Source organism: Nicotiana tabacum, chromosome 4 (assembly GCF_000715075.1).
Source record: "Nicotiana tabacum cultivar K326 chromosome 4, ASM71507v2, whole genome shotgun sequence".
Lineage (NCBI taxonomy): Eukaryota > Viridiplantae > Streptophyta > Magnoliopsida > Solanales > Solanaceae > Nicotiana > Nicotiana tabacum.
Genome location: NC_134083.1, coordinates 27,970,235 through 28,042,323, shown reverse-complemented (window position 1 = coordinate 28,042,323; position 72,089 = coordinate 27,970,235). Strand labels below are relative to the sequence as shown.

The 72,089-nt window shown below is 36.0% G+C and overlaps 3 protein-coding genes and 1 pseudogene across 3 annotated transcripts; all 4 read right to left on the bottom strand.

Moving 5' to 3' along the window:
• Nucleotides 1–14,680: 14,680 nt before the first annotated feature.
• On the bottom strand, nucleotides 14,681–16,373 carry LOC107827809 (flavonol 3-sulfotransferase-like; annotated as a pseudogene).
• A 662-nt stretch (nucleotides 16,374–17,035) lies between these two features.
• LOC107827810 (hexosyltransferase GAUT11-like) lies at nucleotides 17,036–21,507 on the bottom strand. The gene is made up of 2 exons (XM_016655009.2): nucleotides 20,744–21,507; nucleotides 17,036–18,765 (listed from the first exon to the last, which is right to left on the bottom strand). Exons 1-2 carry the CDS (start codon nucleotides 20,888–20,890, stop codon nucleotides 17,311–17,313), a joined length of 1,602 nt encoding a protein of 533 aa, XP_016510495.1. The 5' UTR covers nucleotides 20,891–21,507; the 3' UTR covers nucleotides 17,036–17,310.
• Nucleotides 21,508–23,042: 1,535 nt separating this feature from the next.
• Nucleotides 23,043–24,699, bottom strand: LOC107827811 (uncharacterized). Its single transcript, XM_016655011.2, has 3 exons — nucleotides 24,216–24,699; nucleotides 24,047–24,120; nucleotides 23,043–23,425 (listed from the first exon to the last, which is right to left on the bottom strand). Exons 1-3 carry the CDS (start codon nucleotides 24,544–24,546, stop codon nucleotides 23,141–23,143), a joined length of 690 nt encoding a protein of 229 aa, XP_016510497.1. The 5' UTR covers nucleotides 24,547–24,699; the 3' UTR covers nucleotides 23,043–23,140.
• Nucleotides 24,700–52,985: 28,286 nt separating this feature from the next.
• Nucleotides 52,986–63,370, bottom strand: FUL2 (agamous-like MADS-box protein AGL8 homolog). The gene is given in 8 exon segments (NM_001325205.1): nucleotides 52,986–53,282; nucleotides 53,447–53,562; nucleotides 53,645–53,686; nucleotides 54,007–54,048; nucleotides 54,128–54,227; nucleotides 59,321–59,385; nucleotides 59,471–59,549; nucleotides 63,138–63,370. Coding segments are annotated over 8 exon segments (738 nt in total). The 5' UTR covers nucleotides 63,323–63,370; the 3' UTR covers nucleotides 52,986–53,173.
• Between the last annotated feature and the right edge of the window lie 8,719 nt (nucleotides 63,371–72,089).

Below are 72,089 nucleotides of genomic sequence, written 5' to 3'. Positions count from 1 at the left end.
GAAGATCAAAGAAGAAATCACAAAGCAACTTGACGCAAAGGTCATTCGGGTCACTCGATATCCCACTTGGTTAGCTAATGTCGTGCCAGTAACAAAGAAGGATGGTAAGACCAGGGTCTGTGTTGATTATCGTGATCTCAATAAGGCAAGTCCAAAAGATAACTTTCCATTGCCGAACATCCATATTCTGATCGACAATTATGCCAAGCATGAGATTGGGTCTTTTGTGGATTGCTACGCGGGATATCACCAGATCCTGATGGATGAGGAAGATGCAGAAAAGACAGCATTCATCACACCATGGGGGACATACTGCTATAGGGTAATGCCATTTGGTTTCAAGAATGTTGGGGCAACTTACATGAGGGCAATGACTACTATATTTCATGACATGATACACAAGAAAATTGAGGTTTATGTAGATGATGTGATCATAAAGTCAAAGAAGCAGTCCGACCATGTTGGAGACTTGAGAAAGTTTTTCCAAAGGCCAAGCTCAATCCGGCAAAATGTGCATTTGGTGTCCCGTCCGGGAAACTGTTGGGATTCGTAGTCAGTCGATGCGGTATTGAGTTGGACCCATCAAAGATCAAAGCCTTCCAAGAATTACCACCGCCAAAGAACAAAACCGAGGTGATGAGCCTTCTCGGAAGGTTAAACTACATCAGCAGGTTTATTGCTCAACTCACGACAACTTGTGAGCCCATCTTTAAGTTGCTGAAGAAGAATGTTGCAGTTAAGTGGACTAATGAATGTCAGGAAGCATTTGATAAGATCAAGAGTTACCTGTCAAACCCACCTGTGCTGGTCCCGCCAGAACCTGGGAGACCTTTAATTATCTATTTGACAGTATTGGATAATTCTTTCGGTTGTGTGTTGGGTCAACACGACATCACGGGCAAGAAAGAGCAAGCCATTTATTACCTCAGCAAGAAGTTCACTCCTTATGAGGTTAAGTATACTCTTCTAGAAAGGACATGTTGCGCCCTGACTTGGGTGGCACAAAAGTTGAAGCATTATCTGTCATCCTACACTACTTACCTCATTTCTCGCATGGATCCTCTAAAGTATATATTTCAGAAGCCTATGCCCACAGGAAGATTGGCAAAGTGGCAGATTTTACTCACAGAGTTTGACATCATCTATGTGACTCGGACCGCGATGAAAGCCCAAGCCCAGGCCGATCACTTGGCCGAGAATCCGGTAGATGAAGAATATGAGCTACTGAAGACTTATTTTCCTGATGAAGAAGTGATGTATGTTGACGAGGCTGATCATGATGAAAAGCCAGGTTGGAAACTCTTCTTTGATGGAGCTGCTAACATGAAAGGTGTCGGAATAAGGGTTGTACTCATTTCTGAAACAAGGCATCAGTACCCCGTAACACCTCAGCTTTGATTTTATTGCACTAACAACATGGCTGAATACGAGGCATGCATTCTGGGTTTGAGGCTAGCTATAGACATGGGAGTTCAAGAAATATTGGTTTTGGGAGATTCAGATTTGTTGGTTCACCAGATTCAGGGAGAATGGGAGACTCGATATTTGAAGCTCATACCGTATCGACAGTGTCTGCATGATCTTTGTCAACGATTCAGGTCGGTAAAATTTAGGCATATTCCCAGGATTCATAATGAGATTGCCGACGCCTTGGCTACTCTAGCGTCAATGTTACACCATCCAGATAAGACTTATGTCGACCCTATGCATATCCAAGTCCATGATCAACATGCTTATTGTAATGTGGTTGAAGAGGAAATTGATGGTGAACCTTGGTTCCATGATGTCAAAGAATACATCGAGTCGGGAATATATCCGGTACATGCCACAGGTGATCAAAAGAGAACCATTCGACGACTGGCTAGTGTATTTTTCTTAAGCAGAGGAATCTTGTACAAGAGGACTCCAGATCTAGGACTACTAAGGTGCATAGATGCTAAACAAGCTTCGACTATCATGGCCGAAGTGCATGCCAGAGTTTGCGGGCCACATATGAGTGGTTATGTCTTGGCAAAGAAGATTCTTCGAGCAAGTTATCATTGGCTCACCATGGAACGTGATTGCATCAGCTTTGTTCGTAAGTGTCATCAGTGCCAGGTGCACGGTGATTTGATTCATTCCCCGACATCTGAGTTACACACGATGTCTGCACCTTGGCCCTTTGTTGCTTGGGGCATGGATGTCATTGGACCAATTGAGCCTGCAGCATCGAACAGGCATAGGTTTATTCTGGTGGCCATTGATTACTTTACCAAGTGGGTTGAAGCTGTAACTTTCAAGTCCGTGACCAAAAAGGCAGTGGTAGATTTTGTTCATTCAAATATCATTTGCCGATTTGGAATTCCCAAGGTAATCATCACAGACAATGCGGTTAACCTCAACAGTCATTTGATGAAAGAGGTATGCCAACAGTTCAAGATTATGCATCGAATCTCCACTCCATATCGTCTTAAGGCAAACGGAGCTGTTGAGGCTGCTAACAAGAACATAAAGAAGATACTTCGCAAGATGGTGCAAGGTTCTAGGCAATGGCATGAAAAGTTGCCTTTTGCTTTACTGGGTTATCGCACTATTGTTCGCACTTCAGTAGGTGCAACTCCTTATTTGCTAGTGTATGGAACTGAGGCAGTCATACCTGCGGAAGTTGAGATTCCATCCCTTCGGATCGTTGCAGAAGTTGAAATTGATGATGATGAGTGGGTCAAAACCCGGCTAGAGCAGTTGAGTTTGATTGATGAAAAATGATTGGCAGCAGTATGTCATGGTCAATTGTATCAAAAAAGAATGGCAAGAGCATACAACAAGAAGGTGCGTCCCCAAAAATTTTAAGTGGGCCAGCTGGTATTGAAACGCATCTTTCCCCATCAGGCTGAAGCTAAAGGCAAGTTTTCCCCAAACTGGCAGGGGTCGTTCATTGTGACAAAGGTGTTGCCCAATGGTGCCTTGTATTTAACAGACATAGTAGGCAAATGTGTAGATATGGCTATCAATTATGATGCAGTCAAGAGGTACTATGTATGATTTCTTTGCTTACCTTCAATCACATTTTGTACTTGGCGTGTTCAAAGTTGGAATGACGAAGGCATTTTATTCATCTACCCAAGCACTTTTATCCTTTGTTACCCCTTTTGAGCCTTATTTGTTTTCTTTCATACCCCTCTTTTGGAATCAGAAGTAGAGTTAAGAAATAGAAAAGAAAAGAAAAAAAAGAAGAAAAAGGAAAGAAAAGAAAAAAAAACTTTTAGTTTGAACTACGTTCGACCTGATTCCTTTTAAGGATACGTAGGCAGCCTTACACGGTTCGGTCCCATCAAAATAAAAATTCAAAATTCCCCAGATTCGAAGAAACTATGGCAGAAGTTTTAGTTTTGTAAAAAGATCTGATTCCAAAAGTTGTAATTTTGAACCCCTTCATCTTAAATTATTTTGAGCCTGCATGCCACCCTTTCTTTCTAACACTGTCCAAAACCTACACTACAATCCAAAAAAAAGACTTTCTGATCAACTTTGAGGATGCCAAGTCAAGTGAGATGGAGGTATGATTTACATCATGGGTAGCACCTTTGTTCATGGGCACAAGGAAAAGTGAATAAATGAGAGAGTCTTATTGGTGAAAACCCTCACGAGCACCATAGGGCGATGGTGAGTCGAGAGAAAATTCAAATGAGAGAGTCTTATTGGTGAAAACCCTTACGGGCACTGTAAGGCGACAATGAGTTGAGAGAGGAGCAAATGAGAGAGGCTTGCTGGTGAAAACCCCTCGGGGCATTACAAGACGAATGAGGTTCATGACTTTATAGAGAAATTAAATTATGGAAACCCCGGTTTTGAAGTATGAAGACATGGCATGAACTGAAATGTGATTAGTTAGATGGATTAGGCTAATTAATCTGAAATGCATGTCATGATCATTGGAGCCAGTTGCTTCATTCAGATAAGTCTCTTTTCTATTTTTCTTCAAATAGTCATCTCTGTTTTTTTTCCTTTTTTTCCTAATTCTCGAAGTCACTTCGCTTCATTTCTTTTGGGTCTATTTTTCTAAGTCTCTGTCAAATTAGTCTTTGTTAAGCAAGCAAGAAAGGACTTCAAAGCTCATTACCAGCTTTTTATTTTCACCAAGCAAAATTCGCCCATGCACATCACAAATGACATGATTTAGAATGAGCAATGCGGTGGTAACTGAAGTTCAGGTGGTCAAGGAATTCGAGAATTTGTAGGAAATACAAAGGTTCAACAGTTGTCAGGATGAAAGTGCCATACGACGAGTTGAGTGTAAGGGATTCAAGTCATTCAGAGGTTTTGTGGTCGAGATCCGATCAAAAGGTCAAACAATTCTTTGTAGCCCGAAGCAGCTAATCAAAATGAAGCGGGATAGTGGCAGAAGCAGACACTTTCAGCAAGGATGCCACAAACTAATCGCCACATTTTCAAACTGATAAAATTTTCTTTGTTTTAAGCAGGGGCAAGAAATCTTGTTTGCTTTGCCAGGAATCCCCCATGAGGAAAGCATGTTCTAGATAAGTTCAGTTTTAAGTTTTCAGGACCCTCCTGGATAATGGGAGTTAATTTCAACTGTTCAGGACCTTCCTGGATAATGGGATTTAATTTCAGGTTTGCAGGACCCTCCTGGATAATGGGATCTAGTTTAAAATTTTCAGGACCCTCCTGGATAATGGGATTCAACTAACACTCAAGAATGTTCCTGGCATAAACTGGGGCAGAACATTTTCTTTGTTTTGTCTGTGTTGTCATGATTGCAGGCGCCCACCTAGAGAACGAGGGAATTCATTTCAATTTTAAGTCATCAGGTACCCACCTGGAGAATGAGGGAATTTATTTCAAGTTTTAAGTCATCAGGCGCCCACCTGGAGAACGAGAGAATTCATTTCAAGTTAAAGTCAGTCATCAGGCGCCCGCCTGGAGAACAAGGGAATTCATTTCAAGTTAAAGTCAGTCATCAGGCACCCACCTGGAGAATGAGGGATTTCATTTCAAGTTTTAAGTCATCAGGCGCCCACCTGAAGAATGAGGAAATTTATTTCAAGTTTTAAGTCATCAGGCGCCCACTTGGAGAATGAGGGGATTCATTTCAAGTTAAAGTCAGTCATCAGGCGCCCATTTGGAGAATGAGGAAATTTATTTCAAGTTCAAGTCATTAGAAGGCGCCCACTTGGAGAACGAGAGAATTTATTTCAAATTCAAGTCATTGACAGGTGCCCACCTGGAGAATGAGGGAATTTATTTCAAATTCAAGTCATTGGCAGGCGCCCACCTGGAGAATGAGGGAATTTATTTTAAGTATTAAGTCATTGGCAGGCGCCCACCTGAAGAATGAGGGAATTCATTTCAAGTTAAAGTCATTAACAGGCGCCCACCTGGAGAATGGGGAAATTTATTTCAAGTTCAAGTCATTAGCAGGCGCCCACCTGGAGAACGAGGGAAGTCATTTCAGAATTCACTTGAGGTTTCAAGTGAGTAGCAGGAGCCCGCCTGAAGAATATGGTCAATTAAAGTTAAGAAGTAGCAGAAGCTCGCCTCAAGAATGCGAGTCAACATTTCAAGATGCACAACAGGACTGTAGAAGATTCAAGATCAAGCTTTAGAAAACTTATAGATAGGAATCTTGTAACTTATAGCTAATAGGCTTGTTTAGTTTCTTTTCATTTTGATTTTGGTGTAATAAGGAGCTCAACAAGCAGTAACAACAGTAACAACAGCGAAATCACAGCTATTCGGTAGTCCTAGCTACCAAAATTCTTAGAACTATACTGACCTGATTCCTTTATAGCCATGGATATGTAGGCAACCTTCGAACCAAGGTTCGGTCAAACTTTTTCAAAACGCTTCCCATGGAGTATCCAAACGGGCAAAAATTACTCGTATTTGCTCACTTTATCTTTGCCCGAAAACTCTTCGTGTTTCTGAGCAAAGAGGGGCGGCTGTGAGCACGTGATTTTTACCCGACGGAAAATACTCCTACAAATTCAATATAGGTTTTTCTAATTATTTTAATTTTTATAGAAGTTTTAGGAATTTCTTGTTAATTGTTGCTTGCATTTAGTTGCATATTTAACATTTTAAAATCATAAGAAAAATACCAAAAAATATCTAAAATATTTCATGCATAGCATTTTAGGTCTTAATTGCATTTATGATTTAATTACATAAGTTAATTGCTTTATTAAACAAAAAAAGAAATTGGACATTTTTACATTTTTAGCTTTCAGTTGTAAATTAGTAATTTTCTTTCATTAGTCTTAAGTTAATTAATTATTTTTATGTTAGAAGTAGATAATTAATTTAATTCTACAAATTAGATTGTTTTAAAACTTAACTTTTTTATTAGGATTAATCAATTTTATTAGGGTTAAAAAATTCAAAAAAAAATGATGAATGAAAGAAAGGCTTTGTTTGGTTCCGGTTTGGGCCAAAGCCATTTTTCAGTGGCCCAATGCATCTCAAAACCCAACTCTCCCCAAGCCCAGTCCGTTCCAGCCCTCACTTAACCAAAACAACGTCGTTTTAGTAACGGCGATCTTAGCCTTTGATTTTCTTTGATCGAACGGCTGAGAACTCCACACCCGAAACCCTTATAACTGTCTTAAGACCCTCCCCCCAAACCCTAGACACCCCGCTCAGACCTCTCTCATCTACCTCTCTCACCCTCAGCCACTCACCACTGCCCGCCGCCCGCCGAAAATCATTTACTGCGGCGGCGCAATCCCAAATTCTCCCAAAATAATACCCTATACTCCTCTCCTCATCCTCAACCCAATCCTACCCCTAGTTTCCACAAAATCCCCACTAAATGTCCTCAATTTCGGATCTAAAAAAATAAAAAGAAAACCCCTGGTTTCTTTTTTTCTTTTGATTTTTCGTCGAATTTCAAGGCTCGATTCGAGCCGAAATTTATGCTAATCGATTGTTCTCAGTAAGAACAATCGATTAGTGTCATTGTCGGCTCATTTCGAAGTTGCTGGAGGTCGGTCGATTCGCCATTTCTTGGCCAGTGTTCGTCATCACTGAATGGTTTGGTGTCTTCTTGGTCTTGCTAAATCGTCACATCCACTCATATTTCCTATTTATTGTGTGATTGATTAATCAAGTTTTAATTTTTGTCTGCATGCTCAATTAGATTAGTTAATAGGTCGATTTTGTTTAGTTTAGAGTTAGTATTTGGTGAAGTCCTTGATTAGATTTAGGGCCCAAAATATGGTTTTGTTATTTCTGATTTTCTATTTTGGGATTCTTCTATGAATTCAGATTTGCACTTGTCTTGGGACAATTGTCCATGGAACTTGGCCCAGACCTAAGCAGATAGTCTGTTTCTAGAAATAACAGCTGGCAATTTCGGTTAAAAAATATTCTTTTCTTTCTGACTTTTTCTATTTTTTACGCTGACAGGATTCCCTCTCCTCCTTCTCTAATAACGACAGCCCTTACATTCTATATAAGAGACTTGATATTCACACACAAAAGGGGAGGGAGAGGTCACACAAAAAAGGGCCTCTGAAATTCAGACTATCCTTTTCATTTTTTAAAAGACTGATTTTGAGACTCCAAATTTCTGAAAAGTTGAGAAATCCCTTCTCATTTAGCAAGAAGTTGGTTTTACAGTGTCATTTGGTCTTGGGTTTAACTGCTGGATTTTTGGTCTGAAGGTTGGAGTTATTGTGTTTGTTCTTGCTGTTGATTGATGTTTGTTGTTGAAGCTGAGTTCTTTTCCCTGGTTTTCTAGACCTTTATTTGGTTCTTTTCATTTGTTCGCCTACTGTTAGGTATGTAACACTCCAATCTGAAACCTCTTTTAAATATGGAACTGAAGTTGTAATTGTTCAAGTTTTGCCTATGTTTAACATTTTGTGCATCAAAGATGTGCGGTTATCTTGTTTATTATCAAATCCATCCACTTTTTGCTTTTTGCCATGGTAAATAAAGTATATTTCAGTTGTGATTACTGTGATTGTGCTGCTGAAAATTTCATTAGGATAGAGCTATTTGGTTTTAAGGTGAAATGATTTAGCATAAGTTTAGTCCATGAATGGAACAAACTTATTTGATACTTTAGCGTCTACAGTTTTCTTTTAAAAGTCGAGTGTGAGTTATTTGCTTTCAGGGATCTAATTGAGTATGAATGTCATTGTGAAGTCTGTAGTAGTTTAAGTAGTAATATGAGCATGATTTAAGTTAATGACATGAACTTATGAGCAATAGTATGACTAACTTTTGGGGTTTTGAATTGTTGTGGTTCCTATTTGTTTGTTATTGGTCTTGTGGAATTGTTTGAGCCGAGCTTTATTCTTATACCTCCGAATCTACATTTATCCACTATTTACTGTTTTTCATACTCTTAGGTATGTAAACGCTCAACATAAATTTGTGATGTTTGGGGATTCAAATTCTCTTGCAACCTCCAGTTCTTTAAAATAACATATTGAAAGAAGTTGTTGGCATGATTTTTCTCTGATTATCCCTTTGTGTGTTGAAATCATGAAAAGTTATAATCTTTTGAATTTTAAACTGTTGTTTCGTTTGTTTCAATTGTGGTAAGTTGGATGCAGATTTGCAAGATTAGCTCTGTAGCTATCCTTGTAAATGAAACACTATTTTTTGAGAATTGCAAAGTGTCACATGGGTCGGAATTGAGTGTCTTAGCAGAAGATAATGAGATGGGAAGCCAGGAGTTTATTTTATATGAAGTCACAACTGATAATTAGCTAAATGCAAGGATCGCTAAGCTAAGTTTATTTTGTTTATGACGAGAGCTACGTAAATGCATTATCCATTTTGTATAATTTCGATTGATAGCTAGTTCTACGTTTTTTTTCAAAGAGTTTATATGGATGTTTCTGTCTTATCTTTGAGGCCTGGGGCGTTAAACATGCCTTATACATGCTTCACATGAAAATAGATGTTTGAAAAGGAACTATTTTGCTAATGCTATTTCTATTCTTATCTGTTGTGGCTTCCTTGTTTATCCCAGATATTCTAATGCTGGAGTAGCTAGCGTATTTGGCAGAAGTTTTGCTTCTCTTTGCTTTTTACCTCCGTCCATATTCACCTTTCCAGTTATTTTAATTAGCTCAAATGATTTTGATATGGGATTTCACTAACTAATTTTGAAACAAGCCTTTGAGATTTAAACATACGCATGCTCTAAGTCAGAAGCTAAATTGATACTCTTTCCCAACAAAATGCACTCCATAAATCTAGACTTTGCACGCGAATCCCAAATTTTAGGATAATAGAATCATAAATAACCGTAGCCATGCTTTAGGCACGCGTGTAATCGACTTTCGTAATTGTGTACACGTTCGCGTGACATGATTATGATTTCCCAAAATAAATCAAAGTATGTGTTCGCGCGACTTTGGCCAACAATATTAATATTAATAAAGCGGGACTAATTGTGTACACGTACGTGTGACATGATTATAGCGCACGGAATGAAACGGATTCACACACATGTGATCCGTTTCAAAGATAAACCCATAAGTGCCATATCTAAAAGTGGTAAAAGGTAAAATGCACATAGGTTCTAAAATATATAATTAAATAATTTAATTAAGCCATATATGATTAAAGCGACCGTGCTAATACTACAAAATTCGGGAGTGCCTAACACCTTCTCCCAGGTTAACAGAATTCCTTACCCGGTCTTCCGGTTTCGTAGACTTTGAACAGAGTCAAAGTTCCTCAATTTGGGATTTAAAATAAACCGGTGACTTGGGATACCATAAATTATCCCAAGTGGCGACTCTGAATAAATAAATAATCTCATTTCGATTAATGTCACTTAAATTAGAAAAACTCCCTTATCCCCTATCCCCGCAGAAAAAAAGAGGTGTGACAAACATTACACAGTGACTATGAATAACTAGTGGCCGATACGTCTGACCTTAATGAGTGAAATTATATATTGGCTATTACATAAACGATCAATATAACTATGAACCGCAACGATGTAATTTATATTAGCGTAGTATATGACTACAACCTTAGTCAATGGACTTATATTATTGCTATGAATAACTAATGGCCGATACGTATGACCTTAATGAATAAAATTATATATTGGCTAATACATAAACGATCAATATAATTATGAATCGCAACGATATAATTAACATAGGTTATATGACTACAACCTTAGTCAATGGATTTATATGATTACTATTAATATCTACTTATTATTATGGTTTGAATTAAATAATTTAACAATTGAGGTCAAAATAAACATTACACAGGGACACTTAATTCATTAATATTTTATAATTAAATTGCTAATAAGGTCCCAAATCTAACAACTGATGTCAAAATTAACATTACAATGGGACTAAATATGCAAAATACACATTTTAATTAGGTTCCAAATCTGCATTTTACTAAACGTTATGGTCAAATATGCCTTTTTGAACGGTTGACCATGTATATATACACATTCACCCACACAACCCTAAAGACATAAACACACACTCTTACACAAACCCTAGAAAATCAACTATGGACTCCTCTCCCAGTTCTGCCAAACAATCCCTATCTTACTCCTATTCTGATGATAACGAGGAAGAGCATAATCCAATATTTGAAGTGCTTATGAGTTTGGGCTAAATGAGTTTCTTACTATTATTTTTGATGCCTTAACACTAGATAAATATATGCATCGGTATATTTTTGATGCCTCCGGCAGTGTGGCTTTGTGTTTTATTGTTTAGGGTTAAAAGTTATTACTAATATTTTTTCTTCTGTTTATAGCATATTCCAAAATGAATCTACGAGCATCTTCCTGAAACAAATAACACCGCGCTTCTTCAATATGGTGGCAAAGAGTGATTTGTAGGATTGAACATTGGTGAACGAAGAAGGTTGGAAAAATTTTGTGGTGGAGAATGATATCAAGCGAGGTTGGGTCGTTAAATTTGAGTTGGTTGAAATTGCACCATTGTTTGTTGTCTTCAATGTGCAAGTGAAAGGACAAGGAACTTCTGAAGATCCGGTTGAAATTAATTAGTTTTTAGGTTATGTTTGTGTTGCTTTTTTCTTTTTTTTTAGCTTTTATTTTTAAGTTCATTCAGTTATGGTATGTGTACTTTTATTTTCTATTGAACTATGAATGATATCAAGTTTCTATCTTCATCCAGCTCTCGTGTGTTTTTTGTTATAACTGTATCTTTCTTTTTTTCTTATTTTTTATATCATTTCAAAAGATCAAACAATCTTGAATTCAAAAGAGTTAGGAAGAGTAAATAAGAGGTGTAAATGCTTCATTGAGAAGTTAAATGGTTGGCATGTGAATAATTTTGTAAGTAAACAAGATTCAATATCTACATGGGAATTCAAAATTGTAGTTATCAATACAATTTTGGTAACCGAAATAGTTAATACAATTCAACTAACACCATTAGTTTAGACAACAACTCTATTCAAACCCAAACCAGATAGTCGTACCAGTAATAGGTTGTTCGTTCACTGACAAGATTCTTTAGGCTAACTAAAATGGAGGATTCTTTAGGCTAACTAGAATGTAAGTAATTTCAGTGGTTAAATTATTAGGCTAATTAAGAATCTTTTTTTTTCCAAATACTGGAAGAACATATATTTTTTACAAAAAAATATGACATCGATCCTACTTGTGTGAGTTCACGCACTTAGCCACTTTGTGATCATAATGACAATGTCATATATACCATATGGAAATATACAAACTCAAATACGTCAAAAGACTCATATTATGATTTTTTCAGATTTGCTCCACTAATTAGAAAACTAATACAATAATATCTTTATCGAAATATTTTCTCCGGTTCTAAATAAGTACCCGTATAAATGAATATCTTGTGTCCGGTCAAACACGAAATGATACACACAAGGATAGATGTAGTATTCTAATGACAGGTTCAGTTGAATCTATAACTTTGAGTCAGACTATAAATTTATATATAAAAATTAGTGTGGTAGAAATACCTATTCACTCACACTTAGAAGAACATAGGTGAGTAAAAGATAAAAAAACAATCAAGTATTAGGTTTGTTTAAGTATTAGGGCTTTGAAGAGGGATGAAATATACCTTAGGGTTTTGTTTTCGGCCATGTAGGGTTGTTTAAATATTAGGACTTTGAACACCTTATTATACAAAAGATAAACGAAATACACAATCAAGTATATGTATATTGACGAATAAATTGAAATGTATACGCGTATACTACAAAAAAAGATGAAAAAATATGTTTATGGGAAATAGGGTTTGCATGCTTGATATTTTAAATGTATTGGGAAGACAAGCATTCAATGGATGAGAGAGATTCAAGGAGAGGAATTCAAAACCTAACGGGAAGGACATTTTTGGTATAAAATTAGCGCAAAAACCCTATATTTGAGTGTGATTTTACATTAATACCTCCATTTGGGCCATTGTGGCCGAAAAGAGTGCGGCAGAAAGGAATTTTCCTATAAAAATTTGACGTAGTACACATAGCTTACTTTTGTGTTTCAAGACATTGCAAAATAAATGAGAGCTTTGCAATCATAAAATAGATTTGTTTAGCCTTTGAAAATCAAGCTCAGCTTATCTTTTAAGAGCATTATTTTACTTTTTGGGAAAGTTACCAGGGCAAGGAACATGATACAAAGTCTGTTTGAACTTTTGGATCAAATCAATTTTAAAAGCAATTATGAACAATAACTAAAATGTGGGTATCCCTGTTAACAAGATAGAACAGACCTTTATTTTGCCACTCTCATAAATGCACAGTGGAGAGCTCATCATAATGTGAGAAAGCTGTGCCCCTGCTCTTGGTTCTATCTCGTTGTCTTTTTCTCCTGTGCAATTTTGTTGGTTCTGCGCTTTTGGAAAAGATTAACGTGATAGAAAATGTTAGAAATTAACGTGATATTCGTTGTGACATAAAATGTTTTTTCAATTTTTTAAAGTGTTTGGTTTAGCTACAATCCAAAATATTCACGAGACACAAGGAGCAATCATTCAGAGACCGCTATTATCGTCGGCAGTGCAAATTCATTTCGCCTGTCAACAATAAGAAAGTGAAATTATTTTTGCAAAGTAAAGGAATGAAACCGTTTTAAAATAGGCAAAATACATAGACGTATTAAATTTGTCCAGAATCCCCCTACACACATTTCTAAGTGAATTATTTTCTCTCCCGAAACACTTATATCACTCTCACAACATGAGATGCTTTACACGTGTGCCACGTCATCACCCTGTCAGTAACATGCCAACGCCACATCAGAAAAAGCAGGATTTATATGCACTAATAGCCTGTTTGGCCAAGCTTCTCAAGAGGCTAAAAATATATATATATTTTAAAATACTTTTTTTTCCTAATTTGAGATGTTTGGCCAAGCTTGTTTTGGGAAAAAAAATATTTTTGGGAAGAAGCAGAAGCAGTTTCTGAGAAGCAGAAAAAAGTAACTTCTTCCCAAAAATAGAAGCAGAAGCAGTTTTGACTTTTTTTCTTACCAAAAATACTATATACAAAATATAGTAGTATATACCAAAATAACTGTTAAACCTAATACTTTGGATATTAATGTATAAATATTTCTTCTTATTTTTAGGATAGTTTTCTAATATATAGTGACTTTAGGGGTGAATGCTTTTATATTTGTTAAATGATTTTTAATATATTTAACTTATATTAAAAGAATTAAGTACTTTTAAATTTTATTTTCATATTTTACTTAAATAAAATAAAAAGATTTAATTATTGCATGTAATAACAAATTTTTAAGATTATTTATTTACTTATAATATTAATTATTAAGCAAATCTATTCATGTCCTTATTCGTAATTTGATATTTAAAAGCACCTTCTGAAAAACTTGACCAAATATAAATTATTGCTCAAAAGTGCTTTTAAGAGTGATTAGACAAACACAAATTGCTATCTCCAAAAGTACTTTTTTTAAAATCAATTTTAAAAAAATAAAATTTTAAAATAAGCTTATTTCTCCAAGACCAAACAGCCTATAAGTCATTTTTCTCGTGCAAGGCTTCACGATTGTGTTTCAAAATTAAAAAGCATGAAATGCAGAACTCCTTTCTTCTTTCCCTCTTAATCTTCAATCTTTGTGATGTTTAAAGCATACTCTTTCTTCTCTTTTACGTTATTTTCTGTCACTTTAAAAGCCATGAAGAACCGAGAACTTAAAATCGGAAAATCAAATTTGTTGGGTTTATTGTTGGTTCGAATCCAGTATGCTTGAGCAATAGCTACTAAAATTCATTTGTTAATATTGGTTAAAGGTTGAAAACGTGATTACACACTCATGGTGGTGAAGAATCCAGCAAACACCATTATCGATAAATGGCGCTACTATTTCGAGTGGGTGTTGCTGAATTTTGTTGGGTCCAATTTATGGAGTCTATATCTAAAACTTGGGGCTATTTGGTGAAGGATTTTGGTGGTTCCATAGTGAGGAAGGATAAGGGGTGAGGAAGAAGGAGAAAGAGGAAAGATTAAAAATTTCAGAACTTTAATTTTTTTAAATTCGTATCTAATTAAACTATGTAGCACTTACAAGTGAAATTGAAGGGGTATTAAATTTTGAGCAAATAAACAGCCCCTTTTTCACATTCGAGAACCTCAATCTTTTCCTTAGACCAAAATGATTCACCAGGAAGGAGATAAAGGATTGCCACCTATCACAATTCACAACTTGAGAATAAGCCACATTTATTGGATTCAAGAACGAACTACAAGCTACCCTAGTGAGGGGATAAACAAAAAGGTAAAGAGGAGTAAAAGGAAATTCAATTTATTGGAAATTTTGCTAATGAAAAAAATACGTGCTAGTCGCAATGATTCTTGTCCGACTCAATCCCTTTACCATTTTGTTGGGGAGAAAAAGATGTGTTCATCAAATCAAAAACCAACTTTTGTTTTGTGATTTCATCCATAACCTTAATCATCTCCTCTGAAAGATGGTTCTTGGAATCACCCACTTTGCCTTGTCTGAAAAATATGTTGTTTGCAATAGTAGGGATAAAAAATCCAGTGTGTGTACCATCTTTATTCACCTCCAAACTACTTAGCTTCTCAAAGCTGCAAAGTTCTGTTATTTTCTCTACAATGCCTTCACTTTCTTCCTCCAAAGAAAAAGGCTGTCCCAACAACTCTGCTAATTTCTTTGCATGAAAGATTGGATCTTTTTTCAAGTCCTCGTACCTCAAGAAAAACACCTTCTTTGGAAATTCTAAACTGGCTTTATAATATCCCATTACATGATCCCAAAATGGACCAAAGGGGGAACACCCTTTAGTAAATTGATCAAAAGCTTCTTGCAGAGAAATGGGAGGCACATCTTTGGGTCTTAATTTCTGCACAAAATGCCAGCAAGAAGCTAACACATCTTTTGGGTCACGAAACACGTATACTATTTTGCACTTGGAGTTGGAGTCTTCACCACCTACTATAGACTCTGGTAAAGAATTGAAAGCAAGATGAGAATGCATAAGAGAAGTGTTTGGTGTTGGATTTGTTGGGTGCTTAAATGCATAGGCCTCTAACTGGGGTACTAACTCATGTGGATTTGAAGAGAGCAAAGGGTGTGTTTTATAATCATATTTTGTTCGGTTTGTAATGGCAAAAAGAAGGGCCTTGAGCCATGTTGTGCCAGATTTTGGTAACTGGCTAATAAGACATCATTTGGCTTTGGCTTAAAGTGTTGCTGAAGAGCTATAAGACCGTGGAGTATTCCTGTGGGATACCAAAATTCTTTGTATTGGTGAACATGCCCACTCAACCAACCTCTTTCTTTTGGAAGCTCAGAGAGAATTATATCAGGAAAATCTTGGTGATTTTTGTGGCTTGTTTCATTGGTGTCACCATTTGTGAGTAAAGGAGAGCTTTGGGTAGAGAGTAAGCTTGCCATTGAGTTAATGGAGTAAAAGGGTGTAGAAACTCTTGCTACATTTATAGGACAAGCTTTGGAGAGCGGGTCAATCAAGACCGGCGACTCCCACATCGAAATAGGATTCATCTTTTACTTTTTAGGTTGACAGCATATTATGCAGGGAATCTCACGTCGAAATGAGATAGGAAAGCGAAAAATTTTATAAGGCATGACACAAACTCATATGATATGCGCGCTTACATGCGCTTTCGGGACTGTAACCTGAAAAATAAATTCGTGCTGAACTAGGCCCAAAGCGGACAATACGTGTCAATGAGCTGCACTAAGGTTTCTTTACCTCTGGTTAATGGTTATAAACCATGGTAACATATTCGGGAAACACGAGGGACTTTGACGAAGATATTTGGAGTAAGATGGTGCATTTTTTTTATTTATTATTTTGGCGCAGGAAGTGTTTCTTTCCTCTTCTTTGTCCGTTCTCTATCACAGTTGAAATGTGACGTACTAGTCTATATATTGTAGCAATTATTTTCATAATTTGATTCTGGTCATCTGATTGATTGCCTATTTTTAATAATTATCAATGAATATCATATTCTGATTTCAATGAATATCAATTAATCATTTGATTTCGTATTCAGCACACACACGAGTAATTTGTTTTAGAGTGCATTGCAACATTATTGAAATGTGACATGATCAGACCTGGTACGATCTTCAATTTCCAGTTTCCTTAACAAGTGAACCCAATAAGAGTAGAATCAGCTTTCTTCTCTTTCAAAGGTGGGATATCTGAGAATTTCCTACTAGAAGTGCAAGGCTTCTATTTCATTTTTAGAGTTCCGGGTCTGCAAAACCAAGAATTCTAATATATTGCTCAAATACCTAATCCTGAAACATATGGATTGCAGGACCATCAATTGAATTTCCTGCAAAGTTTTGTCAGTCAGTGGTTTGGCCTCTATTCTAAAATCGAAGTAATGAACTAATGAAGTAAAGAAATTTGTTGAGACTGGTTACCAATGGAGAAACAATGAACGTCAAGAAAAACATAGTAGTCGCGCTGATGCATAATATCATAAATATTCAAAATAAAGCACTTACATATGTTGCAGAACTTATATGTTACAGCAACTAAAATAATTGGATTCGCGTATAGATCAACAAAAGAACGAAGATAAATATTTACCTAGATGTGATCAAAGGAACAAGATTATTACAAAATTGTTTGAAAAATATTTTCTACCATTTGTAGAGACAGAGAATTGCTCTAGTATATAATATCATATTCCTTTTTCACTCTACTTAACTGAAAGAAGACTAGGTAAGAATCTCTACTAGGGCAAAATTGTCTATTTCTAACTCTACAATGATGTAAAATACAATCCTAGAACTTTAAGAATGGGGACTCAGTACTCGAAAAGTATAACATTTCAATGTGTAGCGCAATCCTGAAGGTATGGGTGCGTCTGGTTTACATACCGTTCCCACAAAGGCCTATACCTGCTAATGCCCAACTTAAGCCATGGTTTCATGTTTCCATTGAAGTGAATCACCGCTGCACTCTCTATCAGGCGATTGTCAACATTCGCGTCATAGCCTAATCCCAACACGTGCCACCTCCGATCAAGTGGCTCCGTCATACCATAAAAAGCTAATAGCCCAGGTGGAAGGGTTCCCAGCTTCCAAATCGTCCTATCATCATTTTGTTCTATCCAGTAATGATATCGAGCAGTAACATTTGCTTTCCTCCACGCAATCAGATCAAAAACATTCATACCAAATGCCCATCCACAGGCCTGGGGATCGAACTTAGAGCTTATGAGTGGATTTGAGAAATTGAGATACTTGTAATAACGATGAAAAGCTTCAAGACAAGTTTCCACTGCTCCATTCACATTTCCATGCAAATCCAGTGAAAAGAGAGGTGTCAGATCTTTCTGAACTACAACGTCGTCATCAAGAAAGACAATCTTCTCCAACTGGGGGTACATCTCTGGAATGTAAAACCGAAGGTGATTCAACAAATATATATACTTCGGATTCCGGAACTTTGGCTCGATACTTGTATCCATAGATCCGTCAAAATAATACTTTCTGGAGTCTGCCGCCAATAGCTGTTTTACAGCAGGAGAATAAGACGAATTCAACCAAGCGAAGTTGTCAATATTCTGTACTTCTACTGTAGAACCTTTGAAGTCATTGTTCAGAAACCAAGCCTGCATCAGTCCGTAGTGTATTGAATCTGTTACAATATGGAAAATAAGCTGCTTAGGGTGATCAGCATTGGCCACGGTTGAGTTGATAACTACTGAAACAGCCACCAGATTATCTGAAAATATGCAGAAGTGATACAAGTTATTGTCCACTAAACGGGGTGAGTTTCTCCTCTCATCTGCAAAATCCTGCAGCGACTTTCTTGTAAGCCAGTCAGCTATGAGCTTGATTTCTAGGCAGTGCAGGTTTTTGGGCAGGGACTCAGCTGTTAACTGTCCAAACATCATACTCTGAACAGATGCTGCATTAGCACGCTCTTCAAGAGCTTGAATATGTGATTTCATTGTCATCATAGTTGTAGCAATATCATAATGGGCATCCTGCGCCTTAAGGATGAGGGAAGATAGACTTCGTATGATCGGCTCAGCTTCATCTAGAGAAATGGGTTCTTCTTTCATTGCCGCCTTTGATAGTAAAAATTGACAACTTCTTATCTTTGAACTTAGCTCCCACGCAAGATGAAGGTTATTGTGCTCTTTTGCTATAATGATGTAAGCTTTGGCTAGTGTCATTTGCTCTGCTAATTGTCTGGCGTATGAATTAACACTTGACATTTCTTGTGTGAGATTCAGACGCTCATGCACAACCTGTTCATTCCTGGACTCACTTTCCTGGAACAACAGAAAAATTTAAGCCACTTGATTATCTAAGTATTTTAGAGGTAAAATAAAATAAGATAGAAATCAGCAATTTATCCGCTGAAAGACAACTATATCTGTGAAATCCAATACTTTGGCAAATAAGACCTACCAAAAAAGTATAGGGAAATGGGATCACAATTCTCATTTCTCACTAAGACAGATCACAAAAAATAGAACTGCTAATCAACAATAACACTTTGTACCTACTAATCCATAATTTCAATCCTTCTTTGTTTACAGTGTGCACTTCAAAAGGACCTTAAAATAGTTTGAGTTACTTTTACATATTGTTAAGTCCTTGCTCTAAACCAGTAATGAATCAGATGGGCAATCACTTTCAAAAAATCTAATTAAAAGAACTTAGACAAACCTGTTAAATCAAATTGATGTGCCAACTACAAGAAACACAATAGCACATTCTATGCTTGTGCATACTTTTATTTAAATAAAAGATTTAATTGTTTCTGCTAAAAGAAACTCTGACAAGTAAATGATCAAATTTTGTATTAACTGGCTATGTTGGGAGCAGGAATTAGTAGCTGGCGATGGACAAATAAGAAATTGGTGGTAGGTTGCTGTCAGTCTATACTTGTATTCTCTTATTCCTAGTTCTTTATTACTTGTTGTGTCATTCGCTTCCATTACCCTATTACATTGATGCTGCTATTGCTTGTTGCTTTATTTTTATTGTTCCTTGAGCCGAGGGTCTATCGGAATTAGCCTCTCTACCTTTATAGGGTAGGGGTAAGCAGAATCAAGAAGATCAAAAGTCACCATTGACACAAGCACATCTCCAGTAAAAAAGATCAGAGCAGACAAAAAAAAGTAAATTATTTATCAACAAGATCTAGAAAACCAGGCTTCCAGTCCCCCATAGGCACTTCTAATAACAATTATATAGAGATCAAGTGACACAGTTCTGAGTGCTTAAAGAAGATTTTCAGTCTGGTTTTAATTGTCGTGCTTCAGCAGCAGATTCTGAAGTCCAAGAACCTTTATCTCTCTGAGATAACAAGTAAAATCCTTCTCCCGAGGTTCGTGACCACAGCATATTGGCATGTGTTGGAAAATCACCTTATATGTATTCTCTCCTTGTCTCACGCTACTGTACATAACTTCTATTCACCTTTTTCATTTGTTAACTACTATACAAATTGAGAAAGACAAAGGTAAAAAGAAGCCACAACAAGCCACTAGCATTTGCTTGAATCTCATCGTCATATATATTACGCTCCCCCTCCTCCCCAAGACAACCATATAAAGAAGTGGGCGTGGCTACATAAATTGAGTACATATGTGTACAACTACGCGTTAACCCCAAGCAAGTAGGGATCGGCCATATAAATCCTCACTGGCCATATCGCTCCGTTTAAGCATATCTTATACAGATGTGTATAATAGATATTTTTACCCCTGTCAGTGCAAACCAATTGAAAAACTTTCAAAGGGCAGAGAAGAACTAAGATCTAGTTGAGTAGTTCTCAATAAAATATCGTCACTTGCTGTTGAAAGTAAAGGCTTGAGCTACCCTGAAGTCACTTGCTTATGAAACAACTTTCGCAAAGGAATGCAAAAATCGCAGTCATCCAAATGTTCCAGATTCTGGCTTAGGGCACATAAGATAGAGAACCAATGCGGAATGGCCCCACAAAGTTCATAAATAGATTAGAATTGAAGTTATATAAACTAAGAGAACAAGTCATCACACATGTTAATGCATTGAAAATGAAGTGCAGATTTACCATCCTAGAAAGCTACCAGAAAACAAACATGTCTAGCATAAAAGAGAGCACATTCTCAGATCATAAAACTCCCTAGAAAAAAGAAGGAACATTTCTACTATATCAAAAAGCAAGCTCATTGAGCTTGAACTATTATATATGATTGCCAAAGCAAGAAAAATTACGAGAACCAATAATGATCTGGGTCTAGAATGTTCCAGGCTTACCAAAATAGGTTGTTCGACGTGATCCTGGTGATGATGAACTACAAACAAAACGAAACCTGCAATTGTGAATATTCCAAGAAGCGACCAGATCCAACAAGATAGCCTCCTTCGAACCGGGCGCCGATAATCGGCCGCCCGCCGCCGCATCTTTTACCCTTCTCTTCCACAGGAAATGAAATCAACCTATCCCCTGAGATTGAATCCACAAGTGGGAACAGATAAAAAGCCCAAATCTTTTGACACCCAAATCAAGAATTTAATTAAACCCGTCCCTATATTCAATCAAGAGTATTGCAGCAAACTCATTGGTCAGATTCGATCAATAAAGGCAACGGAATAAAGAATGAGCTTAAGCAACGTGGGATGCCAAAATGGTCTTGGCCAAAGGCATAAAAAAAAAAAGACCCTTTTATCAAGCCTTAATGAGATTTTAAAAGCGAGTTCTGATACAAAAAATGGGTATAGGAGAAAAGCTAAGTGAAGGCGAGTTGAAGAGTAACAGAAGATTGGGTTGAATGTGAAGAGGACAACTTTTTAAGGGGGAAAGAAGGGTCTATTTTTGGTTCACGTAGCAAAGGAGGCAATTGAACAAATCTAATAAAGGAGGGGCACTGAGCAGGACCAGCACATGAATTATGAAACAACAGCATGTGCCACTGTGTTTACAAGCAAAGCCCCTGTGCTGTGTAGTGGAAACCTTTACAATGTCTCGCCGGTCATCCTTGTGCTGAGAGTTGAAACTCAACTGATGGAAGAATATATTTTACGAAACGGTAGTGTGTACGCAGACCTTATCAGAGGTTGTTTTCGATGGACTCTCGGCTCCCTCCCTCCAAGACCTCCCCACCTTACTCTTGGGCTCACTCGAACTCACAAAGATAAAATGAATTATCACATCAAAGTTAAAATGAGATAGATTAATGAATTAAAATTCTAAAATAAATTGAAAATAGTAGTATAAAAATTAAATGATGTCAAATATTTTGAAACCTCCCAACTTTCAAATGAAAATAATGTTTAAATCAATTGAAAGGAAATTTGTGATGCCCGTGACAGAGGGCAGGCCTATGGGGGCGGGTTAAGCAGGACCGATAAGGGTAGGCTTCTAGGCTGACAAGCTTCTGAATAAGGGGTGCACATATCACCTTAAGCGAATCTCACATCGGAACAGGAGAGGAAAATGAAGAACTTTATAAGTCATAATACAAATTCACATGGTACGCGCGCTTTTGGGCTCGATGTGGTGTAGCCCAGAAAGACAAATTCGTGTGTGCCTAGACCCAAAGCGTATAATACATTCCATGGGTTTGGACCGTGACAAATATGGTATCAGAGCTGAATCTCCCTCGTTTACGACGGTAGGACAAACCTTAGTGGTCTACTAAGCTTAACTTGTATTTGCTAGGTTAGTGAAAAACCGAAGTCTTGTAGCCATCCCACAATGATCTTGTAGCACAATCTACAATATGGCTGCTAGCACAGGTTTCATAGTAGCTCTACCTTTATTATTAGCGCCTCGGCGATTCCACATAATAATGTGCATGATTCCATTGTGAATTATGGATCTCTCTACTCTCTAGATTGTTGTCTTTCAGTGTTAGCTCCATCACTGCTACAAAGTTGAACTAGCTTGGACTTGTTAATTTTCTAGTAGTGAGCGAGCCTTTCAAAAGACATGTGACTAAGACAAACATTTTTTCTATTGTTTTGTTTGAACAACACTGGAAGGATCTGTGACATATTTTTGGGTATGTAATTGTCTCCTCTTGTTGTTTAAATATGAAATGTCATCTTCTCTGGAGCTCAAATTAAAGCATTTTAGATTCTTGATAATATTATATGTCATATCATCATTGTTTTCCTGTACAAATAATCAGACATACAAATGTCTTTCTAACATGTTCGCACAACATACATTTTAGAAAAGTTACATACAGAAAGGACAACTAGGTGTACGAAGCATCCCGCGTTCACGCAGGATCCGGGAAAGAGCCGCACTTCAATGAGTATGAAAAAGTTACAGATAGTATGTAGAAAATTTACGAAACCAAAATTAGCTTAAGTTTATGAAGGATTTAATTAGATCTGCAAGAACGAACCATCAAAAATGGAAATTTTTTATGCTTTCATCGTAAGGCAAATAAGCAGGCAATTGACTTTTCCTATATGCTATTTCTTGATCAGAAGAATAGAGAACATCTATGTTCAACTAAAATTAGTTCCTCTCATATTTTGTTTTGTACAATTCATTTATCTGATGTAGAAAGCAGCTGCTTGCTTCGTGCCCAGCACAACAGAATGAAAACTGAAAAGATTCACTCAGTCCCACGTACAGAGATTTTGTTTAGTACTACCATAAATCCAAACATTGAATCAAATTACAGTAAAACAATTGGATTAAGCTAAGAGCCAAAAATCCTTGTGACGCTTAGTAGTAATAAGATATCCTCCATACTTCCTGCTCTTCCTTCTCACAGCAATTGTCATGCACTTTGCATTCTGAATACAGTGTTGTACTACTTTGCCTCTTGACTTTTTCCCTGACCAAATCTTGCGCAGGCGCCACATTATCGATCTTTTTCTTTGTCCCAACACGAGTAATGAGACTTTTCTTTGCTTGGCTGCTTCAACAATTACATGACCTTTTTCCTTCCCTTCTTGCACTGCTATCTCCACTTGGACCTGTTAACATACAAATCATCGCAATTAAAAGACGAAGCAGATTTAGGGTTGGTTTTGTGTGTTCAATTGAACCCATCGCCTTTGAACCAGGTATACATATGCGAAAAATAAAATGTAAAATTATAGTAAGACAAAATTTATTCTAAGCTAATTGACTTTAAATTCTGAATTTGCATCTAAGTAACATGAAGATTGAAATCAAATGAATTTTGTCCATGGCATTTCTCTCTCTCTCTCACACACACCGCTGATTGAATGACTGAATAATGAGACAATTTTTTTAGCAGCAAGTAAACACATGCTAGCATGAATCCAAAAAAAGTTGGAGTTTACTTGTCATGTTGAAGTATTGCCTAGAGAAAAAGATTGTTTTTCCTAATAAGATTTGGCCAGTTGGCTTAGGCCAACTAGAAATACTTGACAGCACTAATTAGTTAGGTTTGTTAGTAACTTTCCATGTGATTTGGTACGGACATATTTGGACTGACTCTGCCCTCTGCATCTAATTAACACCACTTGCACATTTTCTACAGCTTTCTTAGGTGAAAACAATAGTTTTATGGCTTCCGTGTCCAATCAATCAAAAACTCAGATGCAAAGCAATTTCAGAACTCAACTCACCCCTGGTCTCTTTGTTTGGCACATACTTTTCAGGGAGTTAACAAGTTCATAGGCCCTCTGATTAGTGTTTTCATCTACACAAATAATAAGAAAAAGGATATTAGTATAACGAAAGAAATGTGGTGTTTTTGGGTTAAAAAAAGAAAGAGTAAACTAAATATTTACATACCTTGTTGAGAGGGCTTGGTTACATAAAGAAGAATAATAGTATCCTGGGTTTGAACAGTATGAGTAAGTGCCCATTGAAGAGCACCTTTGGCTTCAATACTCTGATCAACCACAACCATGACTCTATTACTAGTGTCGGAATCCGGCCTAGACTCATCGCTGTTGTAGTTCATCTCAATGCTATTTTTGCTGGAAAATTCAGACTTGTTATCATCGGATTTGACCAAACTAAGCGTCTTCTTGTATGGTTGACAAAGAGAACCGCGGGGTCGAACATGGACTACAGTTCTATTCATGCAAAATCCTGGTAATTTTACACGTACACGCATCATCTTTGATGGTTACTTTGTTCCAAAAATGGCTTTGGGGAGGGGAAAGAAACAGGGGAAATTTCTAATGTTTGTGGGAAGTTTAGTGCTAAGTTCTGTATGTGATTTGGGATATGTTATTTATATATGTTGTGACTTGTGAGTCTTGTGACCAAAGTTAATGGCTTAAAGGTCATGCCAATCATTTTAATTGAATCTGTTTTTATCTTGGATTTTCCAAAGGGTGAGGTGGGCTTCTTGGTCCCTTGACGTGCTTAGCATGAAGTTGGAGTAGACCCGTACTTGTTGAATTAAATGTTGTCACATTTAGTCAAATCTTAGGGAGGAAATATGCATTTCAATTTCACCCAGCATTACTCCTTCCGTCCCAAATTTAGTTGTTGGGACTCGGGGCAAACGTTTTATAAAAACAAGAATCATTTATTACTCCACTTCTTTCCCAAACTTATCCTTACTATTTTAATTAGTGGAATATTATATAAGTGTGATGTTTCAAAGAGGGATAAGTGATAATTTAAACAAATAGTCTTATGATTAAGATTATTATATGTCTTTTTAAGAGGTACCCAAGAAAATTAAAATAACAAATACTATCTATCTATAATTAAAAGTAGAAGAAAAAGCATCTCATTAAGCTTAAGTGGCATAACTACATATAGCCAAGTGGTATTGTTAAGACAAAATAAACTACCTTTCTAATTAAAAAATATTTTAAATTTTAAATATTGAATCAATTGGTTACTCTATTTGAATTAATAAATATAAATATCTTATAATTATCTATAATAAGAAAACAAAAAAATATATAAAAAAATTACCTATTCAAATTATGGAGTACTTTCAAATTGAAGTTTTAAGCTTATTTTAAAATAAAAAAATAAAAAAAAGAAAAAATAAAAAACTAAAAATTCAAATGGAATGGATAGTAGTTTCTTTCTAATATCTATCTATAATTAAAAGTAGAAGAAAAAGTAATCCCATTAAGTCAAGTGGCATAACTACAAAAAGCTAAGTGACATTATTAAGACAAAATAAATTAGCTTTCTAACTAAAAAATATTTTGAATTTTAAATTAGTTACTCTATTCGAATTAATAAATATAAATATCTTATAATTATCTATAATAAAAAAAAATATAAAAAAAACTACCCATTCAAATTATGGAGCATTTTCAAGTTGAAGTTTTAAAATTATTTTAAAATAAAATAAAAAACTAAAAATTCAAATTGAATGGATAGTAGTTTCTTCTCTCTCTATATATATATAGTAAAATAATTATATACGGTTAAGAAAGAAGAGGAAATTAAAGGTTCAAACAATCGGTACATTGAAGTAGCAAAGAAATGTTTAGAAAATCAGAGGATATTGTTATGTGAATAGGATAGAAAAAAGTTAGAGCTTGATAGAAAATTGAAGGAGCAGCTGAATTAAGTATTAGTCCTTAAAATTTAGAATAAAATATATCACTCTTTGAGTTATAGTAAAATACGATCTAAAAAAAGCAAACTACAATAACATAAAATGCACAATAATATATAAAGAGAGGAAACTTTAGATAGTGTGAGGCTAATTATACTATAAATTAACTTAAGAAATAGAATAAACTATCAAAATAATACTCAAAAATATTATTAATAATTTCAATTAATAAAATAATTCTGATCAATAGAATAAAAGACTAAGATTTATGACATATATTAAAAAAACTTCTTTGTTTAACCTTTGAACTAATTCAACACCATCAATTTAAAAAAAGAATACAATTAATATTCGTATTATAGATAAACATAGCGAAAAAATTAAAATATTGTAGAACAAAAATTTATGTATAAAGAGGATAATATATATAATGTGATTCTATCCTCACATTAAATTTATTTGATAAAATTAAGTAAATAAATAATACTCAAAAATATTATTGATAAATTTAAATATCGAAATAACTATAAAAACGTCATATAGGATAAAGTCAAGTTCAATTTCAAGAGTAATACAAAATTATACTCATTGTATTATATTAAACTAGTAATTTATTAATAATGCATATGACAATTTAAAAATATTAAGTAATTGATAATGCAATTAGATAAGCAAAGAACAAAAAAAGAAATAAAATATAAATTTATGGGAAAATATAAAAATATAACACTTATAATTAGAATTATGATGAGATAAGTTGTACATATACACATGACTAAAATCATAATAAACAAATAGTTATAAAAGAAGAATACTAAAAAAATCAAGCGATAGCGTAAAATGTATATACTAATTAAAATTTTTATTTAGTAAGTTTAGTTAATAAATAAAACTTATAATTTCATAATGAAAAATATAAAGATACTATTCTGATATTATATATAAGATAAGCATATTTTATATATATATATATATATATATATATATATATATATATATATATATATATATATATATATATATATATATATAAAAAACAAATTAAAACTTATTAAAATATTGGTAGGTTTTTTTTATATATAAAAGTAATAAAATGCTTATCTCTTTATAGTTTTGATGAATTCAAAATTATAATTTAGTAAAAAAATAATACATTAATTAAATTTTCAGTAAACTACAAAATGAAAAAACTAATCAAATATTACAGTACAAAAGAATGTATGAAGGGGGGGGGGGATAAAGATAATTATATTTTTTTATGATATTTATATTTTGAATTGATTTAAAAATAAAAGATAAATAAATAACACTCAAAACAATTATCAATAAATTTAGATAATTGAAGAATTTTGTATAGTATAACATAAGTTTAAAAAAATAATTTTATTTTAAGAGTAGGAAAATGTATATCTATGTTATATTAAAAGAGAAGTAGTATCAATATATTAAACCAATTAAAAAGTTAATAAGAAGTCACATTAGTAAATGTATAGTATTAACTACTTGCTATTTTGACAATAAGAATAAATAAGGAACAAATAATTTATTTGTTACTATATGATGTGTATCCTTTGAGTTTGTATAGATTTTGTTATATTTCTGCACACTGTATTAAATAATAAAATATAACTAATATTTATTAAAATAATATGATATATTAGATCATAATTTTATAAGATTAATATTCTGTCAAAAATATCTGCCCATCGCACGGGTTCTAACACTAGTATGGATTAAAGATAGTAATGGGTTCCTTCATAGGCTGGACTCATTGTCATTTTGTTTGACATCTTCAATTGCTTTTTTCTTTTGATGAAAAAAAGAGAGGGTTGTTAAGACATAGATTAATTATTAGTAAATTGGTGAGTTAGTTTGTTAGTTAGTTGCCAGATGTATAGGTTGTGAGTGGCAGTTACCTGCCAGCTATATTATTTTCCTTGACTTGTATATACGTTACTATCTGAAGCACTAATACATTTTGAGATTCATTTTTCCATTTCTCTCTTCTTTTTCTTCGTACAAATTGCTCCATCCAGAAACTTCCACTAAATTTCCATTGGAGCTCAGCTCGATCTCACTTCCAGTTAGCTCTCTAAGTTTGATATGGTATCAGAGCCGAACGGCTTTATTTTCGATAATTATTGTTTGCCTTTGATCGACCAATTCTCTGATTCTACCCAGTACATGCAAACCTAAATCCGAGTCAATTTGGTACTCGTCTACTGCAATTCACAATCTTCAGTTGTAAATTACTGTTTTTGTTCTTTGATACTTCAACTTAATCGATTTAGTCATGTCAATTTTGGTTGATAATGAACAATCTAGTAGTCTGGAATCTATCAATTTGCACGCCAGCTGATGGTGGACAGTCCGATGTGGATTTGAGTAGTCCTTTCTACATGCATCCTTCGGACAATCCAGGTGTTATGTTAGTATCAGTTCCCTTTAGTGGCGTTGGTTACAGATCGTAGAGGAGAAGTGTGTTGCGTGCCCTTTCTGTGAAGAACAAAGTAGGTTTCATTAATGGGGAATGTAAGAGGCCAGATCCAAATCACAGAAATTTCGACTATGGGAGAAATGTGATGACATGGTAACCTCATGGATTTTGAACTCATTATATAAGGAAATTGCAGATAGCGTCGAGTATGTAAATGATGCAGCAGAATTGTGGAAGGAATTAGAAGATCGATATGACAGAACTAATGGTGCAAAGCTATATCGGATTCAGAAGGAAATCAATGACCTTTCCCAAGAATCCCTTGTCACGACCCAAAATCCCACCACAGGCGTCGTGATGGCACCTAGTCTCGAAGATTAGGTAAGCCGATTTTTATTATATTTCGAAGCTATTTTTTTAAAACTATCAATTAAATAGGTAATCAAAACCAATAGCGGGATACATATAAATATAACAAACTCCCAAGACTGGTAGTACTGAGTCACGAACTCTAACTGAAAACATGAAATGATCTCAAGGATCGAATACCCAATACTGTTTGAATAATAAATAACAGTACAATAAGATGGAAAGACTCGAAGGAACTGCGACGACCAAGCAACTATACCTTGAATCCTTACGATCCCGCTTTAACTCTGCTCAAGTCCGATATCTCCAATACCTAGCTCTGCACAAAAATATGCAGAAGTATAGTATGAGTATACCATGGTCGGTACCCAGTAAGTATCAAGACTAACCTCAGTGGAGTAGAGACGAGGTACAGTCAAGACACTCACTAGTCTATTAACCTGTGCACTATAATATACAAAATAATAGGAAACAAATCCCAATAAGCGCAACATAGAACAACCGGTGATGTGCACAGCAAAACAACAAGAACACCATTAATATCACTCAATGAATAATAAATACAAGTATACCCAATTAAATCAAGTTCTTCAAATAAATGTCTTTCAAATGTAAGTACTTCAAGTATAAATCTTTCAAATATAAGTTTTTCAATAAAAATCCTTAGAATATAACCTTTTCAAATAAATATATGTTTCGAATATACTCCCTTCAAATAAAAGTCACCTTGTGACACTTCATTTCATAATCATAAAAATACGGGTCTCAACTCACTTCCATATTTTCACGGTACCTCGTGCCCATATTTCTATCACAACTACACGGACAACTCATGTGCCAATAATATTAATGTATATAAGATCCACATGATCAATTTATTCCACTAAAGTGAGTTTACAATTTTTAAATCAAGTAAGAAATCTACAAAGAAATAAATTTATTTTAGAAATCATTTGGGTGAAGAAAATAACATTGCACTTAAATTAAAGTATCAGTTAAACTACTGATTTGGATGTAAAACTATTTAATTTAAAATATAATAATAATTTCTTTTATTTAAATCAACGCAATCATCGAAAATCAGTAAAAACACCCAGAAATATACTTCTTCAGAGTCTCGTACTAAAAAGCCAAAGCCAAAGCCAACACGATACAACTAGGAACACAAGACACATAATAATAAAGTCAACTAATACATCACGGAAGAAGACAAGAATTTACATATTAAATGGAACAAAATCACCCCAGACAAGAACATAAAATAAAGATATATCAACAGAGCACTCCCGAGGTACCGCCTCGTAGTTCCAAATCATAAATAAATTCACAATATCTCATTTACTTATATTACCGCGGGAGCCTTCACATTTAAATTTTTTGTAAAGAAATTATTTTTTCCGAAATAGCATCCCGCGTTTTAGCCACCCTTATCACACCGCATGACTTCTAGTAGTTCCCCTACTGGCCACGTGTTTCAAGTCACCCTTATCTCACCGCATGAATTTCAACACCCTGTCCTTATATCACAGCATAACTTCTAGTAGTTCCCCTACTAGCCACGCGTTTCAAGCCACCCTTATCTCACCGCATGCGTATCAATATCATAATATATCACAAATCGTACCTCAAGTGCCCAAATATCACTGCATAATATAACTTGCACCTCAAGTGTCCCAATATTACAACATATCACAAATTGCACATCAAGCGCTCAAATATTACAACATATCACAAATTGCACATCAAATGCTCCAACATTTCAACATATCACAAATTGCACATCAAGTGCTCAAATATTTCAACATATCACAAATTGCACATCAAGTGCTCCAACATTACAACATATCACAAATTGCACATCAAGTGCTCAAATATTATAACTTTTCACATAAATCAACAATACCTTATTTTTTTCACCAAAAGGAGCCCACGACTCGATCATAATGTGTACAACATCTTAACAAAATGTTCGGGAGTGAACAACTCAACCGAATAATATTTCACAATTTGGCACTTTGCCTCAACATGATTCACGACCTTTATAATTAAATACTAAATTTTCAACAACATGAATTGCGAAGCAATTCATCAAGGATCAAGACCTCCTTTAAATCACAACTTTAAGAAATAAATAGATTTATTCATCTTATTAACTAAATTTTTCATTTAAATTATCTGTAGGAAAAATCAATAATGAAAGTGTTTTCCATAAAAATGGCAACTCAAACAAACACAGAGTTCACATAAAAGTCAAGTGAAAATCACACCAAATTATCATATAAAAATAACCTCGGCAAACAAGGAATGAGGCATGACAAATAAGGGATTTAATAAGTTACAATAATTTTCCAATTTAATACTTAAGGGTGTCTACGAATTTCAATCGATATAATATGCACATATAAACCAAGTACGTACTCGTCACCTCGCGTACATGGTTTTCAATTACACAATTTTTCACATAAGACTCAATGCCTAAGGGGCAATTCCCCCACTCAAGGTTAGGCAAGATACTTACCTTTTTGAAGTTAGGTCGATATTCCAAAATAGCTTTCTCACGTGAATTGACCTCCGGACGACTCCAATCTTTCTTGAGCCTTCCTTACATTACTACGAGATTCCGGAAATCCTAGCAACTTCAATCTATTTAAAAACATAACAAAAGTGAACCATAATTAAGAAGATTTTCGTGGTTTCAGCTCATTTGAGCATTTTATTAATCACTGAGTGTGCAAATTCGGCTACAAGGTTCTTCTACAAGATTTCCTTCACTCCACAATCCAATCTTTAGTTATTTTAGCTCAACAATCTTTCCACAAATCTTATTGGTACATACATGTATAAATAATACTCTTATACCCAAGAATCATACTCTTAATCAACCATCCTCTTCCCAAATTCGAAATTGAAACTAAGGTATGGAACCTTACCTCTTAGATGAAGAACTTGTGAGATTTCCTTGTTGGATTTCAAAGTTTGGACAAGATCTTGATGAACAAAACACTTCATCTACTTCGTCTCTCTAGAACACTCTCACTTTTCTCTAAAAACCTCAGATAATTTCTCCAAAATAAACCCCAAAGCCTATTTATCAAAATGGGGGTCGGGTTATGAAAATAGAAAAATTAACCCTCCGAACTCAGTTATGCGGTTGCACAATGGACCGCACAATTGGTGTGTGGGTGGAACAATGATCGCACAAATCGGTGCCCAGAACTGGGCTGTTATGGACCATTTTGCGACCAGTTTGTGGTCGCATAACCATTTTGCGATCGCATAATGGTCGCATAATTGGTCGCATAATCGCATTCTGACAACCTTTGGTAATTTGGTCATAACATCTTGTAGGAATGTCCAAATGACGAACGGTTTGAAGCGTTGGAAACTAGACACATAGACATTTCTTTTGATAGGTAATACATCATATAACTATTCATATAAAGAGAGGTATGCTCGTTTGAAATTAGGTCTTGTGCGAACTCACTTGAAACCTTAGTCTATTATGAAATTTCCAACTTCTACATTCGATGTCGAAACCTATCGAATCAAGTCCACTTAACCTCAAATTTTGTACACAAGTCATAAATGACATAATGGACCTATTCCAATTTCCAGAATCGGATTCCGAACTCGTTATAAAAAATTCAACCTTCGATCGAACTTTCCAAAAATCGTTTATTTTCCAACTTTTGCCAAAATGCGTCTAATTGTCCTACGGCCTAAGTCCGAAATCACCATACGAAACTATTGACATTATCAAAATTCTATTCCGAGATTGTTTGCTCAAAAGTCAACTCTCTGGTCAACTCTTTCTATTTAAGCTTCAAAAATGAGAATTTCTCTTTCAATTAAATTCTAAATCTTCCGAAAAATCAAACTCGACCACACCCGCGGGTCATAATACATATTATGAAGTTGCTCGGGACCTTAAGTCGTTGAACAAGGAGTTAATTCTTAAAATGAGAAGTCAGGTCGTTATATTCTCCACCTCTTAAACATATGTTTGTCCTCGAACGTGCCAAGAATCTTTCTGAGGACTTTAAATTACTGAGTGTATTCTTACACACATACTTGTGGGTGATTCCACGTTCCCGCAATTTAACACGGGTCCGACAACACCGTCTCAATTGAGATTATTTCTTTTCTCCATTCTTATAAGCTTTAAAGCAAAATTCCCTAACTCTCCAATCATTTTCAAAAGGCCTGATTTTTACTTCGACACACGGTATTAGTCTCAACTGGCTATAGCAACTCGTGCCTACGCATACATCAACTTTTTTGATAGTGTTGAAGTACTTCAAAAAAATTTCGGGGTGTTATATTCTCCCCCGCTTAAGATCATTCGCCCTAGAATGAGAAGTAGAGTCCGCCCTCAAACACATAACATAACTTTTCTCTTCTTTCGCACATATCAATTTCCCAAATTTTCTATCTCTCAAAATTTTCAGAAATTTCGGCAGAGTCTCCCTTGTAAATGGGCCTATCCACCTGCCAGAGTAACACCAAAACAACTCCTAACAACACATCCACAACCCAACAAAATACCACAAGGTATATATCGATAACACTAATCTCAGCATTACAAGCATTGCATTATCATAATGATATCATGACATGAAGCACATTATATGTATGATCATCACCACATCTCTGGTCTTAAAAGCTGTTCATAATTAATTCCAGCATCATCAATTAATCTCATATTAACCACCACCTCGTTTCGAATTTTCACAACACTGACAACAAAATGTGAGGCATGAAAACCTCATGATTACTTACTCGGATTAATGAGTCACATTTAACGCCACCTGGATGCTCACCTTATAGGCTAAAACTCAATGTTTACAACACAAAAATGGCTGAATATGCACAGAAAATATACAAAAATTATCAAATAAGCCTAACAGGCATGACTCCCTATTACTATTGTACAAATGAAATTTCACAAAGGGAGAATTTTAAACTCATAAATATTTCACCACAAGAACCTCGTCCTTATATAACTTTCACCGTGGCTTGCATCCCGGTTTAAATATTTCACATCATATAAAAATGTGAGGACCTCATCCTCTATTCCGAATCACAAGTATTTTACACATTGTGCCAACTGAAATTTCAATTTCCTTTCTTTCTTCTTTTCAATAAATTTCGCAAATATTTTTCATAACACATAATGAACCCTCATACCGATAGGGCATATAATTCATAAAATTGGAATCAATTATTCTGAAACACATCAAACCCACTATAATGAATAATAAAAAGAAAATTACCTTTGGACTTATAGCCCTCAATGGTGCCCAAAATAAAAATGACAGACACGGGCTCACATCTTCAAATCTCCCAACAAGGATAAACATATAAGTGGGCCACAAAATTACGAAGCTCACCCATAAGCAGAGCATAATAGGAGGACTCACCTCAATATTCAGATCTGAATCAAACTAACAATAATGCTCCTTTTTTTTATAAATTAAATCATGTATGTACGACACTATCTGGTGTATTGGCCTCAACCAAGTCATAGCGATTATATCAACGGGTCGGGCCTCCACCTCTTAGGTGCCCTCTACCCGCCTGTCCTCCACCTCTAACTGACTGTGCACGTAGAGTATTAACTGGAATAAAGCTTATAGCCCGAGTGTTCCGATGAAATCTACTCCCCCTAAGTCTGGGACAATTCGTCTTGATGTGACTAGTATCACCACTCTCATAACAACCCTCCTGCGGGCGTGGCTGGTCATACTGAATTTCTGCCGGATAACTGGAATAACCAATGTAAGAACCACGTGCTGGTGGTGCATTAAAAGAACTTACTGTAGCACCCCGAATATTCTGAAATTATTTTTGTGACCCCGCTGGTACTAAAATGTAGAATTATTAAGGATGCGGGAATACCGTAAGCCCCAACATCATCCCATACAAATCTCACCTCTTAATCGTATACAAGTTTCGGAGAATCTTTCAACACCACATAAATACATCTCAGGTCCAAACTGATATAGCACATGACCCCGCAATTTGATCGTTGATAGTGGACTCCCCTCACTTGGCGCGAAGCCATATGACACATTCCGATGATCCATAATTCTAACATTCATCGCTCATAGGACACCAGGCATAAGACACCTCAAGCCATTCATTTGGCGCATGTCATCCTCGTGACAGTTAAACTCGTTTCCTCCAGTGCCTTGGCTGCGTATGTACTCTTCGCTAAATAGACATCCCATACAAACTACATAGTCTCTAATACCACAAACTATTTCAGATCTACATCCACCGTGTGAACCTACCACGATTGTGACGATTAGGAAATTAATTAAACCTTCCCAAGATCATACTTATCAACCAGATGTCAGAACCTGTTGCACCCCATGTGCATAATTGAATGATCTCTCAATACTTCCGCATCCTTGATCTGGACGCCACGTTATAACAATGGTTGAGCAACCCTGGCTCCGTTATAACCCCTATGTAGTATCACGAACCGTTGGCGCATAGTTAATACCGAGTGCACAATTTCATACACGAGTGGATGCAAAAGAACATAAGATATATTGCTTCAAGCTGAATAAATGTCGCACGATAAGGAATGAAAGAAGTGAAATTTTTTCCTACTAGCTCTGTAGCCTCTCGAAGATAAGTACAGACGTCTCCGTACCGATCCGCACGACTCTACTAAACTCGTTCGTGACTCATAGAACCTATGAACCTAGGGCTTTGATACCAACTTGTCACGACCCAAAATCCCACCACAGGCGTCGTGATAGTACCTAGTCTCTAAGACTAGGTAAGTTGATTTCTATTATATTTCGAAGCTATTTTTTTTTAAACTATCAATTAAATAGGTAATCAAAACCAACAACGGAACACATATAAATATAGCAACCTCCTAAGACTGGTAGCACTGAGTCACGAACTCTAACTGAAAACATGAAATGATCTCAAGGATCGAATACCCAATACTGTTTGAATAATAAATAACAGTACAATAAGATGGAAAGACTCCAAGGAATTGCGACGACCAAGCAGCTCTACCTTGAATCCTTGCGATCCCACTCTAACTCTGTCCGAGTCTGATATCTCCAATACCTGGCTCTGCACAAAAATATACAGAAGTGTAGTATGAGTACACCACGGTCGGTACCCAGTAAGTATCAAGACTAACCTCGATGGAGTAGAGACGAGGTACAGTCAAGACACTCACTAGTCTATTAACCTGTGCACTATAATATACAAAATAATAGGAAACAAATCACAATAAGCGCAACATAGAATAACCGGTGATGTGCACAACAAAACAACAAGAACACCATTAATATCACTCAACGAATAATAAATACAAGTATACCCAATTAAATCAAGTTCTTCAAATAAATATCTTTCAAATGTAAGTACTTCAAGTATAAATATTTCAAATATAAGTTTTTCAATAAAAATCCTTAGAATATAACCTTTTCAAATAAATATATGTTTCGAATATACTCCCTTCAAATAAAAGTCACCTTGTGACACTTCATTTCATAATCATAAAAATACGGGTCTCAACCCACTTCCATATTTTCACGGCACCTCGTGCCCATATTTCTATCACAACTGCACGGACAACTCACGTGCCAATAATATTATTGTATATAAGATCCACATGATCAATTTATTCCACTAAAGTGAGTTTCTAATTTTTAAATCAAGTAAGAAATCAACAAAGAAATGAATTTATTTTAGAAATCATTTGGGTGAAGAAAATAATATTGCACTTAAATTAAAGTATCAGTTAAACTACTGATTTGGATGTGAAACTATTTAATTTAAAATATAATAATAATTTCTTCTATTTAAATCAACTCAATCATCGAAAATCAGTAAAAAAAAAACCCAGAAATATACTTCTTCAGAGTCTCGTACTAAAGAGCCAAAGCCAAAGCCAACACGATACAACTAGGAGCACAAGACACATAATAATAAAGTCAACTAATACATCACGGAAGAAGACAAGAATTTACATATTAAATGGAACAAAATCACCCCAGACAAGAACATAAATAAAGATATATCAACAGAGCACTCCCGAGGTACCGCCTCGTAGTTCCAAATCATAAATAAATTCACAATATCTCATTTACTTATATTACCGCGGGAGCCTTCACATTTATTTTATTTTTTTAAAGAAATCGTTTTTTCCGAAATAACATCGTGCGTTTTAGCCACCCTTATCACACCGCATGACTTCTAGTAGTTCCCCTACTGGCCACGTGTTTCAAGTCACCCTTATCTCACCACATGCATTTCAACACCCTGCCCTTATATCACCGCATGACTTCTAGTAGTTTCCTTACTAGCCACGCATTTCAAGCTACCCTTATCTCACCGCATGCGTATCAATATCATAATATATCACAAATCGTACCTCAAGTGCCCAAATATCACCGCATAATACAACTTGCACCTCAAGTGTCCTAATATTACATCATATCACAAATTGTACATCAAGTGCTAAAATATTACAACATATCACAAATTGCACATCAAGTGCTACAATATTTCAACATATCAAAAATTGCACATCAAGTGCTCAAATATTTCAACATATCATAAATTGCACATGAAGTGCTCCAACATTACAACATATCACAAATTGCACATCAAGTGCTCAAATATTATAACTTTTCAGATAAATCAACAATACCTTATTGTTTCACCATAAGGAGCCCACGACTCGATCATAATGTGTACAACATCTTAACAAAATGTTCGGGAATGAACAACTCAACCGAATAATATTTCACAATTTAGCACTTTGCCTTAACATGATTCACGACCTTTATAATTCAATACTAAATTTTCAACAACGTGAACTGAGAAGTAATTCATCAAGGAACAACACCTCGTTTAAATCACAACTTCAAGAAATAAATAGATTTATTCATCTTATTAACTAAATTTTCCATTTAAATTATCTGTAGGAAAAATCGATAATGAAAGTGTTTTCCATAAAAATGGGAACTCAAACAAACACAGAGTTCACATAAAAGTCAAGTGGAAATCACACCAAATTATCATATAAAAATAACCTCGTCAAACAAGGAATGAGGCATGACAAATAAGGAATTTAATAAGTTACAACAATTTTCCAATTTAATATTTAAGGGCGTCTACAAATTTCAATCGATATAATATGCACATATAAACCAAGTACGTACTCGTCACCTCGCGTAGATGGTTTTCAATAACATAATTTTTTTCCACATAAGACTCAATGCCTAAGGGGTAATTCCCCCACTCAAGGTTAGGCAAGATACTTACTTTTTTGAAGTTAGGCCGATATTCCAAAATAGCTTTCTCACGTGAATAGACCTTCGGACGACTCCAATCTTTCTTGAGCCTTCCTTACATTACTACGAGATTCCGAAAATCCTAGCAACTTCAATCTATTTAGAAACATAACAAAAGTGAATCATAATTAGGAAGATTTCATGGTTTCAGCTCATTTGAGCATTTTATCAATCACTAGGTGTGCAAATTCGACTACAAGATTCTTCTACAAGGTTTCCTTCACTCCTCAACCCAATCTTTACTTATTTTAGCTCAACAATCTTTCCACAAATCTTATTGGTACATGCATGTATAAATAATACTCTCATACCCAAGAATCATACTCCTAATCAACCATCTTCTACCCAAATTTGAAATTGAAAACTAGGGTATGGAACCTTACCTCTTAGATGAAGAACTTGTGAGATTTCCTTGTTGGATTTCAAAGTTTGGACAAATTTTTGATGAAAAAAATACTTCATCTACTTTCTCTCTCTAGAACACTCTCACTTCTCTCTAAAAAATCTCAGATAATTGCTCCAAAATAAACCCCAAAGCCTATTTATCAAAATAGGGTCGGGTTATGAAAATAGAAAAATTAACCCTCCGAACTCAGTTTTGCGGTCGCACAATGGACCGCAAAATTGATGTGCGGGTCGCACAATGATCGCATAAATCAGTTCCCAGATCTGGGCTGTTCTGGACCATTTTGCGACCAGCTCGCGGTCGCATAACCATTTTGCTATCGCATAGTGGTCACATAATTGTCGTAGAATCGCATTCTGACAGCCTTTGGTAATTTAGTCATAACTTCGTGTAGGAATGTCCAAATGACAAACGGTTTGAAGTGTTGGAAACTAGACACATAGACCTTTCTTTTGATATATAATACACCATATAAATCTTCATATCAATAGAGGTGTGCTCGTTTGAAGTTAAGTCTTGTGCGAACTCACTTGAAACTTTAGTCTATTATGAAATTTCCAACTTATATATTTGATGCCGAAACCTATCGAATCAAGTCTGATTGACCTCAAATTTTGTACGAAAGTCATAAATAATATAACAGACCTATTCCAATTTCCAAAATCAGATTCCGACCTCGTTATAAAAAATTCAACGTTCGATCGTACTTTCCGAAAATCGTCTATTTTCCAACTTTCGCCAAAATGCGTCGAATTGTCCTACGGACCTCCAAATCCAAATCCCAACACGCGCCTAAGTCTGAAATCACCATACGAAGCTATTGACATCATCAAAATTCTATTCTGAGGCCGTTTGTTCAAAAGTCAACTCTCTGGTCAACTTTTTCCATTTAAGCTTCAAAAATGAGAATTTCTCTTTCAATTAAATTCTAAATCTTCCGAAAAATCAAACTCGACCACACTCGCAGGTCATAATACATATTATGAAGTTGTCCGGGACCTTAAGTCGTTGAACGGGGTGTTAATTCTTAAAATGACAAGTCGGGTCGTTACATCCGCACTCTTATGGATATTACACTAAGATGAAAAAGCTGTGGGAAGAACTAAGCAACCTAAGTGCTAAAAATCAATGTACTTGTCATTGAACCTGTGGAGCCAAAGAGAGTATACACAAGGCAAAACAAGATAGGAGACTAATATAATTCCTTCATTGGCCTTAATAAGGTCTATACTGTAGTGCGAGGCAACATTTTGATGATAAATCCACTACCTTCAATGGTACAAGCTTTCTCTCTGTTAGTCCAAGAAGAAAAACAGAGGGAAATTAGACCTAGTAATCAGCTCGCTTTGGAATTAACCTCCCTAAATGTAAACACCTCAAGGCAGAATAGTTACACGACCAATTACTCCCCTAGCCTCAACTATAATGGTGCAAATAGGTCAAGGCCAGTGTGTGAGCATTGTAAGAAATCAGGGCACACCAAAGAAAGGTGTTACAAGCTACATGAATATCCTCAGGATTCAAATCAAAACTTCAAGGGGAATAATAATTTTGGCCATCACAATGCAAATAAGAATTTCAAGCCCAATAGTGGCTTTAGCAGAGTGAGCAAGACAATTGCAAATATACATGACCCTCAAGTGGATATTCCACCACATGATGAAACTGGTACACAAAAGCATAACCAAGGTGTTAATTTGACTCAGGAGCAGTATGGGCAGATCAAGAACCTGCTGCAGCACTTTCAAATGGGAAATGGAGGAGAGAGCACAAGCAATGTGAATCTAGCCAGTGTAACTGTCAACTTTGCAGGTATTGTTGCATGCACATCTTCTATTGACTTTGGTAAACTGTCATGTAATTGTTTCAAAAATAGAGCCGACTCTTGGATATTGGATTTTGGGGGCTTCAAATCACATGACCTTCAACAAATCCTTACTGACCAAAATTATAACTTTACCATATCCACTCCTTGTTATTCTCCCAAAAGAAAATATAAAGTAAGGGTAACACAGATTGGCAGTATGGCACTTGTACCTAAAATCATCTTGAAAAAAGTGTTGTTTATACCCTATTTCAAATTTCAAATACAATTTGATTTCTGTTCACTCTCTAACTAAACCTGAACGTTTGGTTGTTTTTTCTAAAAATTCATGTCTGTTGCAGGCCCCTTCAATGAAGAGGCCTCTGGTGATTGGTAAAGCCATGTATGGCTTGTACTTCATATGCCAAAAATGCTTGCAAACCAAACAATTCGGTCTTACAATCAGTGTTCTTCCTTTGTCTTGTTGTTGTGCTTGCAACACACACTGTCATCTTCATAGCACTGTAAATAACTCATTACTCATGAATAAGTGTGTTCATTTTTCAATTGTAAATAGTTCATCTGCAAGCAATAAAGAACAACCTTTTACTCTGAATTCTCACATACCTGTTGGAAATGATGTGAATGTCCTGTGGCACAAAAGACTTGGCCATGTGCCTTTTGTCAAGATGAAGAGTATTACCTCAATACCTGCTAGTTTTTCATCCAAACAACCTTTCCTTTTCTCCATTTACCCTATGGCCAGGCAAGAAAGACTTCCCTTTCCCCAGAAGACCAACATCACTATCAAAATATTTGAATTACTGCATGTTGATATGTGGGGACCTTACTATGTAACAACACATGATAACCACATGTACTTTATCACCATGGTAGATGACTATAGTAGATTCACCTGCACTCATCTTCTATCATGTAAAAGTAATGCCCTTCAAGTTATTAAAGCCTTTGTAGCCTTGATAGAAAACCAATTCAATACCAGAATCAAAATCATTAAATCAGACAATGGCCTGGAGTTCACCAATACACAAGCCAGTCTCCTCTTTCAATCCAAAGGTATAATACACCAAAGAGTGTCCCTACACACCACAACAAAATGGCATAGTGGAGAGAAAACATAAATATTTAGTAGAGACTGCTAGAGCCCTTCTTTTCCAATCAAAACTACCGACTAGGTACTGGGGTGAGTGTATTCTTTGTGCAACCTATATCATAAACAGACTCCATTCTAGTATCTTGAATAACAAATGTCCATATGAACTCCTATACAAAAGGAAACCTAAGTACTCACAGATGAGAAGTTTTGGGTGCTTGTGCTACCCTACAGTCCCTAAACCTCATAAAGACAAGTTTGAACCAAGAACTACCCCTCATGTTTTTGTTGGTTATCCCTTTGAGACAAAAGGATACAAGGTCTTAAATCTGGCCACCAGAAAAATACACATTTCTAGAGATGTGACCTTCAATGAGTCTGTTTTTCCCTTTTCTATGCATAATAACACTAGCTCTTTTCCATCAATCCTCAATTCCATTCCTTTTATTGATTGTTTGGATGCTGAGCCAGAACAACACACTAGTCAGCACATGTAAAGTGTCACACAACCTGCAATGCCCTTCAATCACTTATCTCCTCACCTAGTCTCACATGATCAATCTCCTGCATCTGGCAGTTCCACATCAATGGATCACCACTTCCCTATAGAAGGTGATTTTATGTCCCACAGCCCTACACCATCTACACCACATATTGGACTTAGAAGATCCCTCAGAGAACATAAAACACTTGCATACTTAAAAGACTATATCCATTCCATTCCAAACCTAAAACCAAAGAATGTTGCCCCATGTATGTCCTGATAACTCCTTTTCACTTAATACATTATTCTCTAGCCATAACTCTATATCTGCTGAAGCACTAAGCCATGATAGTCAGGCTCTTGTGAGAAATATTTGTCATGACATGGAGCCAATTTCATATGAGGAAGCTGCTGTCAATCCTACTTGGAAGGAAGCAATGACTCAGGAATTTGATGTCGAATACAGCAATCCCACATGTGACTTAGTATCTTTTCCCCCTGTTAAGAAAGTCATAGGATACAAATGGGTATACAAAATAAAGCATATGGCAGATGGGAGTGTTGAGAGGTTCAAGGCAAGATTAGTTGTGAAGGGATACACACAACAAGATGGAATTGACTACACATAAACGTTCTCTCCTGTGGTAAAAATGACCACGGTCAGAGATTTGATTGCAACTGCAGTTAAGAAAGGCTAGTTCATGTCCCAACTTGATGTCAATAATACATCCCTTCATGATGATCTCCATGAAGAGGTGTAGATGGAGGTTCAACCAGGTTTGGAGGTCACTATTCCAGGACTAGTTTACAAGTTAAACAAGTCTTCATATGGTCTAAAATATGCAAGCAGGCAGTGGTATGCTAAGTTGAGTGAGACACTATGTTCCAGAGGTTATACCCATTCCATGCTTGATTACTCACTATTATATTAAAAAAAAAAGCACTAATGCAATTTATGTGGCAGTCTATGTAGATGACATAGTTGTCACATGCACTGATACAGTGGAATTGAATCAACTGAAGGCTTTTCTTCATACCAACTTGAAAATTAAGGATCTTGGTAAGCTGCACTACTTCCTAGGAATGGAAGTGATATACAAAGGAGATGGTGTGGTGATATCACAAAGAAAATTTGCATTAGACCTATTGAAAGAATATGATTGTTTATCCGAAAATGGTTTTTCTTCTCCATTTGATCCTACTGTCAAGTTAAAAGCAAATGAGGGTGCCACATTACAAGATCCCACTTATTACAGAAAGTTGATTGGCAAACTCAATTTCTTAATCAACACCAGACTAGACATTGCCTATGGGGTCCAACACTTAAGTCAATTCATGCAGGACCCTAGAGAGCCTCACCTTAAGGCAGCCTTTCACCTGCTCAGATATCTGAGAAATGATCCAACTTTGGGGATATTCTTTTCCAAAGATGAGGATTACACTATGTGAGCCTACTGTGATGTTGATTGGGCAGCATGTTCAGATTCTAGAAAGTCTGTCAGTGGCTACATTATCTTACTAGGTCACAGTCCCGTCAGCTGAAAGTCCAAGAAGCAAGAGACTATTTCATTATCTTCTGTAGATGCAGAGTACATGTCACTTAGAAAGGTTGTAGAAGAATTGGTATGGTTGAGCAGACTATTTGGAGAGTTGAATGTCCCTTTTCCTTAACCAATTAATGTCTATTGTGACAGCCAATCTGCACTGCATATATAGCCAGGAATCCTATTTTTCATGAACGAGCCAAGCATATCGAGGTCGATTGCCACTTTATGCATAATAAACTTCAAGAAGGACTCATCTCCTTGCACCACATCACTACCAGTGCTCAATTGGCAGACATCCTAATTAAGGCCTTGACAGGCATCAAACATTCTGTCATATTAACCAAGTTGGTTGTGCTTCCCTCACTTCCAACTTGAGAGAAGGCGGTGTTAAGACATAGATTAATTATTAGTTAATTGGCGAGTTAGTTTGTTAGTTAGTTGCTTATTAGTTTCCAATTGTATAGGTTACCTGCCAACTGTATTATTTTCCTTGACTTGTATATATGTTACTATATGAGGCATTAATACATTTTGAGATTCATTTTCCCATTTCTCTCTTCTTCTTCGTACAAATTGCTCCATCCAGAAACTTCCACTGAATCTCCATTGGAGCTCAGCTCGAGTTCACTTCCAGTTAGCTCTCTAAGTTTGATACGGGTTATAGTGATATGACATCTTATGTTCAGAGGAAATGAAAACAAGAACAACTGGAGGGGGGAGGGGGGTGTTAAGACATAGCTTAATTATTAGTTAATTGGTGAGTTAGTTTGTTAGTTAGTTGCCAGATGTATACGTTGTGAGTGGCAGTTACCTGCCAGCTGTATTATTTTCCTTGACTTGTATATTTGTTACTATCTGAGGCATTAATACATTTTGAGATTCATTTTCCCATTTCTCTCTTCTTCTTCGTACAAATTGCTCTATCCAGAAACTTCCACTGAATCTCCATTGGAGCTCAGCTCGAGCTCACTTCCAGTTAGCTCTCTAAGTTTGATAAGGGTTATAGTGATATGACATCTTATGTTCAGAGGAAATGAAAACAAGAAAAATTTCACGACTTAAAAGGCAAAATATTGGAATATTGAGATTTTAAACAGTTGTAATATTCTTGTGACACTGTTAATAACAATTCATATTTAATAAAATTTAAAACATGTTCGCTTGTCACATTATTAATCTAATGGTTTTCGAATTTTTGACGAATCTTTTGTAACGTTAGGTGCTGGAAGGAATAAGCTTATCTTGCTTTTTGATTATCTGGCAAGGGCGTGAGAAGCTGTTTAGCCTTAAGAGCCAAACGTGGGCGAGATTTAGTGGTCGGAATCACAAGATTACAATTCGTAGTCTTTTTCTATTTTATATTGGTACAAATCCATGAATGCTGATTTAGGAATATATAACATAAATAAAGGTGTGGATGGAATAGTTTTACGACAATTCTGTTCAATTGCCCTTCCTCCGTAATTATACCAAATTTTAAGCTCAAATGTAATGCCACATACTCCTACTTTTTGGGTAGAGTCCCACATACGTAGGATACCGAGTCAATCTGTTGAATTTATCACCCCAAAAAAACTAAGAGGAAAGCAAGCAAAAGTCAACTTTATTTGCAAGCTGTAGTTTTATTAAATAGTGTTCATTATCTTTTTCCAAGAAGTTGCAGTGTAGTTCCAAGAATGTCAAGCTTTAACAGCATCAGTGTCTGCCCGACCACATAAAGCCTAAAATTGTTTATGTTCTTTTGTTTGGATTAGGAAATTTAGAGCTAGCAGTTCGGCGAAATTCCATATTCCACTGTTTCAATCATGACTTGCATGCATTTCTCATTGTCTTCTTTGTGTCCAATACCTAAATGCCCCAACCCCCACCCACCCGGAGAATGTCCAAGTGGAGATGTCTAGGGCACATAAGTTTCAGTTTCATGGGTAAACTCCTCTCCACTGCCGGAGTCAATTTTTCACATGGGTAACACTGGGAAAATTCAAGTCTAAGTAACATGGATTTTGGACAAAGAGACGTGAAAACAGCCTCTTACAGAAATACAGAGTAAGACTGCGTACGATAGACCCAAGTAGAGATGTCTATAGGTCACATAAGTTTCAGTTTCATGGGTAAACTCCTCTCCACTGGTGGAGTCAATTTTTCACATGGGGTAACAATGGGGAAATTCAAGTCTAAGTAACATGGATTTTGGACTAAGAGACGTGAAAACAGCATCTTGCAGAAATACAGGGTAAGGCTGCATACGATAGACCCAAGTGGAGATGTCTATAGGTCACATAAGTTTCAGTTTCATGGGTAAACTCCTCTCTACTACCGGAGTCAATTTTTCACATGGGTAACAATGGGGAAATTCAAGTCTAAGTAACATGGATTTTGGACTAAGAGACGTGGAAACAACCTCTTGCAGAAATACAGGGTAAGGCTGCATACGATAGACCCAAGTGGAGATGTCTATAGGTCACATAAGTTTCAGTTTCATGGGTAAACTCCTCTCCACTGCTGGAGTTAATTTTTCACATGGGTAACACTGGGGAAATTCAAGTCTAAGTAACATGGATTTTGGACTAAGAGACGTGAAAACAGCCTCTTGCAGAAATACAAAGTAAGACTGCGTACGATAGACCTAAGTGGAGATGTCTATAGGTCACATAAGTTTCAGTTTCATGGGTAAACTCATCTCCACTGCTGGAGTCAATTTTTCACATGGGTAACAATGGGGAAATTCAAGTCTAAGTAACATGGATTTTGGACTAAGAGATGTGGAAACAACCTCTTGCAGAAATACAGGGTAAGGCTGCATATGATAGACCCAAGTGGAGATGTCTATAGGTCACATAAGTTTCAGTTTCATGGGTAAACTCCTCTCCACTGCTGGAGTCAATTTTTCAAATGGGTAACACTGGGGAAATTCAAGTCTAAGTAACATGGATTTTTGACTAAGAGACGTGAAAACAGCCTCTTGCAGAAATACAAAGTAAGACTGCGTACGATAGACCCAAGTGGAGATGTCTATAGCTATCTCCACAACTCGCTCATAAGAAGTACCCATCTCAACCTTTCGAGCCATAGTGGCCTGATGGGTAACAATGGGGAAATTCAAGTCTAAGTAACATGGATTTTGGACTAAGAGACGTGGAAACAACCTCTTGCAGAAATACAGGGTAAGGCTGCATACGATAGACCCAAGTGGAGATGTCTATAGGTCACATAAGTTTCAGTTTCATGGGTAAACTCCTCTCCACTGCTGGAGTCAATTTTTCACATGGGTAACAATGGGGAAATTCAAGTCTAAGTAACATGGATTTTGGACTAAGAGACGTGGAAACAACCTCTTGCAGAAATACAGGGTAAGGCTGCATACGATAGACCCAAGTGGAGATGTCTATAGGTCACATAAGTTTCAGTTTCATGGGTAAACTCCTCTCCACTGCTGGAGTCAATTTTTCACATGGGTAACACTGGGAAAATTCAAGTCTAAGTAACATGGATTTTGGACTAAGAGACGTGAAAACAGCCTCTTACAGAAATACAGAGTAAGACTGCGTACGATAGACCCAAGTGGAGATGTCTATAGGTCACATAAGTTTCAGTTTCATGGGTAAACTCCTCTCCACTGGTGGAGTCAATTTTTCACATTGGGTAACAATGGGGAAATTCAAGTCTAAGTAACATGGATTTTGGACTAAGAGACGTGAAAACAGCATCTTGCAGAAATACAGGGTAAGGCTGCATACGATAGACCCAAGTGGAGATGTCTATAGGTCACATAAGTTTCAGTTTCATGGGTAAACTCCTCTCTACTGCTGGAGTCAATTTTTCACATGGGTAGCAATGGGGAAATTCAAGTCTAAGTAACATAGATTTTGGACTAAGAGACGTGGAAACAACCTCTTGCAGAAATACAGGGTAAGGCTGCATACGATAGACCCAAGTGGAGATGTCTATAGGTCACATAAGTTTCAGTTTCATGGGTAAACTCTTCTCCACTGCTGGAGTCAATTTTTCACATGGGTAACAATGGGGAAATTCAAGTCTAAGTAACATGGATTTTGGACTAAGAGACGTGAAAACAGCATCTTGCAGAAATACAGGGTAAGGCTGCATATGATAGACCCAAGTGGAGATGTCTATAGGTCACATAAGTTTCAGTTTCATGGGTAAACTCCTCTCTACTGCTGGAGTCAATTTTTCACATGGGTAGCAATGGGGAAATTCAAGTCTAAGTAACATAGATTTTGGACTAAGAGACGTGGAAACAACCTCTTGCAGAAATACAGGGTAAGGCTGCATACGATAGACCCAAGTGGAGATGTCTATAGGTCACATAAGTTTCAGTTTCATGGGTAAACTTCTCTCCACTGCTGGAGTCAATTTTTCAAATGGGTAACACTGGGGAAATTCAAGTCTAAGTAACATTGATTTTGGACTGAGAGATGTCTATATGTCACATAAGTTTCAGTTTCATGGGTAAACTCTTCTCCACTGCTGGAGTCAATTTTTCACATGGGTAACACTGGGGAAATTCAAGTCTAAGTAACATAGATTTTGGACTAAGAGACGTGAAAACAGCCTCTTGTAGAAATACAAAGTAAGACTGCGTATGATAGACCTAAGTGGAGATATCTATAGGTCACATAAGTTTCAGTTTCATGGGTAAACTCCTCTCCACTACCGGAGTCAATTTTTCACATGGGTAACAATGGGGAAATTCAAGTCTAAGTAACATGGATTTTGGACTAAGAGACGTGGAAACAACCTCTTGCAGAAATACAGGGTAAGGCTGCATACGATAGACCCAAGTGGAGATGTCTATAGGTCACATAAGTTTCAGTTTCATGGGTAAACTCTTCTCCACTGCTGGAGTCAATTTTTCACATGGGTAACAATGGGGAAATTCAAGTCTAAGTAACATGGATTTTGGACTAAGAGACGTGAAAACAGCATCTTGCAGAAATACAGGGTAAGGCTGCATATGATAGACCCAAGTGGAGATGTCTATAGGTCACATAAGTTTCAGTTTCATGGGTAAACTCCTCTCTACTGCTGGAGTCAATTTTTCACATGGGTAGCAATGGGGAAATTCAAGTCTAAGTAACATAGATTTTGGACTAAGAGACGTGGAAACAACCTCTTGCAGAAATACAGGGTAAGGCTGCATACGATAGACCCAAGTGGAGATGTCTATAGGTCACATAAGTTTCAGTTTCATGGGTAAACTTCTCTCCACTGCTGGAGTCAATTTTTCAAATGGGTAACACTGGGGAAATTCAAGTCTAAGTAACATTGATTTTGGACTGAGAGATGTCTATATGTCACATAAGTTTCAGTTTCATGGGTAAACTCTTCTCCACTGCTGGAGTCAATTTTTCACATGGGTAACACTGGGGAAATTCAAGTCTAAGTAACATAGATTTTGGACTAAGAGACGTGAAAACAGCCTCTTGTAGAAATACAAAGTAAGACTGCGTATGATAGACCTAAGTGGAGATATCTATAGGTCACATAAGTTTCAGTTTCATGGGTAAACTCCTCTCCACTACCGGAGTCAATTTTTCACATGGGTAACAATGGGGAAATTCAAGTCTAAGTAACATGGATTTTGGACTAAGAGACGTGGAAACAACCTCTTGCAGAAATACAGGGTAAGGCTGCATACGATAGACCCAAGTGGAGATGTCTATAGGTCACATAAGTTTCAGTTTCATGGGTAAACTCCTCTCCACTGCTGGAGTCAATTTTTCACATGGGTAACACTGGGAAATTCAAGTCTAAGTAACATGGATTTTGGACTAAGAGATGTGGAAACAACCTCTTGCAGAAATACAGAGTAAGCCTCCGTACGATTGACCCAAGTGGAGATGTCTATAGGTCACATAAGTTTCAGTTTCATAGGTAAACTCCTCTCCACTGCTGGAGTCAATTTTTCACATGGGTAACAATGGGGAAATTCAAGTCTAAGTAACATGGATTTTGGATTAAGAGACGTGGAAACAACCTCTTGCAGAAATACAGGGTAAGACTGCATACGATAGACCCAAGTGGAGATGTCTATAGGTCACATAAGTTTCAGTTTCATAGGTAAACTCCTCTCCACTGCTGGAGTCAATTTTTCACATGGGTAACAATGGGGAAATTCAAGTCTAAGTAACATGGATTTTGGACAAAGAGACGTGAAAACAGCCTCTTACAGAAATACAGAGTAAGACTGCGTACGATAGACCCAAGTAGAGATGTCTATAGGTCACATAAGTTTCAGTTTCATGGGTAAACTCCTCTCCACTGGTGGAGTCAATTTTTCACATGGGGTAACAATGGGGAAATTCAAGTCTAAGTAACATGGATTTTGGACTAAGAGACGTGAAAACAGCATCTTGCAGAAATACAGGGTAAGGCTGCATACGATAGACCCAAGTGGAGATGTCTATAGGTCACATAAGTTTCAGTTTCATGGGTAAACTCCTCTCTACTGCTGGAGTCAATTTTTCACATGGGTAGCAATGGGGAAATTCAAGTCTAAGTAACATAGATTTTGGACTAAGAGACGTGGAAACAACCTCTTGCAGAAATACAGGGTAAGGCTGCATACGATAGACCCAAGTGGAGATGTCTATAGGTCACATAAGTTTCAGTTTCATGGGTAAACTCTTCTCCACTGCTGGAGTCAATTTTTCACATGGGTAACACTGGGGAAATTCAAGTCTAAGTAACATGGATTTTGGACTAAGAGACGTGAAAACAGCCTCTTGTAGAAATACAAAGTAAGACTGCGTACGATAGACCTAAGTGGAGATATCTATAGGTCACATAAGTTTCAGTTTCATGGGTAAACTCCTCTCCACTACTGGAGTCAATTTTTCACATGGGTAACAATGGGGAAATTCAAGTCTAAGTAACATGGATTTTGGACTAAGAGGCGTGGAAACAACCTCTTGCAGAAATACAGGGTAAGGCTGCATACGATAGACCCAAGTGGAGATGTCTATAGGTCACATAAGTTTCAGTTTCATGGGTAAACTCCTCTCCACTGCTGGAGTCAATTTTTCAAATGGGTAACACTAGGGAAATTCAAGTCTAAGTAACATTGATTTTGGACTAAGAGATGTCTATATGTCACATAAGTTTCAGTTTCATGGGTAAACTCTTCTCCACTGCTGGAGTCAATTTTTCACATGGGTAACACTGGGGAAATTCAAGTCTAAGTAACATGGATTTTGGACTAAGAGACGTGAAAACAGCCTCTTGTAGAAATACAAAGTAAGACTGCGTATGATAGACCTAAGTGGAGATATCTATAGGTCACATAAGTTTCAGTTTCATGGGTAAACTCCTCTCCACTACCGGAGTCAATTTTTCACATGGGTAACAATGGGGAAATTCAAGTCTAAGTAACATGGATTTTGGACTAAGAGACGTGGAAACAACCTCTTGCAGAAATACAGGGTAAGGCTGCATACGATAGACCCAAGTGGAGATGTCTATAGGTCACATAAGTTTCAGTTTCATGGGTAAACTCCTCTCCACTGCTGGAGTCAATTTTTCACATGGGTAACACTGGGGAAATTCAAGTCTAAGTAACATGGATTTTGGACTAAGAGATGTGGAAATAACCTCTTGCAGAAATACAGAGTAAGCCTCCGTACGATTGACCCAAGTGGAGATGTCTATAGGTCACATAAGTTTCAGTTTCATAGGTAAACTCCTCTCCACTGCTGGAGTCAATTTTTCACATGGGTAACAATGGGGAAATTCAAGTCTAAGTAACATGGATTTTGGATTAAGAGACGTGGAAACAACCTCTTGCAGAAATACAGGGTAAGACTGCATACGATAGACCCAAGTGGAGATGTCTATAGGTCACATAAGTTTCAGTTTCATGGGTAAACTCCTCTCCACTGCTGGAGTCAATTTTTCACATGGGTAACAATGGGGAAATTCAAGTCTAAGTAACATGGATTTTGGACTAAGAGACGTGAAAACAGCCTCTTGCAGAAATACAGGGTAAGGCTGCGTACGATAGAGTAGACCTAAGTGGAGATGTCTAGGTCACATAAGTTTCAGTTTCATGGGTAAACTCCTCTCCACTGCTGGAGTCAATTTTTCACATGGGTAACACTGGGGAAATTCAAGTCTAAGTAACATAGATTTTGGACTAAGAGACGTGAAAACAGCCTCTTGTAGAAATACAAAGTAAGACTGCGTATGATAGACCTAAGTGGAGATATCTATAGGTCACATAAGTTTCAGTTTCATGGGTAAACTCCTCTCCACTACCGGAGTCAATTTTTCACATGGGTAACAATGGGGAAATTCAAGTCTAAGTAACATGGATTTTGGACTAAGAGACGTGAAAACAAGCTCTAGCAGAAATACAGGGTAAGGCTGCGTACAATAGACCTAAGTGGAGATGTCTAGGTCACATAAGTTTCAGTTTCATGGGTAAACTCCTCTCCACTGCTGGAGTCAATTTTTCACATGGGTAACAATGGGGAAATTCAAGTCCAAGTAGCATGGATTTTGGACTAAGAGACGTGGAAACAGCCTCTTGCAGAAATACATGGTAAGACTGCGTACGATAGATTTTTGTGGTCCGGCCCTTCCACGAACCCCGCATAGCGTACCGGGCTGCCCTTTACAATACTATAGGAGTCAATGTCTTTCATGATAGTCCCTAATAGTCAATTCGAATAGTAATTAGTACTCTATACGTCCCAATTTATGTGGCACCGTTTTACCGGACACGAAGTTTAAGAAAAGAAAAAAAAGACATTTTTTAAAATTTATGATCTAAAATAAGTTCTTGAGATTTGTGTGGCTAAAAATCATCTCATTAAAGATAAAGTAAGAATTTTGAATAAATTATTTTTTAATATTAAAAGATAATATTCTTTTTGGGACAAATTAAAAAGAAAAAAAGTGCCACATAAATTGAGATCGGAGGAGTAGTAATGTTCTGCAAACATGAAAAATCTAGTTGCCAGGGATGGAGCTAGTGTCGTGTTTAAGAGTTCGGCAAAAACCTGTAACTTTGGCTCAAACCTCATATTTACTTTTAAAATTTACTTATTATGTATAAATAATTTATTTAAAACCTAATAAACATTATTTTCAAAAAATAAACCCATAAACTTAAAGTTCTAATTGCCCTTCATGACTAAAATGAATCCCTTTAATCGCTGAGCACTTCTTGAATTAAGGTCTACCTGTACAACATCTGATGGAGCCGTATATCGACGTGCACGCGCACACACTCTCTCTCTATATATAATTTATTCCTTTGCTGTTTGATGAAACTATGTTTATATTTTTAAAAGCAATCAGTATTCGCTTTGTCATTGCTGTCGAAAATCTACTCCAATTATTAAGAAGCAATCTGACAAGAAAGGCCAATCCATATATACCTTCGACGAAGACAAGGAAATACACACACTACTTCAATAAACTAATACCACATTCTCGTCACTATAATGTATGGAACAATTATAATAAATAGGAGTCGTAAGAAGTTTAAAGCCTAAATATCCAAGGCGAGGATGATATGGTACTACATTATATATATTTCTGAATATTGTAATACAGCACCACATATACATACTTAATTAATTAGGATAAAAGTTGTGTTTGTTTGATAACATATATGTACATATTCTTCCTAACCCGTAGACGACAAACCATAGCATAATATTGATCGCTTCACGCTTATAATACTTGATTAGTATCAGTTATTAAGATGGCGAAGCATCCATGGCGGCATTACAGTGTTCTGTTGTTGTTGCCGCGATGATCCTTCAACTTCTCCGTTGTCTCCTGCAGTTGAGTACGCTTCCCTGCATTTTTCACGTCCGATCAACATTATAAATTACATGTTCATAAGTTTTTGGCACTTGACAATATTAATGAAATGGTTGCTACATGAGATTCTGGCACTTCCATAATTAATAAGCTTGTTCCAAGACAGAAACTGAAAGCTAGCTAGCAGTAAGATATATACCCAAGGTGAAGAGAGCTCAAGGGCTGTGACAAAACGAATGTAGATGAGTTGAGATGATCATGGCTCTGTTGCTCCCACTGAGTCTGCTGAGCCAGCTCTTTCTCCCTTTCTTTCACCTTTTCAACCAATTCTAAAGTTACAACAAATAATGCCCTTATTTTGGATTGAGACGTAGACATTTTAAAAAATAATTACTACCTGCTTCGAGAGCTTGTTGTTTTGCTCTTGCAATGCCTTGTCCTGTGCCATCCAAAAGGAATGTTACAGCACAACTTATTTGCTCAAATTTGTGTTAATAAATTCTTTAAATATTAAATTTAGAATACAGTTATTTGCACTTGAAGTCGTCGTTCTAAAATTCAGAAACCATGATATATATTGAACTCCTGGCTCCCCCCTTCTGATCATGCAATGAAATTTCCCTATTTTAATTTTATAGAAATTGGATTGTTGATCATAAACACTAGTTTGAAACCAGTGAATTATGTTAATGAGATTACCCAATATTGCATTTCAAAGAGATTAAGAAAATTAATCTCTTTAAAGCATAAGCTTCTCACCTTCTTTTGCAGCTCAGAAATGGATTCATGCATCAATTGATTCTACAAGCAAAAGGTTTTTCAGTTAGAACAAACTCCAGATATGTTTAAAACTATAAATATGATTGATGTGCTTCTCTACCTTTCTTGATCGAATGTGCTTTAAAGCAGAATCGACCTGGTGCTCAAGATTCTGCAGCTCTTTCATACTTAATGAGTCCAAATCTTCTCCTGCATAATGCCTGTAAATTAATTATTAAGACGGGCTAGTTCATTTTCTAGAAGTGACTTGATATATCTGTGGGGTTCATCCCATCAAAATAGACATGTGCCTATGAAATAAAACTTGGCTGACAACTCTTTCTTGGAGCTAAAGTTTGGAAATAAGTGGAGGAGATTAATACATCTCCTATAGCATTCTTGGAGGCTACGTATTTTGCTCCTATAAAAGGAGGACCTCTCTCACTTCTTAAAACACACCAAAACGAAAGAGAACCAACTGAAGTTAAAGAGAGTAATACACAGATTGTAGTCTGTAGATAAATAGTGAGTGTGAGGAATATTGTAGTGAAGTGTTTAAAATAAAGAGTGTTATTTCTTTCGAAATTGTAGTAGTCTCTTGACACTACTAAGTTGTAATATTATAGTGGTAATACTACTCCACTTGGATATTGTATTTTACACCGTTAAAAGATTTTGTGTCTTTGTTACTCTCTTGTGTTATTGTTATTTATCGTGACTATTATTCCTGGGTGGGATTATTATTTTTTCCAACAACGTGATATCAGAGACATGGCAAATAATGGTCCGTTGTCTTTTCAGTACCCATGTCTCATAAAAGATAATTATGAGAAATGGTATCTACGCATGAAAGTCATTCTTGGCTCCCAAGATGTGTGGAAAATCGTAGACGGGGGTATGTAAAACCCGATAATGAGGAAGCTCTGCCTCAAAATAAAAAAGATGTCTTGGCAAAGATAAGGAAGAAGGATCAACAAGCTCTCATGCTCATCCACCAATGTTTGGATGATGCCATGTTTGAGAAGGTAGCGGATGCTACCACCTCAAAGGAAGCTTGGGAGATTTTATAAAATTCTCTCCAAGGAGTTGACAAGGTGAGGAAGGTAAAACTTCAAATTCTAAGGGCTGATTTTGAAGTATTAAAAATGAAAGAATCTGAATGCATTTCGGATTATTGTTCAAAAGTGAAGGCTATTGTGAATCAATTAACAAGATACGGGGAGGACATAGAAGATGTCCGTGTGGTAGAAAAGATCATTTGCTCTTTAACACCTAAATTTGATTTTGTGGTGTGTGCTATTGAGGAGTCTAAAGATTTAGACTCTATGATGGTGGAGCAATTAGAGGGTTCTTTACAGGCCCACGAAGAAAAGAACAAAAGGAAACAAGAAGTACTATTGGAGCATCCTTCAAGGATTATGAAGGTGAAAAGAGCTATCGAGGAAACAGACGGGGACAAGGCCGTGATGGTCATGGAATAGGAAGAAGTAGTGGTAACAATTTCAACAATGAAGTTAAAATTTACCAAATATTCAGAGGTCATGTCGTGGACAAAGAGGAGGAAGATGACATAGTTACAATCAAGAAAATAATGGATAAAGGTATGACATATCAAAAAATTGAGTGTTATAATTATCCATAAATTTGGTGAAGAGAAAGCTAACCTTCTTGAGAACAAGAAAGAAGAAGATGAGTTAGACATTATTGTTGGCACTCAAGGAAGAAGATAGGGATGATTGTAGCTCGTTATATTTGGATAATGGAGCAAGCAATCATATGTGTGGATGCAAAGAGAAGTTTGAGAAGATCAATAAGACGGTGAGAGATAATGTATCCTTTGGATATACCTCAAAGATTCAAATCAAAGGAATAGATACGATTCTCATCTCCTGTAAAAATGGTGGCCACAAGTTAATTCAAGAGGTTTATTATGTGCCAAAATTAAAAAGTAATATTTTGAGTTTGGGACAATTTCTTGAAAAGGGATATGATATTCACAAGAAAAATATGCATCTTTGGCTTAGAGATACAAGTGAAATTCTAATTGCTAAAGTGCATATGGCAAATAATAGATTGTTTTCTCTGAATCTTAAGACAATTGATGCAAAGTGTTTGAAGGCTAATGTGCAAGATGAATCATGGTGTTGGCACATGCGATTTGGGAACTTGAATTTTGAAGCGCTCAAATCAATGGGAGAAAAGGACATAGTGCATGGGATACCATCAATCAACCATCCCAATCAATTGTGTGAAGCTTGTCTTCTTGGAAAACATGCAAGAAGGAATTTTCTGAAGGAGTCCATGTCAGGAGCAACCATGCCACTCCAACTTGTTCACACTGATGTGTGTGGGCCAAACAATCCACCTTACTTTGGTAAAAGTAAATACTTTCTTCTCTTCATTGATTACTTTAGTAGAAAGACTTGGGTTTATTTCTTAAACCAAAAATTTGAAGCTTATGCTGCTTTTAAAAAATTCAAAGTACTTGTGGAGAAAAAAAATGGCTATGAAATAAAAGCTTTAAGGTCCGGTAGAGGAGGTGAATTCACTTCAAAAGAATTTAATAACTTCTGTCAGTCTCATGAAATTCGTTGCCCTCTAACGGTAGCTTATTCACCTAAACAAAATGGAGTTGCAGAGAGAAAGAATCGAACGATTCTTAACATGGTTAGATGTATGTTAAAAGCTAAAAGTATGCCCAGGGAATTTTGGGCCAAAGTTGTTTCTTATGCAGTTTATTTGAATAACAGATCTCCAACAAGAAATGTTAGAGGTCAAACCCCTCAAGAAGCATGGAGTAGAAGAAAGCCAAGTATTAAGCACTTGAGAATCTTTTGGAGCATAGCCTATGCTCATGTGCCACAACAAGGGAGAGCAAAGCTTGACGATCGAAGTGTCAAGCATGTGTTTGTTGGCTATGATACGAGTTCAAAAGGCTACAAGTTATACAACCCAAGTAACGACAAAGTGGTGGTAAGTCGCGATGTTGAATTCGATGAAGAATTGGCATGGAATTCGGAAGCTCAGGAAGAAACTTCATATGATTTTCTTCCATACTTTGGTGATAAAGAAGAACTAGAGACTGTGAAACCTGTGCATGATACAACTCCGCCTCCTTCTCCAACCAATATTGCATCTCCTTCTTCTCAAGAAAGTTCAAATGTACAACCGCAAAGGATGAGGAATATTCAAGAGCTCTATGAGGACACAGAAAAAGTTACTAATTTTGATTTTTTTTTATGTTGTCTCTTTGCCGATAGTGAACCAATAAAATTTGATGAAGCTATTACAGATAAAATCTGGAGACAAGTCATAGAGGAGGATATCGAGTCAATAGAGAAGAACAATACTTGGGAGTTAATAACTCTTCCCAATAGACAACGAGCAATTGGAGTGAAATGGGTATACAAGACAAAGAAGAATGCTGATAGAGAAGTGAAGAGATACAAGGCATGACTTGTGGCTAAAGGCTACAAGCAAAGGCAAGACATTGACTATGAAGAAGTCTATGCACATGTTGCCCGCATAGAGACAATTCGTTTGTTGATCTCTTTGGCGGCGCAAATAAAGTGGAAGATCCATCAACTAAACGTCAAGTTAGCTTTCTTGAATGGCTATCTTGAAGAAGTTTATGTTGAACAACCACTGGAATTTGTGGTCAAAAACTATGAAGATAAAGTATTGCGGTTGAAGAAAGCTTTATATGGATTGAAGCAAGCCCCACGGGCATGGAATAGTTGTATCGATAAGTATTTTCAAAACAATGGGTTTACTCGTTGTCTCCATGAATATGCTCTTTACCTTAAAGTTCATACTAATAGAGATATCTTGCTTGTTTGTTTCTATGTTGATGATCTTATTTTCACGGGTAATAACCCAAGTTTGTTTGAAGCTTTTAAGAAAGATATGCCCCGTGAGTTCGAGATGACGGATATAGGGCTCATGTCATACTACTTGGGCCTAGAAGTGAAGCAAATAGAGGATGGAATTTTTATCTCTCAAGAAAGCTATACAAAAGAGATATTGAAGAAGTTCAACATACTCGATTGCAACCCTGTGAACACGCCAATGGAGAGCGGGATAAAATTGTCCAAATTTGATGAAGGAGAAAAAGTAGATCCCACATTTTTCAAAAGTCTTATGAGAAGTTTGAGGTACTTGACTTGTACCAGGCCAAATATACTCTTTGCAGTTGGAGTAGTAAGTCGCTTCATGGAAGCTCCTAACTCCACTCACTTGAAAGTCGCTAGAAGAATACTCGTTACTAAAAGGTACGATTGATTTTGGGCTATTTTACTCTTTTTCTAGTGATTTCAACCTTGTGAGATTTTGTGATAGTGATTATGCGAGAGATAGTGATGATAGAAAAAGCACAACTGATTTTGTATTTTTCTTGGGTGATTCTGTTATTTCTTGGAGTTCAAAGAAACAATCAAATGTTACTCTCTCAACTTGTGAATCTGAATATATAGCAGCAACTTCCTGTACATGTCATGTTGTTTGGCTGAAAAGATTATTGAAGGAGCTCAATTTACAACAGATAGAAGCTACAAAGATTTGTATTGACAACAAATCCGCACAAGCACTTGCAAAGAATCTAGTGTAACATGATCGAAGCAAGCATATAGGTACAAGATATCACTTTATCAGAGAATGCATTGCTAAGAAGGAAGCCGAACTCAAATATGTTAAGTCTCATGATCAAGCTGCGGATATCTTTACAAAGCCTTTTAAGTTTGAAGATTTTTAAAGATTGAAATCAAGACTTGGAATGAAAAAGAAAAATCAAAATTAAGGGAGTCCATACCACCAAAATAGGCATGTGCCTATGAAATAAAACTTGGCTGGCAACTTTTTCTTGGAGCCAAAGTTTGAAAATAAGTGGAAGAGATTAATACATCTCCTGTAGTATTCTTGAAGGCTACATATTTTACTCCTATAAAAGGAGGAGCTCTCTCACTTCTTAAAACACACCAAAACGAGAGACAAGCAACTGAAGTTAGAGAGAGTAATCCACATATTGTAGTCTGTGAGATAAATAGTGAGTGTGAGTAATATTGTAAGGAGGTGTTTAAAATAAAGAGTGTTATTTCTTTCGAAGTTGTAGTAGTCTCTTGACACTACTAAGTTGTAATATTATAGTGGTAATACTGTTCCGCTTGTGTATTGTATTTTACCCCGTTAAAAAATTTGGTGTCTTTGTTACTCTTTTGTGTTATTGTTATTTACCGTGGATATTATTCCTGGGCGGGATTATTATTTTTCCCAACAATATCAAATACAGTTATTGACCACCGAAGGGAATGTAGTATACCTTTGGTTTCTTTGCAAAACCTCAATTCTTGCCTTAAGCTTAGCATGTTCCAAAGTCCAGCTCCCCTGCACAAAATTAAGTTCTCCCAAATTTTGATACCTAAGTCCACTATAGGAAGCAAAATAATAAAAACTTGAGACTTAGGCATACCGGGGTTTCATGATCAGTAGCAGTAAGCTGCCTCTCAGCATATGAGTACCTTTCATACCTTTCAAGAATCCTTTCCATGCTGATACCAGATTAAAAGAGATGGGGGTAATAATAAGACCATCGATTTGAAAATTTATATCAGTAAAAGATTTAATGCATTTGAACGTGATTTAAAAGAAAAGGTGAGAATTATATACAGAATTGGGTAATCAACGATAGAAGTTATTATAAAAGCAAATATTTGTGTAACAAAGTTCTCAAGACATTGGTTCAAAATGAAAATACTAAAATTCTGGATAATAGAGTGTTAAACTTCTTTTTACATCAGTGGTGCCCCAGCCCGCGCACGCGGCTATTTCACCAGATACCTAATACCTTCTACCTGCAGAGATACTAGACAATGTTGGCAACCAATGCTTAGGCAAATCGGAAGAAATTATCTAATATTTTTTTTATCTCCATCAAGATTTGAACCTTTATCTTTAAATTTTGCAACTACCTTATTGGTTATTAGGTCACACCCTTGGATAATTGCAATGTCGTCCAATTCTTCAGCGAAGTTGTCACTTGTCACTATTCATGTTCCTCATTCGTTCACACCATCATTCTAATTCTAATGTTCGTTTTTGCACTTATCCATAGGTATTTTCTGCAAATACACTATATTTCCAGTATTTTCCCTAAGGAAAATCGTTTCATGATGCCATTGTTTCCAAGGGCCAGGAAAAGTATGCCATTAACTAGATTCCAAACAAACAAAATGCTGTTCCCACCATCATTAGGAAATTAAGGTCCATTCTTGTTCCTAGTTCTTTTACCTACCCAAACAAAAATATCTTAGAGTTGGCTTACCTTAAAAACCTAGGCGACTCTGAAATATTCCCTACGGGATACGAGTAAGGTGTGTGTACACACTACACTCCCCAGACCCCACTTTATGGGATTTTACCGGGTCATTATTGTTATTTTTTTCCTTTTCTTTTGGGAAGGGATCGAATATAGTTGGGATAGGAGTAATGGAAAACAATATCGTGAGATATTATTGATTAAGTTAAGAACAATGTATATAACTTAAATTCTTTTGGATATTAGAGACTAAATCTAGGATAGAAACTTTATCCCTTGCTTGGTGATAGGTAATCATTGGATAATATGGTTAATTTTTCTATGAAAATGCCCCTATATATCTAGACTCTAGAAGATTTGTCAGACAAAAAATACACAAAAAAGAAAAGAAAGTAGTACGGCCTAAAATTGTTAGGGGCAATATATACACAGACCACTCAGAAGTTGCAAGAACATGATGTAAAATTTAGAAGCACAAAGACGTCGAAAAGAATAGAAGGAATCAAAAACTCAAACAATCAACTACAGTATGTTACAATTAGGAGGGAACAACGCGAGTTAGGGTACAAAGGTCCCCAGAACTTGGGCTACATGGTAAGTTGGGGAACTGGGTCCTGTCATCCGCCCTAGGGTTTCAAGAAAAAGAGAGAAAATAAAAAGGAGATGACTAAGGCGAAACAAGCGAAAAAACAAGCCTTTCTATCCTCAAAGGATCGTGCTTGGTTATAAAAATAATGAATAACAATAACGGATAAAATATGAGAATTTTTTCCAAAGGGAAACAAAGCAACAAAAGAAAACTAGCTATAAATCAAGCGAGAGAATAGAACCCTAGCAGCATATACGACAAACACGAGAAGATGTCCTCCCATATGGGGGATTAATTCCGAGAAAAAATAATTAAATAAAATGACAAAGATGTCCTCTCATATTCCTTTGAGAAAATCAAAATTAAAACTGAAAATAAAAGTTTATCCCTTTAGTTTATCAAACTAAATACATGTTCTATATTATATCTCGTATATATCATTCTTGTCTAATTAAATAAATATCTACCAAATAAAAGCATATCCATTAAATAATCTTATCATTATTTAATACTCGTATTATAATCCAAACATTATGATCTCATTAACTTGTTCACACACCAAGAGACTGAGTTAGAGGAATGGATTTCAGGTGGTTAATAAACCATGCTTGATCATATACTCTTCCTTCTCAGAAAGTTATCAATATGTTATATTAAACGTAGAATGCGAAAAAGGAAATGAGAAATGAATACATAAAAGAAGAATTATAAGAAGATTAGACAAATAGAAAGGAAGATTGTTCTACACATGCTAACTAGCACTATTGTCTTAATGAATAATTTACTTTACATTTAGAATCATCCCAGAATATCAACTCAATTCAATGCTTTTGCAATATTAAAAGGCGTAGACCCTTTTTATGTTAAAAAGATTTGGATTCTCCAAAAGAAGTTACCAATATATACATTTTGCACTCTCATGTAACTATAGAAAGTTAAATGTGTAGGATAATATCCTGCTCAAACAAAAAAATTACATCTAAATTGAGACGGATGAGTATTTAGAATGCATTTTTTGCTTTATGTTTTTTTTTTATAATTACTTTATGTTGAGATCGTTATAAAAACTTGTTTGTCAAGTAAGTTTCTCTACCCCCCCCCCCCCCAATGTAAGTTTCTCTACCCCCAAATCCACAGATATGAACAGCGAGTTTTAAAAACATGAATAGCTGCTGAACTTGTATCTTCTAATTAATAGTTAAGTTGATAATTAGTTAAGCTTAATTTCATATTATATTGTTTGCATAAATAATTTTTCCCCCCATTGCAAAAGTTAAACGTTCATAACTCTAAACTCATATATTCAAGTTCATTTCTCTTGTTATCATCTAAAGCTATATACTCTAAACTCATATATTCGATCTTTTAGTTCATGCTTGTAGCTCCCCACATACCCCCGGTAAATACAAAAAAGACTATTGTATAAAAGGCTGAGAACCACTGGACCATGAGTACATCGTGCCTTTAAAAGTTAAATAGAGAGTACTTGGCTTCAAAAAGAAGACTATATTTGACATCAAACTTATTGCAGACTTTTATTAGAGACTTTAATTTTGCCTTTACAGGATTCAAGTGCTTAGTTAAATACTAAAAGAGAAACACGCAGATTAATTAGCCTCGCATAAACATAGTTGCTTTCTGTAACTGAAATGACTTCTGTTCCAGTTCTACGTACGTTATTTTTGTTTCTACACTTCCCTAGGCCAGTTGTCTTAGGTGCGCATGGAAGTATTCAAGTAGTACCACCTGCTTAAACTTTTCCTAAATAATTAGGTGGTGTGTTGGTGAAAAAAAGGCAAAAGGGTTGAAAAACATAAGGAGTAACAGAAGAGAAGCTCAAGTATTAATTCGGCTTATAATTCTGCACTATTCTTGTTTTCAAAGAGATCTGTTATGGCAATGCTTCTTTCAGAAACAAAACGAGAAAGAATGGGTTTAAGCTCTCGAAAATTTAATAAACTATGCATGCAGTCAAGAAATAGCGAGTTTATGGAGCATAAACTTCAACCAATCTAACAAAAGAGAATTAAAGGAAAACAACGAACAACTAAGATCTGAAAAATCAAAAGAATGTGGAGAAGAGAATTTTTTTTTTTAAAAAGAACACTATTAAATTATCAAGAAATAGGGGTATAGAACTAAAGATCAAGAAGAGAAAACGGAGTAGAGCATATAGTAAAAGTACACAAAAGATATTAATTGCAAAGACTGAATAAATAGCAAGAAACGTACCAAGAATCGGTGGAATACTCAAAGAGTTTGCCTTTTGTAGAAAAAACAATTAAACCAACCTCAGCATCACAAAGTACAGAGATCTCATGAGCTTTCTTGAGCAAACCAGATCGTCTTTTTGAGAAGGTGACTTGTCGATTGATCTTGTTCTCAATTCTCTTCAGTTGCACTCTTCCTCTCCCCATTATTAAAATTTACTTAATTTTCAGACAGAAAAAGAAGAGTACTACTATACTGCAGAAGAGTGATAGGGTGTTTTATCTCAATATTTCTCTCTTTGGTAAATGAAATGGTTGTGCAGATGTAAAGAAAAATTGTATCGTTATTGGGAAGTGGAAGGATCCCAGATAGGAGGAGAGGAGGGAAATTAATGGTATGGGCAATACCAGAGTGGTTTCGTCAAATAAGTTGTCGATTTATGATTGGAGGAGGATACTGTTGAGTCGTTAGTGTCGAAGTAGAGACCACAAGTTTTGAGTACTGTAGACAAAAGCCGTGCGTGTGGGGTTGTGGAATGTACGGACAAAAGGATCTAATTTTTCATTTTCTGTCCGATTATATTCGGATGATGGTGACGGCGACCACGCCAAATAGTAAGTGAAGTGCTCCTTTGGTTTCCAAAGTATAAGATGTGATAATTCATTTATTATAAAATTCTGCACAAGATATGCAACGTTTGGTTAGATTCTTATACATGTATATTCTTAATCATGCAGTGTTTGGTTGTCCATTTTGTTTCAAGCATAATAATACCAATATAATATATGCAGAAATTTATGTGTTGTTTTATGTGGGATAGAAGGTTAAATAAGAATATGAGATTAGTAATAATACATGAATTAAAACAACTAAAATGATCAAAATAACCCCTATGTGCTAAACAATCTTTTATAAAATAAAGAAAGTAAATATTTTAAATTATACATTGTACAAGAAATAATACCGTCTAATAATAATCTATTGCACTATTAATTTATCTCTATATTATTAATCCACAAATAACTTATCTCTCGTCCATACCACCCCTTAAAAGTTTAAAGTTCAAATTAAATAGGTTTGTGGAGGAACTAGGAAGGACTAAGGAGTCTGAATATTTTGACTATGCTTATTTTGAGTATTCTTAGTACATTTTATTCTACCTTCTACTCTTTTCTTCTTTTTTTTTTTTTTTTGTAAGATGGAGACCTGCGGTCGCTACAACCTCTGCTGTAGCCTCTGTCCTTCGGATGAGAACTCTGTGGTGAGCATTATGTGCGCACCGGGTAACCCCTGTGTAATAACATGCAAACCACACGGGGATGTAAACCGCACTAAGCAAGTCCTGTGCGACAGGCTCAACCCAAAAATCATTGAGGGGGGATTCGATCCAAGGTAATCCGACCACCATCCAAATCAACTGGGCAACCGCAAGGGTTTGTAGCAGCTATTTTAGCGGGATTTTTCTTTAGCGGGATTTTTCTTTCACTCATCAGTTTCACCCTCTTTAGGCACGTATCAGAGTGTTAATTTTGTGCAATGATGACATTTTCTTCTTAGATTTTTCCTAATTAAACACAACAAGCAACGACGTGAATTTCTAATGATTAACTTTTCTCAAACTATAGTTAGATGAATATTCGCTCTCCCTGTTTTTTACTTCTATGCAGTGCTCTTTTTACTTTGGTATGTTTCAAATTATTTAACAATAATATTTCTACTAACTTATTAACCATAATTTTAATTTTATCTTTCATTATCACTAATTTAACTGTTGCGGAAGTCGAATATATAGAAAGCGATTAAATCACAACTAATATATTTAAAGGTAACTAATAAATAGTAAGTGAGACAATAATAAAAAGAATACCATAAATTAACGAGGTTCGGCAAAATTTAATTTTTGCCTAGTCTTCGGACACATTCAACTCAAACTTTATTTCATTTTAAAAATGCAAGTGAAATACTACAAGAGAGAAAGAAGATTCAAATGCCCTAGTAGATAAGAATGCAAGTGAGAGATATTTACAAATGAACAAAACCCTTGCTATTTATAGAAGAGAAATGACCTTAATAATGTCATGCATGACATCACATTAAGGGGTCGTTTGGTAGGAGGTATAAGAATAATGCTGAATAGAGTGTATTAATAATGTTGGTATTAGTAATGATGGTATTAGTAATGCTGACATTAGTTATGCTGAGATTATTTTTTATCCATTGTTTGGTTGGGTGTATTAAAATATTACAAAATTGGATGTTTACAAAAGTACCCTCCATAATTTTCAACTTTAGATATAACAATTAACTACATGGATAACATAATAAAAAATTATTTTCTTTTAAGTTAGTACAAAAATAATAATGCAAAAAAATAAAATAGTAGTATCAAAGTATCAAGCTATAACAAGTTTGGCTGCATTCACCTGTGATCCAAAGCGTACAGAGAGTCTGCTTGCTAATAATATGGGAGAAAGTATTTAAGATGGGTTTTTAGGGATTTGAGGGGGCAATTAGGTCTTTAATCATGTTAATGCAAGTATTAATAACCCTTGCATTACTAATGTCATGGTTTTCTATGCATTGCTTATACATAGGATAATACCAAGTATGGTGTATTACTAATACAAGTATTAGTTATACACAGGTTGGAAAAATATACCAAACAATGTATTAGTAATGCACAGAGCTAATGCTTACATTATTTTTTCTAATACCTCCTACCAAACGACCCATAAGTGTGATCATGCAATGTAAATGCATGAAAAAATGCATCTACCAATTTCCTCTTAAAAGGAGGCTTCCAAATGTTCACACTAGTTCACATTAATCTTGTCAAATTCAACAAATCTCTACCTTGGCAAGATTTCACTCTTTCAATTTTCTCTCACTGATAAATTTTGATTGTGTCTTCAACTTCAATCTTCAAAGTTCAACAATGTTGATCAAGTTCAAACAATGTTGAAACTTGATCGCAGTCACTACTTTTGTTAGAATACCGACAGGGTTGTCTGTAGTCCGAATTTTATGCACTGTGACTCCACCTTCTTCTATAATATCTCGTACAAAGTGATATCGAACATCAATGTGCTTTGTCCTTGCATGATAAACCTGGTTTTTTGCTAATTGGATAGCACCTTGACTATCACAAAATAGTGTGATGCTTTCTTGACCAATACCAAGCTCTTTAAGCAACCCTTGAAGCCAAATTGCCTCATTTACAGCCTCCGTAATTGCCATGTACTCGGCCTAGACAAAGCAATCGTTGACTGTAAAGTAGACTTCCAACTAACCGGTGCATTTGCAAAAGTGAAAACATAACCAGTAATTGATCTACGCTTTTCCAAATCACCTGCATAATCTTAGTCACAATATCCAATCAGATATTGACTATCTTCTTTCTCAAAAATCAATCCAACATCTACAGTATTACGAATATACCGTAGAATCCATTTCACAACTTGCCAATGCTCCTTTCCTAGATCATGCATATACATGCTTACAACTCCGATAGCATGTGAAATATCAGGTCTTGTGCAAACCATTGCATACATCAAACTACCAACGACATTCGCATATGGTACTCTTGACATATACTCTCGTTCAACTTTATTTTTCAGCGATATAGCAATACTAAGCTTAAAGTGAGGAGCAAGCGGAGTGCTAACCGACTTCGTGTTCTCATTCATGCCAAATTGATCTATTTCTCTTTTCAAGTATTCTTTCTCAGATAGATAGAGTTTCTTTGAATGTCTATCTCTTTTTATCTCCATGCCAAGAATTTTCTTCTCCTCACCCAAATCCTTTATCTCAAACTCCTTTCTTAGTTGAATCTTCAACTTCTTAATTTTGTCTTGACTTTTGGAAGCTATCAACATATCATCAACGTATAGGAGAAGATATATGAAAGATCCGTCTTCAAGTTTGCTCAAGTAGACACAATGATCGTATTTGCTTCTTCTATACTTCCGCCACAACATAAACTTGTCAAATCGTTTGTACCATTGTCTAGAAGATTGTTTCAATCTATATAACGATTTTTCAAGTTTGCACATCATATTTTCCTTTCCAGCAACTTTGAATCCTTCCGGATGAGTCATATAGATTTCCTCTTCCAAGCCTCCATGCAAAAATGCAGTTTTTACATCTAACTGAACTAGTTTCAAATTCAACTGTGCTACCAAAGCCAACAAAACTCTAATGGAAGAGTGTTTCACAACTAGAGAAAATACCTCATTGTAATCAACTCCCTCCTTTTGAGTGTACCCTTTGGACACCAATCTTGCTTTGTAGCAAACATCTTCTTGGTTAGGAAATCCTTCTTTCTTTGTAAATACCCATTTGCACCTATTTGCTTTCTTGCCCATTGGGAGATTGGTCAATTTCCATGTACGATTCTGATGAAGGGACTGCATTTCTTCATTCATGGCAATCCTCCACTTATCTTCTTCTGAACTTTGGACTGAGTCTTTATAGGTGGTAGGAACTCCATCAGCTACAATTGAGGCTGCACAAGCCATCGTTTCTATGAGACGAACAAGTTTCTTTATTGTTCTTTTGGCTTGCTGGTTGTTGTTGAGGTTCCTGAATTGGAATCTCCCTCTCTACTTACTCTTCTTCAATTTGAGGAAAAAATCTTCTATTGTTTCCTCGTTTTCTCTATGTTTTGGAAAAATTAATTTTCCCTCAAACTCCACTTGCTTTGAAATACCATCAATTTGTTTGACATCTTTAACTGTCACCTTATCTGTTTTGGAAGATTCATCAAAGGTAACATCTCTGCTGAATACAATTTTTCTTATCTCTGGACACCATAATTGGTATCATTTGACTCCAGAAGTAATCCTCATAAATATAACTTTCTTTGCTCTCAGATCCAATTTTGACTCTTTCACATGATAGTACGCAATTGAGCAAAACACATGCAAAAAATTATAATCTTCAGCAGGTTTTTCATACCATTTTTTAAATGATGTCTTGCCACCAATAGCAGCAGATGGTAGACGATTAATGAGGTGGCATGCATATGTTATTGCCTTAGCCCAAAATTCTTTGCCCTAGCAAATATTGGACAACATACACCAAACCTTCTCCAGCAAAGTTCCGTTCATATGTTCTGCCACTCCATTCTGTTGTGGTGTATTTCTGACGGTGAAATGTCTCAAAATGCCATCATTTTCACAAATCTTATTGTAAAGATCATTTTTGTATTCTCCACCGTTATCTGTGCGAAGACACTTTATCTTTCTGCATGTTTGAGTCTCTATCATCGCCTTCCATTTGAGAAAAATTCCCACCACCTCATCTTTGGATTTCATAGTATACACCCAGACTCTCCGAGAAAAGTCAACAATAAAGGTTACAAAATAGTGTTTCCCTCGTAATGAATGTGTTTTGGAAGCACCCAAAACATACGAGTGAACATAATCCAAAATAGCTTTAGTATTATGGATTGTTGTTCCAAATTTAACCCTTGTCTGTTTTCCCTTGACACAATGCTCACAAAACTCCAAATTGCAAGTCTGTACTCCTTTTAACTGTCATGACCCCAAATTTCCTCCGTAGGAGGTCGTGATGGTACCTAGTCTCTAAGACTAGGTAAGTCTATCAATGCAGAATAATCATAAATATCTGAAATAAATAAACTACAATTCAAATAATTACAACTCCCAAAACCCGGTAAAAATAAGTCACAAGCTTTTAAGAATTTATCCTCAATGTCTCTATATAACAAAGTCTAAGAAAATAAAGAAGCAACATAACAAGAATAGAAGGGGACTCCGGAGTCTGCGGACGCTGGAAGATATACCTCGAAGTCTCCGTACACAGGTACTCACTGATGTCTGTGCTGGTAAGAAGTACCTGGATCTGCACAAAAATATATGCAGAAGCATAGCATAGTACACCACAGCGGTACCCAGTAAGTGCCAAGCCTAACCTCGGTAGAGTAGTGACGAGGTCAGGTCAGGCCCTACTGGAAAATAATAATAAATGGCATGGTAAATGTTTCACAATATAATAAAATAAAATGACAATGAAAATGAATCAAGTAGTAGGTCACCATTTAATTACACAAATAATGGCAAATAATACCTCGTGGAACAAAATAAAATTTCTTTTCAACTTTAAAAAAAATCACAACAAAAACAAAGGCAACTACGGCCATAAATCAACATCAACAAGGGCACTCCCGAGGTACCGCCTCGTAGTCCCAAATCATAAATAAATTCACAATATCTCGTTTTCTTATCTCACCGCGGGAGCCTTCACAATTTATTTTAAAGAAAATATTTTTTCCGAAATAGCATCCCGCGTTTTAGTCATCCTTATCACACTGCATGACTTTTAGTAGATCCTCCTACTAGCCACGCGTATCAAGTCACCCTTATCTCACCGTATGCGTTTCAATACCCAGACCTTACACCACCGCATGCGTATCAATATCACAATATATCACAATTTGTACCTCAAGTGCTCAAATAATTTAACTTGCCAAAATAATTCAACAACAATATTTTTCACAATAAAGAACTCACGGCTCATGCCAAAATAAATCATCAATAATATTTTTCCAAAATAAAGAACTCACGGCTCCATCACAATAAGTACGAAAATCTCACAAAAATATTGAGAATAAATAATTCAGCAAAATAATATTTCAGAATCTTTAATACGTTGCTTCAACACCAAATTTAAAATGTCAAACACTCCATATTAATAATATTTATTTCAAAGAAAATCAACCTTCAAATAATGCACAGAATAAAAGAAACCAAGTTCCAACTAAACAGGTGAAACGATTAGCAGGAAAAAGGCCAAGCAAATTTAAAGTATATAAATTAAATCAATGATGGAGAATATAACAAGATTTAATAATTTAATTAATATGCAACAGTGATCTACACAATTTTAAAATATAATCCTTCATATTTAACCCGTGTACACACTCGTCACCTCGTGTACATGACTTTTATCACATTACAATTAATATCAATCCTAGGGAAAATTTCCCTCCCCCCCACAAGGTTAGACAAGTCACTTACCTCAAAAATTATAGAATCAATTTCATAAGAAAATACTACATTTGTTTCAATAAAAATTCGAAATTAACTCAAAAATGCCCAGTGGGGCCTACGTATCGGAATCCGATGAAAGTTACGAAATATGAACTCCCATTCAACCACGAGTCCCCATACTAATTTTACCAAAATCCGACATCAACTTGTCCTCCAAATCTCAAATTCTCATTTTGAAATTCCTAGGCCCAAATCCTCTAATTTCACCTCAAAAATATGTAATCTATTCGAAATATTCAATGATAATCCAATATAATTGACTAACAATGATCATATGTGACTTACTTCAAGATTTCCTATGAATTCTCGCTAAAAAATCGCGTCACCCGCTTTTGAAAATGTCAAAAATGACAAAATTTCTCGGACCTTTCTGTTTTGTACACTGTCCAGTACTTTCGCACCTGCGGTCCCACATCTGCGGTGAAACGTCACATCTGCGGAAATTAGTGAACCCAGCTGCCTTCGCATCTGCGAGCCTTGGACCGCATCTGCGCCTTCGCAGGTACAGAAAGTTCCATCGCACCTGCGCGCCTGCCCGCACCTGCGCCCTTCCTCACGCTTCTGCGCAACATGAGCCGCATCTGCGGCATCGCACCTGCGGCCAATTTCTCGCAGGTGCGATTACACCAGAAGACAGAAATTTTTCCAGATTTCTTCTAAGTTCGAATTTGATCCGTTAACCATCCGAAACTCACCCGAGACCCTCGGAACCTCAACCAAATATACCAACAAGTCCTAAAATATCATACGAACTTATTTGAAACCTCAAATCACATAAAACGATGCTAAAATCATGAATCATGTTCCAATTCAAGCTTAATGAAACTTAGAATTTCCAACTTCTACATTCGATGTCGAAACCTATCAAATCAAGTCTTATTGACCTCAAATTTTGCACACAAGTCATAAATGACATAATGGAGCTATGAAAACTTTCGAAACTGGATTCCGACGACGATATCAAAAAGTCAACTCCCAGTCAAACTTCCAAACTTAAATTCCTGTTTTAGCCATTTCAAGCCTAATTTCACTACGGACTTCCAAATAAAATTCTGATTACGCTCCTAAGTCCAAAATCACCATACGGAGCTGTTGGAATCATCAAAATTCTATTCCGAGGTCATTTGCATATAATTCGACATCTGGTCACTATTTGACTTAAGCTTTTAAAACCTTTAATTTTTTATCAAAATTTCATATCTCGGGCTAAGGACCTCGAAATTTGATTCCGGGCATATGCCCAAGTCCCAAATCATGATACGGACCTATCGAAACTGTCAAAACACTAATCCGAATCCGTTTACTCAAAATGTTGACCAAAATCAACTCAATTGAGTTTTAAAGCTCTAATTCATATTTTAATCCATTTTTCACATTAAAACTTTTCGAAAAGTTTTACGGACTGCGCACGCAAGTCGAGTAATGATAAATAGTGCTTTTCGAGGTCTTAGACCATAAAATTAATTATTAACTTTAACGATGATATTTTGGGTCATCACATTAACAATTCTTGATCTGATAAAATTTTCAAGGATTTTCCTCCAGCATGTCCCAAGCACATGCGCCATAACTTGGTTGCTTCTGCCTCCTTGTCATCATTGGATGTCACTGTTGTTGTCCCAATAAGTGTACTACCGTGATAGTGGTACATGTTATTATTTCGTCGAATTTCCTTCATTACCATTAGTGCACCGGAGCATATTCTCATTACCCCATTTTCTGTAACGACTTTGAGCCCCTTTGACTCTAGGGTTCCTATAAAAATGAGATTTTTCTTCAATTCCGGTACATATCGAACATCTATTAATGTTCTGATCAATCCATCATGTATCCTTAATCATATTGAACCAATACCATATGTGATAAGAGGATTGTTATTTGCGGTGTGAATAACTCCACA

Coding starts and splice junctions, on each gene's coding strand:
- LOC107827810 (XM_016655009.2), bottom strand. CDS start 20,890: ATGCGGCGGCGGGCGGCCGATTATCGGCGCCCGGTTCGAAGGAGGCTA. Junction 18,766..20,743: donor ACGTCGAACAACCTATTTTG/GTAAGCCTGGAA, acceptor CTGTTGTTCCAG/GAAAGTGAGTCCAGGAATGA.
- LOC107827811 (XM_016655011.2), bottom strand. CDS start 24,546: ATGATGCGTGTACGTGTAAAATTACCAGGATTTTGCATGAATAGAACT. Junction 24,121..24,215: donor AACCAAGCCCTCTCAACAAG/GTATGTAAATAT, acceptor TTATTTGTGTAG/ATGAAAACACTAATCAGAGG. Junction 23,426..24,046: donor GCCAAACAAAGAGACCAGGG/GTGAGTTGAGTT, acceptor GTATGTTAACAG/GTCCAAGTGGAGATAGCAGT.